Source organism: Medicago truncatula, chromosome 2, assembly GCF_003473485.1.
Source record: "Medicago truncatula cultivar Jemalong A17 chromosome 2, MtrunA17r5.0-ANR, whole genome shotgun sequence".
Taxonomy (NCBI): domain Eukaryota; kingdom Viridiplantae; phylum Streptophyta; class Magnoliopsida; order Fabales; family Fabaceae; genus Medicago; species Medicago truncatula.
Window position 1 is genome coordinate 42,914,008 of NC_053043.1, and position 70,787 is coordinate 42,984,794.

Genomic DNA, 70,787 nt, shown 5'->3' on the forward strand with positions numbered 1-70,787 from the left:
ACTATCATGACAACTGCATTTTCCTCTCTTTCTATTGGTCAAAAAAAATGGAAAGAGAAAAAGGAAGAGAGGAAATAAAAACATAATGTGAATATGAAAGAGAGAGTTGTCAAAAAATTATCATAAAATAGTTGTATAAATATCATTTCTCATACACAAAACTACAAACAAAGTGATTTAGAGTGGATTTTTGACTAACTTTACGCAATATCCTACCACATAATTAAACACAAAATTGACACAATATGTGTCGATCTAAAAGTCAACGGCAGTTGTAAAATTTGGAAGTTATGAGAAAAGAAAATGTTTCATCATATATGAATGTTGCTGAATTTAAATGTTTTTAAACCATAAGTCGAAGCAAAAAATTGACCAATAAGATAAAATATATATAAAGTTGGAAGTCATATCACATAATTTACCATAAATTTGAGAAGTTTGTTACCCATTTTTCTCCAAATCCAACTGACTTCAGCCCAGTAATATAGTAGAGTATGATCTACAATACTCTGAATCTTCGGTTTTCCTTCTCAAACTTTCTTCTTTCGATCTAACATAAGGTTGGTACGGTTGTGTGGACACAATCAAAGTATTACGAGTTATGAGATTATAAATTCAATGTTAAACCGAAACACAAATTCAATGTTAAACCGAAACAACATTTTCTAGAATATTTCTTAAAAAAAAAAAACATTTTCTAAAATATAACAGTTAAAACGTTTCATAATGTGATGAGATTAATTAAACAACGAGTAGCAAGTGTTTTTTTGTTTGTTTTTTAAGGAGAGAAGCATAGCTAGGGAAAGGGTGCCCCTTCAAAAAAACAATGTAATAAATGTCTAACTAGGTTAAGTGAGGTCACGATTCATTTTTTGTAACGTTGTAACAAATAAACAATAAATAAAACAATTAAACTAGATCATGATTTGATTTATCGAAAATTGTGTATTCAATGTTTTGGAATTTTTATAAATAACTACCGAAAAGATGGACACTCACGTACCCGTTTTTCCACTTTTTTTATTGCGCTAACGTTTGAAAATTATGAACTGTGTTTTTTTAAGAAATTTTGTTTTTGATTAAAAGTAAAAATATAAACATTTTTTGCGTTCAAATTATAATAAATCAAACTAACCATGATTATCTATTTCAATGACGCCAATGATATAATAAAAAATATTTTTTTTTAATGACACCAACAACAATCTTTATTGTAGAAATAATTGTATAATTAGGATAATGAAAAACTAAGTATAAGTATATTCATCAAACTTATTACACTTTTTAAAGGATAAAGGAAAAAAAAAAAACTGGACATATATATACACTCATATCTTGTTTGTTACATTTTGATTTTGATATTTAAATAAATTTATTGTAATATATTTGTTATATGTGATATTTGTATTGAGAGTTGTAGGGTAATTTTGAAAAGAGAAAGAGTCACCTCAAAATAGGCAAAACATGTTATTTTCTTTATATATAGTATAGATATATGAACATAAAGAGTTGGCGCTAGATTTTTTTTATTTCTAAAAATAATCTCTAGAAATTCATAATATAAAATTTATATATATTTTTGGGTTAAATATGTTTTTGGTCTATATAAATATGTTAATTTGTCATTCTAGTCTCTCTAAAAAAATTCTTCAACTTTTAGTCCTCCAAAAGTTTTTCATCTTCATTTTTTATCCCTCCTTTAAATTAAACTCATATGTAGAATTCATATTTTTGAATAAAATTTATAATATTACAAGAATCTCTCAAAAAAAATAGATATTTTTTAACAAAACATAAATTAAATATCAATTATATTTCAAAAAATGAATTAAATATCAATTAATATATTTTTTGCGGTTAAAAAGTCATATTCAATTTATGTTTTGTTAAAAAAATCTACTTTTTTAAGTGATTTTTATAATATTTTACGCACGTCTGCACAATTTTATTAAAAAAATATAAAAATTAACTTAAAAATAGAGATCACATGATCGATAATTTCATATAGACAAAAAAAAAATAGAGAAATTAAAAAGAAAAATTTGTATATTTTGGTGGATAAAAAACATACTTAATACTACTAATAAGTTGATAAAAACACCTGACCAAAAAAAAAAAAGTTGATAAAAACACGTCTGTAATGACTGTCGTTCAAAGCTAGAGATTGTCGTTTAACCATATTCTCAGAAACTCAAAGTACTATCATCGAATCAAAATCAATTCCTAAAAGAAAAAGAAAAAAAGAAAAAAAAAACCCTAAAAAATGGGAGAATCAAACTCATCCACCATCATCGAAGACGATTTACTTCTCAAAAATTTCTTCGCTGAAGTCAGCGAAGTTGAAAGAGACAATGAAGTCCTCAGGTATCTTCGTTTTTCGCTTTCTCATTAGGGATTTTAATTTTGGAAATTTTTTATGTTTGGTTTTAATTTTGAAATGTTTATGCGGAAAATAAAGAAATTAGGTTATTGGGTTATTGAATTAAGTTACTACTATGCATTATGCTGATTAAAATTCGCGTTTTTTTTTTTATTTACAGGATTCTGGGTTGTTTTAAGTTGAATCCGTTTGAGCATTTAAACCTATCATTTGATTCATCTATTGATGAAGTGAAAAAGCAGTACAGAAAGGTAATTGCTTGCTCTACAGTTGAGAGTTGTTTGTTGTCTTTGTAGCACCGAAACTTTTGATGGAAGGCGTGTCTGGTGTGCGACAGGTTTCAGTGTGTGATTACATTTAGTTAATTCATTTTTTCAATTTGTAACGGTGTTGACGTGTCGATGAGTGGTATGACTAGATATGATAGAATTACAATTGACAATATATTAGAGAAAGTTGGGTTAGCACCTATCGTAGAAAAGACGGTAGAAGCTAGGCTTTCACTGGTTTGGACATATAGAGAGAAGGCCTGTAGATTTTGTAGTCAGAAGAGTAGATCAAATTCAGAGTAGTCAACTCACTAGAGACAGAGGAAGACCTAGGCAAACTTTACGAGAAACTATTAAGAAGGAATTGCATATTGATAAGTTGGATAGGGATATGATATTTTACAAGATATTATGGTGGCGTTTGATCCATATAGCCGACCCACTTAGTGGGATAAAGCTTGGTTATTGTTGTTGACGTGTCAGTGTTGTGTCCGGTGTTTGTGTCAATGCTTTATAGTTGATTGTTTATGTTAAATGTTATGTTGGCCTCTTATAAAATTCTCTTTGGGTAATCCTTTGTAGATATCATTGATGGTTCATCCTGACAAATGTAAACATCCACAGGCAAAGGAGGCTTTTGGAGGTACATGTTAAGACATGCTTTATGATTATTATTCAAAGTGGAATTGAACATGTTGTTATTGTTTTCCTCATTGTTTATTTCTTGTTTCCTTGGACGATATTTAGTTACATGCTTTATGTTATTCAAAGTGGAATTGAACATGTTATTGTTTTTGTCATTGTTCATTTCTTGCTTCTTTGAATGATATTTAGTTACAATGTTGTTTAGGGAATTAGTTTTTAGACGAACTAGTTCGAATCCTGAAACTTACTACTGTAGTATAATATACATAAATTGATATTTATAATAATATGATAAACTTTACAATCAAAGCAAGGATTGGGGCATGGATGAATTACTTTTATAATATTATTTAGACAGGAAAATTTGGTAGATTGGGAAAGGTTTCTTCTTTCTTCCGCATCAATAGTGGAAGATAACTTTGAAAGGTTCAACTAGTTATGTATAGTTACCTCACATTTCCTCACAGATTGTTTAAAAACAGTTACATCTCATAGTTTTACACTAAATTGTATGTCCATTATTACATTTTGTCTCAATTACTTCTTCATACTGTCATCTTTATTGGACTTCAGCTTGACCAATACAGTGATATGTTGGTTACATATATGATGCCTAAGAAGGAAATTTATAGAATCTACCTTGGTATTTTTTATTCCATTCAAGTGTTATTTTGGTTGATATATACATTACTGTGTGTGACTGCAATCTCAAGAGTGTCGGGACGTAGGATCCCATTTTTAACTTTTAGCATGATTATATTGATTCTGTTGTTGTACAGAATGCTCTCTGACATTATACTGTTATGAAGTAGCATAGCATGCTCTTTTTTAACATATTGAAGAATGGATCAGTTATGAATTATGATAAAATCTGATCATTTCTGCAACATGATGGCTCACATGAAAATTTGTAATTCTTTTTAATGTGTGTTGTGCTATTTACTTGAATGCAGCACTAGCAAAAGCACAACAATTATTACTCGATCCAAATGAAAGAGATTATCTTCTTAGCCAAGTTAATTCAGCAAAAGGTTAGTGCAAGTCTGTCTTTAATGCTTGTCTAGTTGTTACATGTCTTTAAAGTGCAAATTATTTCTACCAAGGGTTGCATTCATATCATGGAGAGAAGATGTCACACAACTACAGTGATTTGCAACACCTGGTTTACTATTTTTATCAATCTAATGGTAAAAAAATCCTCATTATTTTTTCCCAAGTGCTAGAAGATCATTAACGATGTTTGTCTCACATCTGAGATTGAGTTTTGTGACTTGATCTTGAGGTTGAAAGTTTTTGTTGGGCCACGTCTATGCACTTACCCTTACAGTTCTGTATACACCCTGTGGGGTAGTTCATCAATGTGTTTTAAACATGAAAACCTAAAACCTTTTAATTCGGGTCTATTTTTTCTGTTATTGCAACGTTTTCCCCCTATTTTTCTATCCCACCCCTGTTTTTTTTATCTCCATTGCATAGAAGAAATGTCTGTGTAGAAGCAAGGGCGTATATTATATAAAAGAACTAATTTTTTTCATTGATGTGAGTTGCAGAAGAACTTAGAGTAAAGAGAAAGAAACATCTGAAGAAAGATACAGCCTCAAAAATGAAGTCCTTAGTTGACGAGGTATATATAGTTTTGTTAGGGTTCTCTTGGTCAATATATGAAGTCCTTAGAATACTCCCCCTTCTCGTGAGTAAATTTCATTTTTGGTTGTGTGTCTGTCTTGCACCACCCTTGTGGTCTATTACACGCTAGAGGTGGTGACATTACCAGAATTTGATCATGTAAGCTTCGTATATTACTATTCAAGAAACAATATACCCTTGCTTATTAAAAGGAAGTACTTTTTTTCTTTATCAGGGAAAATATGATAAGCAATATGAACAGTCAGAAGAATTCAAGCAGGAGCTCAAACTTAAAGTTCGTGAACTATTAACGGAAAAAGAATGGAGGAGAAGAAAAATGCAAATGAGGGTATGTTCTTATTACTTCTCACCATGCACTCATTCACACATTAAATCATTGTTTTATACTTAGACTGAACTCAGAATCGTACGAGTTTTAAGTGTGTCTGAACCAACTGGATGAGTCTACGACATGATGATCATTTTTACTAGGCATTCCTAAAATGACAGTGATTAGGTGCTTTTTAAAAGGTCTAGCTTTGGTCATTTACAAAGCATTAAAAATTCTGTTATCGTGGTTTGCTTTATTATTTAGAACGTTCGTTTTCGTGCACATGATGTTTTCCCAAATTTTGGCATGGCATCAGAAAGTGCTAGTGATAAGAAAATGAGATCATTAGAAGTCTGTTTATCTATGTAAATTTGGCCTGAGAAATTATGTACGCGAGAAGATTTATTGTCTTGTGACCTTTTAACTTATTAAATATTATGTAGATATCCGAGGAGGAAGGCAGATTAAAAAAGGATGAGGAGGAACAGAAAGAAATATGGAAAAGAAAGCGTGAGCATGAAGAGGAATGGGAAGGAACAAGAGAAAAGAGGGTTAGTTTTCAGTTCCATATTTAAACTTCATTTTATACGTCAAACTGGAAGCTGTGTTTATGGGTCTTTGATTAAAAGTGAATATTAATTTTGGAATTGTGCCTATGAAATCTATAACTAAGCTGTGAAGTGTTCTAGAATATGGCCAAACGCCAAATGATATTTGTGTTCTGTGTACTTTCTGACTATCTGTGATAAAGTTTAGTATCGATGTGACAGTACATGAACGTTACTTGTGATTGTGATGAGATTATTTATTAAGAAAAATATTTGAATTGAAGGTGCGCCATATCAGTCTCACAAGAGTCCTTGCAAACTAAAATGCTCTTTGTACAATTTGCCAAGGTTGATTTCAATTCTATGACTTTCTTAGGAATCATAGGTACTAATCATGGTGGTAATATTTCGGGGTCTTTGGATAATAATCTTTTTTTGTTTTTGTGACAAAAGTTGGATAATAACCTTAATAATCCATCTTTGTAGGTTCGTTGAATTTGTAACAATAAACTATTTTTATAACAAAATCTCAAATGACTTAAACTTGTAGCAATTATAGGTTTTAAAATTTTAGAGGGTGGGTGTTGTTATCTGGTAGTCACCATCTATCACAAGCCTACATGATCAGTTTTCTAAAATTCATTATCAATATCACTACTTTGCATAGTGGTAAAAATTAACATGGACCACTTATGTCAACGACCAATTGCCTGAAAAAAGGTATCTCTTAACTAACACTTCCACTCACATGAAGGCATTTAGCCTAGTTTTTTTTTTTTTTTTTTGAAGGAATTTAGCCTAGTGTATTTGTTGCAAGAAATCTAAACATGATTCTAGGAATAATTTTGGGCAATGTATATTTTGTTTGTTACATGGTTGCAAATTTTATTCCCAACTGTAAAGCATTCCTAGGAAGAAAATAACTTCCCCATTTTCATTGTTTGCATCAAGGAATTCGGAAACTTGCCCATGAAGCGTGAATGAACTTTTGTATTTATTTTTTATTCTTATAACTACCTTAATCCCCGCCAAGAATGATTTTAGATAAATTGAAACAAATGTCCCCAAATGTTGGCATTTGACGAGGCTTACACCACTTTATTTAATACTGAAATTTCATTCCATTATTAGAAGAATTGGAGGAGGCAGTTTCACCATCTAAGGAGCTCTTCGGTTGTTTGTTACATGCATGCGAATAGTTTTTATGTAATCATCAATAGGAAACTACAAGATTTTTATTTGAATGGCTAGTACTGCAAATAAATTTCATAAAATGAGACTAGCTTGTAAACCTTGGTTTGGAATATTATTGGTTTTTGTCTATTCAATCTGCTTTGAATTCATTTAGCATTATCAATTGTTGTTTCGCTCATCCTTCCATCAGCAGTCTAAAAGTAATCAAAATGGTGCTAAATACATTCTCATATGTATCACATTCCCTATAAAAATATGTTCTAAATTATGGTGTGGAGTATCTCTTTTTCCTCGTCAGAAAAATTTCATGCCGTCAAAATATATGGATGAATTGACACAATCATTTCATTATCACTTCATCAGGTATCCAGCTGGAGAGATTTTATGAAGGGTGGAAAGAAGGTAAGATATTAAGCTTGTTGGGTTTATCACCAACTACTACTACTTGACGCATGCATACACCGTCGAACACATAGTGATTTGCTTAACTAACGTTACATTTTTGTTGTGGCTGTAGAACAAAAAGGGAGAAATTCGCCCCCCTAAGCTCAAGACAGAAGATCCTAACAAATCCTACGTTCAGAGGCCTGTAAAAAGAGGCTAGGGTGTTTGGTCACAGGCGATCTATTCAACAGGAGTCAAAGAAAACTTAGCCATGCGCCCTTTGTGTCAGTTTGATATTGTAATGATGTTTATCTCTAGGGTCATGAGAGGCATCTCAATGGAATGTAGACCTCCAAATGAATTCTGATTATTATTTTGCCCTAGCACTGATTGATACATAGGAGGAATTATCAAAGTTGTATTGCCTTTACAAAGGGTTTTTTAGAAATTGTGTAAACTATTTATATACCAGTCATCTGCAGTGAGCCAGATTTTAGGTTAGACACTTTGATGTAAGAAGAAAAAAAAATCATTCTGATTTAGTTACCGTTCAATGTAAAATACCCAGGTAACCTATATCGATGATTTTAAAACACCATTGCAGTTATTTAACTTTTCTATTTTTATTTGTGCCGTAGAGATTTATACATGATTCGAAAGTCAAAACTTCAGTTATGATCCAGCTTCAAAAGTCTTACTCCCTCCATTCCTTTTTAAGTTTCTCTTTTGAAAGAAAAAAAAATTGTTCCTATTTAACTGTCATTTTTAAATGTTATTTATTGCGGAGAAAGAAATATATGAAATGAGATATTAAATAAATAAGATCATTACAGTAAAAGTGCAACTTATTGCATTAAAAATAGTAACAATTATTGACTATCTTAACTTATGTAGTATCAAAATTGTCAGAGAATATTGATTCTCACAACAAAAATTGATTGTACAAAGACAAAAAATTACAAATCAATAATTGATTGTACAATAATGAAATATTACAAATCAACTATAATACATGGACCTATACGACTTCTGATTTATTTATCAGTTACATTTCAATGTAAAATACCTGATGACCTAAATCCATGGTTTTAAAACGTCATTGCAATTATGTAACTTTTCTCTTTTAATTTGTGCCTTAGTGATTTATACATGATTTGAAAGTCAGAACCACTATTTCGATCCAGCTTCAATGTCAAGTTGAAATTTGTATCAAAATTCACACTCGTCAGAGAATATTGATTCACACAAAAATTGATTGTACAAAGGTGAAAAATTACAAATCAACAACTATGATACAGGGACCTATACGACTTCTAATTTATATATATCTCACCATCACGTAAAAACCCAACAATAATAATAGCCTAAGGGCAAGAAGTGAAAAATGTATAAGAATGGGAAAAATGACAATCCATGATACAGAACCACAACCTTGACTTCATAACCTATGCTCAAATTTACAATGGGTGGGTGGACTCGTAGTGCAACTTCTACCTTTGTCAAAGTAAACCTAGCGGTGGCAACCAACCTTGCGTGTCGAATGTGTATCTTCATCAATGCATGCTGATTGAGGGGTGAGAGCCAAAACTAAGAAAGCCAAGCTTTCTGCAGGGATTAAGATCATAGGTCTGGAGACTCCCGTAAATGGCATTCTGCTATATACAAAACACAAACAAGGCGATAGCACGAGCCAGTAAAGTGTGAAGATTAGGGGCATCCTCAATAATCACTATATCCAAGCGAGTGAACCTCGGTCATTTGTAACTGGGGGCCGACCTCTAGTTGGTGTTGGTGGTCTGTTGGCATTCAACTCCTGCACGTAAAATTTTAACTTTTGTAAGCAACATAACAGTGAGGTTACACCAACTATTCACTTAGATGTGTTTGTATATATTTGATATCCTATAACATACTATGTTGTATAGTGATTTTGATAAACATGATTTTGTTGTTTAAATAGTGGTACTATGTTTTTTTTAATGAAAAATATCTGAAGGAGTACCTGCATCCATGTATCTTCAATATGCCGTTCTGGTGATGTTTCTGGTGAAGAAATTGCAGGGGGTAGAGGATGAATCAATTTAGGAACTACAACAAGGTCTCTACCCAAAACCAATATTGCTCCAGCATTATTTGCAGTACCTGTGGGAACAACTGGAAGAGTCAAAATTTGAAAGAAAACGTGATCTAAGGACAATGTGTAATGCAGAAGTCAGCAACATATACCGCAATAATTTGTAGCCGAGAAAAGTGTGATCAAATGTCCCTGGGCAAAACGCTCAAACCCATCCATCACACATTCATGTGCACGGACAATTAGCTGGAGATCATTGTTGTTGCAAAATTCCATGACTCGATCAGGCTGAAGTACAGAACCCCATTTAAATGAGCATGATACCATGTATAAAAAACTATCAAATAGCATAGGTTAAAACATTATTTAAAGTATGCACACCATCCAACAAAGAAACTTTTACAATTCAAATAACACCGATCACAGACAGATTGCAAATTAGAGCAAATCCGGAGTGCCCGCAGTCGTGCATTCATGATAACACTTCCACCAGCATATGGATGGTGGTAAATAAGAATCTACCACCATTAATCAATTTCATGATCTTTTAAATTTAAATACAAAGCCTAGCTTATAATTTACAAATATAGTATTAACACCCTTCAATTTTCAAGCTTCAACGAATGCTTAAAACCAGTTGCCTTGACGGCCATTTAGATTACCTCCTAAGAAATCTTTACTCGAACTGTTATTTTACTCAAGACCAAACCTAGCAAATCCTTCCAAAGTTCTTATATTCTGTTCCTCTAACCCTACTTGTGCACATGCACTAATAGCGCACACAGTATCTCGTTCCATAACCTCAGAATGACAGGTAAAAATCAATGCATCAAACACAGTTTTCCCTATTATCTCGTCTAATCTCAACTTGGTCCATATTATATCTCCATAATGTGTGAGATCTTAACATCAGCATATTAATATGCATTGCCATATTTCTTCAAAAAAAAAAAAAATATGCATTGCCATATTATCATCTAGAAACGCTGGGACTACCAAATTACTACATATTTATAGGAGCACTCACCCCAAAAGTAACTAACCCTGGACCTCTAGCATTTGGCCGCAATCCTTCCACACTGTCATTCTCTGTAGGATCAGACCTGGAGAAAAACATTTCATGCTGTTATTATCCAGGACACGAAGTACAGATATAAACAGCAATGATACACAAGCGCACTAACCACAACAGATCCATAAGCACAATTGACCCTGCTTCCATTGGAATTGGTCGTTGAATATTCTCAATCTGTTCTATATGATTTATTGAACGACCAATACCCCCATGCATGCAAATAATCTTCTTCTCGATTAAAGCAGCTAGAGGAAGCCAATTAAATAGACGGTTAATCCGATGCCACGTCCAAATTCCGTCTCTCTCCCCCTGATCAAGAACTTACACGGTAAGTTGGTTGGTTACTCAACATAAATAAGAAACAATATCAGGTTGCAGAGATTCCTTACCATCCTTTCAATGCACTCTATTCGAAAACCAAAGAGGGCATTAATATCTGCAGCTTCATGGTTTCCACGTATCAAATGTACATTAGTGGGATACTCAACCTGCAATATTCACAAAACAATGCATAAATTTGGGGCCATCAAACCCGCGATGCACAAAGACAACTTAAACAATCGAGAGTACCTTCAGAGCAAGAAGAAGGGTTATAGTTTCCAAGCTGTGCTGTCCCCGATCAACATAGTCTCCAAGGAAGAGATAATCGATATATCTGAAAGTCATTTATACAAAATTTATAAAGGAAAAAAATCAAATGCATCATATATACAAAATTAATAAAGAAGAAAAATCAAATGCATAAATCACCAGTGTTATAATAGTCTTAATATATGGATCAAGCCTAACTTAACCCTTCAAAGACGTGATCATTTACTTAAAAGTAGATTAGACTGAGGTGATTGAGTGAAGAAACAGAGCCATGAAAAATAAATTGAAAACGAAACGACTCATCTATAATATGCACATGTGAGGTAATCAATTAAAACTTTGCTCAGGGATGAGAACTCAACAATATAACAAGGGTATGAAAACTAATAAAGAAAAACAATTGACCTAAATATAGAAAGTTAGTCGTGATTTTGGTTTGGCAACTTATACATCAATAACCATGATTAAATACCCTGAAAAATAACTAAACAAGAAGCTTGCACCATTTTAAAATATCTGTTGATCACAAATAAAACCATCAATGGGATATACAGAACTTACGCAATGTCACCAGCAGTTGATGGTGCACCATACTCGTCAAAAAGGCGCATGAGATCCCCAAACTGGCCATGTAAATCACCAAATATTTTAATTGGTGCACTAAGTTGTAAGACACTTGGTTCACTTGAAAATATCCGCTCAGCACTGTCACAAAGATCAGCAATTTCATTACAGTCTAAGAAAAATTGCCGGCGTACTGGAGGTTTCCATCCACGGGGCTTTAAGAGGTGTGCTATGACCTATAAAGATGGTAAGAGAACGCCATAAGAAACAAATCTAATTATAAGACAAAACAAACATGCTTTATTAAAGTTATCTTAAACAAACATGGGTATGTGTATGTGTATATAAATGTACAGAGTCAACAGGATACAGACAGAAACCCCAAAAATATCAGAAAATGTTAATGCAAGATAGAGTAAGTAGTGACAATAAAATGGTCAATAAACATTACCAATAATAATATGAAGTTTTTGTCTAATATAATCAGTGACTAATTATTACGCTTTCATGTTTGATAACTAGTTGTAAAGATGAATCTGTACCTTTTTTGGCACACTATTGATGGACATCTGCCGATCTAATAATTTTCTAGCAGCAGTTGCATTTTCCGGAGTCCCGTAACTGACGCGCCTGCCTTCATTTTCAAATTGATCAATTGAAAGCTGCCTAACCATGCCGCCTAATGCTCCACCAGTTTCTGCAGCAATAACTACCTGTAGAAAATTGAACATTTATTTCTTGCGCTTAAATATTTTATAGATACTTATACACAACATGACTTTTAGTAATTAGAATGTATCACCCACAGCTCTGTGATGCAGCCGAACTCCACCAGAAGCGATGTTATTTGCTACAGGGTCAGGCTTAATCAAGGAGGATGTGTGTTTCCCACTTGGGGTGGCCTCAGCCCCACGGTCTCTGTCAGGTAATTCCACTTCTCCATTTTCTTGTCGCGCCTTTGCAGCAGCCAGTGCGGCACTAATAGCTTCGGCTTCTGCAGCAGATGCTTCAACCAGATACTCAACTCCTTTCGCAGTTCTACTGTTAAAATTAATTTGAATGAATGATTCCAAAGCAGCAACATAAAATACATCGCACAATGAGAATGAGTCTTTCTTACCGAGGTCCCTGAAGTATGGCATTTTCAGTGCTGATGTCAGTATATATGTCACCATTCATAGGGGGTGCAACTGGATTTCCCAATACAACAGAACCATCAGCAGCCACTTCAGTCATTGTTTGCCTTGGCCTATCATCAAACCCATATCGTCCAGGCAAGCGCCCTGCTTGTACATTAGATGCAGCTGCTGCAGCAGCATGTGAAGCAGCAGATGTTGTTTCAGCAGCAGCAAGATCTTCAGCAACTAGCAGGTCATCCAGCAACACTCCTGAGGCATAAACACAATACATTCATGTCAGTCAAGCTATTGAAGTGATGAAATGATTAAATCACAACACGAAATCCCAAATTGAATATTTACAAAGAATCTACAACAGAAAACTAGTAACATAGAGGAAACCAGAAGATGTGTCAAAAGAAATTCTGGCATGATGCCTTCTTTGATTCTCTATTCCACCACGATCAATACAGTAATGTTATTGAGTGTGTTCATGCCACTGCTTTGCAGTTAATACTTTATCTTTCAGTTAGCAGTTATAAGTGCTTGACCAGTTAGTTAACCATTCAGGTGTTACCCCTCCCCACTATATAAGTGTGTGCTCTTGTATTCTGTAAAACAAGTTTCAATCATTCAATAAGAAGTATTCATTTTCGTTTTACTTTTATCTGCCTTCCATTATTCTTTACACTCCATAGATAGTACAGACTCAGTTACTACCTGTTAATTACATACAAATTGATTCTAGTTGATTTTTCAATATATACAATTAGTAACTTCCTAATTTATAAAAAAAATAATATAAGAAACTAATAACGGCAAAGGAATAATCCGGTCACCCCTGGAAATAAGATGAACCTGCAAATAGTTATAATTATGACTTACCGCCACGTAAACCACCGTAAATAAAAATTAGGTCACCAACAGCTGCAGCTGCATGTCTACAACGTCGAGTCAACTCAACTGCGGCGTCTCCACCAGCTGCATCAGCACTGTATCTACCAGTTCTTGGAGTGGTAACAACAGATTTTGTATCACACCAAACACCAGCAGCAGTGTCCAATACTACAAAAGGGGGAAGAAAAAAAGTCAGATATACAGCACCATTTGGAATATCCCTAAATATTGCATCCACAGAAACAAATCAATAGAAGTGGCCATAGGTAAAAATTAGTTAGGGCACCAAAAGAATGGACTGAAACAAGAATGATTTCTCCAATATTTGAGGATAAAAAACCATTTGAATGTCAAATTATAAACAATATAAAAACATAATGATAATTTTATAGATAAATACAATAGATAGTTTTATATCATATGCACTCCAAATTGTACTCAGAGAACCAGTTAAAGAAACAAATGAAACAACACTGATTGAGTTACCTGCAACACTTGATGAGTCTTCAACCATCCGTCCTCCACCAAGAGCCCCACCAGACACATGCAGCCTTGCATTAACAAATACCTAGAATCATTAAATTAAGCATGATCCTTGAACATATAGCCAACGAAGAAAAAATGAGAAAAATATATAAGAAACTGAATCTAACCGCTGCATGCTGATATCTTGGAGATGGTGAGACACCTGGGGCGATTGCCCATTCCCAACGACCATCTCTATGCTTAGCAAGTCCATATGCACTAGCCAATGGCTGCAAGATAATTCCCGTAATGCTTAGGATAAAACACTTTGCAAATAACCACCCAAAAAATGTCCAACAGAAGTTAAACAGGTTTATTCATTAAAGTAAAGGTTGAGTAAGAGATAGCATTGTTCAGTTGCACTCCTAGTTTCCTGAAATGTTTTGTTTTCGTTTTTTCCAGCTCTTGATACTTTTAGAATTTGGGCTAGGACTAACTCAACCCAACAGCTAGATCAAGTGGTGAGGATTGCCCAAACCTTTATAAAGACTACTTTGGTCATACCTCTAGTCAATGTGGCATCTCAAGTCTCAATACTCTCTTTAACGTCCAAGACTGGACATCTGGAGCATGGAAAAATCCAGGTGGCCCAATTACAACACCCTTCTTCTGCCCAGGTCTAGATATATATATTTGACCAGAAAAAAAGAAAAAAAAAAAAAAGGACTAAAACTCTGAAGGGTTGAAGACTATGAGTGGCCCAACGGATCTAGAATAATTTCTGAAACCATCGTAAAAATTGAAAATACGGCCACCTAACTCAGCCCAAGAGCTAGCACCGGAGGTGAAGATAAGACAAAAATTACAAGCTTCCTCAGAAAATCAAATAAACATAATGAATAGATAACTTACGACACTATTGGCATCCCTTCCTCCACAAAGAAGAAGAAGTCCATCAGAGCGTGCACTTGCAGTTGCATACCTAGTAAAACAAGCGAAAAATTTGACAAATCAACCCCACATGATGATAAATTGTACAAAAAGATAGCCAGCTTCATAAATATAATAAGGTAGGTCTACACTCTACAGAGTTATTTGTTTACACCTTCAAAGGTGAAACAAATTAATCTCTAGCACTGAAAAAAAACACAGCAATAATAAGACAAATTCATCACATATAACAAAATATTAATGCCAATAAAAATTGTCAAATTAAGTTAAGCTTCAATTCAAATCTTACGCAAGTCTGCAGACTCTTTCATGTTTTCACACATATAAACAACAAGAAAATGAAGGTGAGCTTATTCTACAATCATAATTCTCGTGAAAAATAAAGCAATTACAAATATGGTCAATTAAAAAAATGATAGAAAACAGAGCACAGAGAAAAAAAAGAACAATAAAAAAATATGGTCACAAATATGATAGAACACAGAGCACATAGAAAAAAGAACAATAAAAACATATGAAGATTTGAAAAAAGTTTACAAAATATAAACAATATGAAACATGCCAATTCAATCAATTAGAGTTACTACATAAGTCAAACTGGAAGAATTCTGTGTTTAATATAACCACTCATTCATTTAGTTTGTGCAATAACATGGTCACAATCTTTAGAACCCAATTCAAGAGGTCAAGTCAAAGGCTAAAATGTAAACAAACACTATCTCGTGTTCTTGAGAATTAAAACTGATATGTATAAAGTGAAGTCAAAATATCAGTCTAGAAAGGCAGAATTTAAGGAGATCGAAGCATACATGCATGGAGGTGGACCCTCTCCTTCTGGCTCTAACTTGCGCCATTCATATGGCTTGGCAGCAGTGTCCAAGGCCCATACATCAGCCAAAGGTCTCTTTCCTGGAAAGAAAAGATGAAACAAGTGTAGCATCCATTAAATTTCCAGAGACACAAACAAGAAAAAAAATATAAATGGGATAGCATTCGAGAGTTACCAACTTACCATCATTGCCTCCAATTGCCATAAGATACCTCTGACCCACCAAAGCCATTACATGTCCATAGCGTGACCCTGGTCCGGGGCCTTGAACAGACACTCTACATATAATTCAGAACCGTTTAGATTATATAAAGTGCCATTGGAATTTGGAAACATTAAGTCATCAAGGAACAAAAACGCATAGGTTATGTGTCTAACCTATGCCATCGGGGCCATTGCTGAGTGAGATCAAGCACGTGAAGGTCTTCTGCCGACAAACCAGCAGGACCAATGCCACCCTAGGTAACAAGGCAACATTCCACAAAGAATTAAGCTTATCATTTAAAGAAAGAAATAAATCCACCAACATTAAGATAACCTCAGATATCCCCTCAGTGTTACCTGAATAACCACCATGGTTCCCACGGCAGTTGCCACATGGGCAGCCCTTGGTGTTGGAGGTTCTCCAAAGGGAGTTAGCCTGCATTATATTGCCATTATAAGCACTGTGCAGAGCATCGAAGACTATAAAGTATTAATTATGGCTTAACAGAGGTGGGAAAGAATAACCTAAGTCTAAACTCACCTAGACCATTTATTAGTCAAGACATCATAACAGTGGACATCAGCTGTAGCACCAGCTAAACCTGCAGCACAAATGGTATATTAGCGGTCGTGATAAATTTCACTGTAAACACTGAACACTTATCCCTCAATTACTAAAGCTATAAAATATACATTTCATTCTTTTTTACAAGAGAAGCTCCCTTCAAACCAATCAATATTGACTCTTCTTCCAAAGAAAAATGTATAAAATATTGATAATTGTTCAATTGGTATGCAGATGAATTCAATTCTGAAATAACCTAGAAAGTTTACAACAGTAATTTATGACATACCCATAAGTTATTTTCAATTAATTTCAATAATCCCTCCAAAATAGCTTATGAATAAGTTCTTAATCAAATTCCCAAAAATAACTTAATGTATAAGCATAACTTAATGAATAAGCATTTAGTTAAGCTATATACTCGACTGTGTCCTTATTAACTATTACTAAGATTGCTGTACATCAAAATTAATAGACAGCCAAGGGTGCTACTCTGTCTGGATGACTTTGAGTTTAAGAATGAGAATAAAACCATTTGGGGATCCTACTGAACATAAACAACAATTTCTTACCATTTTCAACAAATGCTGCTTATTGTCAACTTTACTTAAAATGGATACTCTTCACAACATAAACTAAAACCATTCTTTATAAAGTAAAAAACAGGGTTGCTAGAGTTCATATACCACTGAACCAAAGATGATACATTGTCAACCGGAAAATTGTACTTGAAAAGGAATGTCGGTCCAACCTCATTGTTACATTCTAGGACCTTCACCTACAAAATTTATCTTGTGCAAGAGTTTACTGTTGACACACGGTATCAACTATCAAGGCTTTATGGCCAAGGGGTCAAGATTCAGTCCTTGCCAGCTGCCACCCCTTCCACCCAATTCTTCATAATTAAAGTAAATTTCAGCTCAAGGAAATTTACGCCTGTGCATTATCTGCTTCAAACCTAAAGAACTCTTCCTCAAAGGGTGTTTAAAGATGTAAAAGCATTTTGAGGCCTTTAACCTAAGTTGTTACATTCTAGGACCTTCACCTAAAGATGTTATCTTGTAGAAGAGTTGGCTGTTACCAATTAACATGGTATCAAGGCTTTATCTGCTTCAAGTCTAAAAACCTCTTCCTCAAAAGTATTTAGAAATGTAAAAGCATTTTAAGGCCTTTAATGAGAGAAACTAGTTTAAGGTGGTTCGACGCATTGGCAAAAGAACAACAAAGGCCCAATGTGACAAGTAAAATCTTACAGAATATAGTTTTATTGAAAGGAGTATAAGAATACCAGGGAAAACCATAGAAGATAACATTTAAAAGGCTTTACTCTAATGAATTACATTACATGGATCAAATTTAAGAGTTATGTGATCCATGTAGCAGATTCAGTTAAGAGAATTCGATTTGATTGTTGAACTATCCAATAAATCAATGATCAGAAATACCATTTCCACTCATTACCGTTCAAATCCTCCCCATCCATCCATCCAAGTTAAACTATTATTGATCTTAGCAATCAACAAAGCAAGATTTTATCCCAATTAAAGATCAAAAGCACCTAGATACTGTGAAAATAAACCCTAAATATCACCAATCCATTGCAATCGATTCATTTTCATGACCTAAAACAATAACCCAATTAGGGTTATTTGCATTCAAACAGCCCTAGTAACTAATAAATCCATAAATATCACCAATCCATAGCAATCAATGCATTTCCATGACCTAAAACAACAACTCAATTATGATTATTTGCATTCAAACAACCCCTGTAGCTAATAAACCTTAAATATCACCAATCTATTGCAATCAATGCATTTCCATAACCTAAAACAACAATGCAACTTAGGGTTCTTTGCATTCAAACACCCCTAGTAACTAATAACTAAACATTAACATAAAAATTCAAAACCCACCCACATGTGCAACTAAATTCAACTCAACCTCAAAATACCAATTATGCAATGAGTATAGTTATCAAACTAACATTCATAAGTATTCCTGGAAGGAGCAATTCTTGACCAGGTTTTACTTACCAAACCTCCCAACCGAACTTCAAATTACCAGAGCCCCTTCCCCGGAACCATAGAAAAAACTAACATTGACCAAATCTCAACAACAACAAAGATAAATTCAAAGTTAAATACATACGAATTCCAGCATTTCCAGCTGAGGACGGAGTCCCGGAAGCCGCGGAATTCCCTTCAAGAGCAGTAGCACCACCAAACAAAATCAACCTCGGACCAATATACCCCGGCGTCCCTTCCTCCCCAACCGCCGCCACCGCCGTCAACGTATGTCCACACCTCGGCCCAGGTCCATCCTCCTTCTTCTCCAAAATCGCATTTACAACCGTATAATTCGGTGCCAACCTCGGTCCAACCACCGCACTGTGCTGCACCTCCTCCACCGGAGATCCACCCCCAACCACCACTGCCGGAGCTTCCGTCACCTCACCTCCCTCCACCACAGCCTCCGCCGTAGCAGCACCAGGTTGATCGTGATCGTGACCGTGATTATGACCAGGTTCCGATAGCATCGATGAATCAACCTCCATTTTTGTTGAACCCTAAGTTTGAATCAATTTCGTTAAAATCGAAGGTGAAATTAGAACGAATTCGCGCTTAACCTCATTTGAATGAATTCGCGTAATGAACGAATTTGAATGTTCAATTGAAAAATCTTAGCTGAAAATTCAGATCGTTGATTCTTTCTTCAATTTCGAAGAAGAAAAAATTGAAATAGATGAAATTTTTTTAACATAGTATATATATATAGAGAGAAGAGAAAAAGAAAAAAAGTTATTAGGTTTTTTTTCTCTTTTTTTCTATTTGGTGTTTAAAGTTGAAACCTGAAAAGGAAAGGAAAAGAAAAAAAGCAGAAGAAAGAAATGAGAACGAAGACAGAGTAAAAAATTAAAATAATAAATAATAAGTTTCGGTCATAAAATATATAAATGCGATAAATAATAATTCTAGTCAAAAAATGAAGTGAATTTCTTTACTAAAAAATGAAATTGCTTTCTTGGACATGTCTTTTTCTGTCTCAGTGAGTTTGAAAGGAGGGTGTTGTGTCTTTCAATCCCTATATTTTATTTTATTTTTGTCTTTTTAGTTATTAAAAATTGTTTTTTAAGTATATTATGTTATTATTTTTTTTCACTTTAGAAATGAAATAAAACAGGTTTCTGTAAGCAGTGTTGGCGACAGAGAAAGATAATAGGGCAAAGATTTGGTGTAATATTTTTTTAGGCTAAAATATGGTTTTTTTTTTTTGTTACAAAATTTTAAGGTGAGGGGATGGTGCCCCAGTCCAAGGCAGGGAAGATCTTCGGGCTCAAAGAGCACTTACAAAGGTAATTACATTTACCTCCCTCCAAAGGCACCAGCGGGACTCGAACTCGGGTTCTCTCGGATTCAAGACCTGTCTTTTAGTATATATATATATATATATAGCGAGTTTGGGTTTTAATCCCTGGTAAAAAAAATTGAAATTCATCCCTGCAAAAAATTTTGTTTTTTAAAATAGTCCCTGAACCCACTTTCTTGCTTATTTGGCACCATTTTGCTTATATAGCACTTGCTTATTTGACATTTAATCTGATTTAAATAAATTGAAAATAAATTAATAAATCAAAAAATGTTTTTATTTATTTTTATATTAGATTTTGTTTGTTTTAATTTTAATTTCAACTATTTGCTCAGCAATTTTTCATAATCAAACCTCTATCTTCATCTTCAACCATTAGAAATCACACAACCCAAACCCATAAATTCATCCAGAAATTTAGAAATTGACATATACCCAAATCCCATGAGCAATAGATCCATGAGCAAAGACGTCGTCACTGACAACAGAAAACCATCACATGCTCTCCAAAACCATCACCACCACCACTCACCGCCGTCACCGACAACGGAAAACTCTTCTCAAATCGCAACACAATCCACATCGCATCAATTTAAGAAGCCAAAGGCAAAGTCTCTCAAATTGAATATGTACGTTTTCTGCTCTTGACTCTACTCTCACTTCCAAAAACTTCGAAGCTAAATGACACCGTATGGAACTCAAACGTTTTTTTCGATCAATTGGGTCAAGGTTTAATCACCCAGCGTTACTTTCTTCCGAAATTCACCCTCGGCCGACTTTACTGAACCAATCAGAATCTAAAACAACACAACACAGATCTCAAATATGGATGTGACCTACCATCAACAATGTTTCTTTTTTGTATAACAAGGAATGAAGAAGGTGTGAAACAAAAAAAAAAAATGCAGAATTTGACAAGAGGAAGAAACGAAGGTGGGTAGTGGTGATGAAGTTGTAGGATCGTTGAGAAGTCAAAGAGAGAGTCATGAATTGAGGTTTTGAAGATTTTTGGCAATGAATTGGGGAAGATTTAAATGATTTTCAGAAGTGAATTGAATGATTTCTAGAATTATGGGGGAAGGGTATGAGAAGAGAAGTTGCATATACGTTTTAATGGGTTTCAAAGCTTTCTTTTCCCCATTTTATTTTAATGATTTTAAAACAGACAAAAACTAATATAAAAATAAATAAAAACTTTTTTATTTATTAATTTATTTAAATCAAATCAAATGCCACATGTACCGTCTATATACAGTCAGCAAGTGCCATCTAAGCAAAATGGTGCTAAATAAGCACGAAAGTGGGTTCAAAGACTATTTTAAAAAACAAAAAATTTTGCAGGGATGGATTTCATTTTTTTTTTACCAGGGACCAAAACCCAAACTCGCTATATTTGCAGAGACCAAAAATATATTTTAACCTATTTTTTACAAAGAAAAAAAAATTGCTGATCGAGATTGCATAAAGCCATAAATCATTTTAATTTAGGGTTGTGTTATTTTTTATTTTTATTTTTGGCGAAGTAGGGTGGTGTTATTTTGATATAAAAAATTGACTATTAAACAAAGTATTAGATGATTAATCTATTTAGAAAAACAAACATTTCACAACTTTAGTGATATTTTATTTATCTCATGTCTAACTTTATATTATTGATGTAGTATTTTTGCATCAAACAAAAGTAAGTATTTATATCGTCTCCTTAGGGATTAGTGCGATATCACGGACCTTTCAACATCAATTACCATTATAAGTTGAGAGTACTTTGGTTGTAACACCCTGTTTTCCCAACTTGAAATTTTTTGCATAAATCAGAGTAAAACAACTAAACAGGATGCTGCACTTCTTTCAAATCTGAATATAGTAAAATTACTAATTATCTCAATCATCAAATTAAATCTTATTGCAGCGGAAATTATTTCAACGTTTAAAAAAACCTTGGCACAAAGGCCTCAATGTAAAATCTCATAAAATTATTCCAATGACATGTTCATAAAACTTCATAAGATAATACGTAAGGAACAGAAAGCAACAACCAAAATTCTCATCCCGTTACGTATCAGAGCGACCCTAAGACGCGACACGTGAGAGAGTCGACTCACTTCATAGCTAATCTTGATTACCTACAAGTTACCCAATTGTGAGGGCAACATTTCCAAACAGAAGGGGTGAGATTTCACATTCAATAATAATAAGCATATAATTCATCAAAAGCATTTAACAACTTAAACGTCATCAATTAATAACATTAACTCTTCTTATAATACTTCATTAATAACTCAACCAACTTCTAATCACCATTAACTTCATATTCATCACATTATATACAACATCATATAGCACATAATAATCAGATCATGAACATCATCTTATAACAACATAAACAACACATCATATACATCATCTTATAACAACATAAACAACACATCATAACATCATAATCAATATCATAAACAACATAACAACATCATAATCAATATCATAAACAACATCATATAATCTTCATAAGCACTTCATTAACAACACGTGGATAGAAGACAACTCAACAACTTAACAACTCATGAATGACAACTCATCAACAACTTAACAACTCATGGATGACAACTCATCAACAACGACTTTGACTATGTGGTACAAATCCAGGGTATCAAGCCCCCAACATATTGAGCATAAATACACTCTCAGGGCATGAAGCCCTCAACTTAAAGAGCAAAAGCTCACATGGCATCAAGCCCTCAACGTATTGAGCATAAATACACTCTCAAGGCATCAAGCCCTCAACTTAAAGAGCAAAAGCTCACAGGGCATCAAGCTCTCAACATAAATGAGTATGCATGGACTCAACAACTAATGCAACGACAACCAACAACTTCAACGACATCGACAACAACTTACAACTTTAACGACATTGACAACAACTTACAACTTTAACAACTTGACCAACATATGCAACTTAATGATTTAATAATCAATACAGCAGAGACAACAACATACGACAACTTCACAACATAGCATCATTAATAATAACAACTTGAATGGTATAACAACACTATTTTCTATATCATACATTTTCCACATAAATATATGTAACTCAAATTATTCAACAACATTCACATAATAAATGTATTTCAAATTATCCAACAAAGATATTCACGTCAAACCAAATTAGATCCATCACAACATAGGTTAAATACTCTTAAACACCCTAGTTGAACTCATAGTACTTCTAGTTTTGAGGTTTGGAATTATTCCTTAAGTTTTGGATTAACTTAGAAACGATTATGCTGAATTTTCATAAGATTTCACTAAGACCTCCTTGGAGTATTTTCATCATATCTCAAGAACCAAAAATCATTTTCATGTAAAACCAAATCCACTGGAAAACTAACTCAATTATCTACAACTTTCATGTTTACACCAAATGCCAATTCAAAACAGAAACGTGTGAAAAAGACGCAAGAACATGAAACAGGACGTGCTGTCAGAGAGCAACTCGGGAAAAACCCACTTTTCACCCCCAAAATCCCAATTTTAACTTCCCTATGCTCAAATTTGATCCAAAAACTTGTCTAACCATTTCTATACATGTTAAGGCACTCAAAACCATATAAAACTTTGCACTAAAAATAACTCATTAAACGGTAAGGTCCTCTCTATACACCGGAGCCCCTTCTTTCATTGAATCCTCATTCAATCAATGTTATTGTGAACTTGTACAGTTCACACTTATGGGCTCTACCCATGAAATGGAAGACTGGTGCCAACAGTTCATCACGCAAGAAAGGACTCACTGAACCGAGATCACTAACTAAATACTAATATATATTTCTATTATTATATTATCTATTTATATAGTAATATCATAGAATATAAAATACTAATGGAATAGTAATAGAACTGTCACCGGGACCTTTTATTATGACTACGGCTCGTTGCATGCCTTGATCTACTACTGTTCGAATAGCATTTGCTGCTGCGGTTTGAGCGGCAAATGGTGTCCCCCTTCGTGTACCCTTGAATCCACACGAACCGGCAGAGGACCAAGAAATCACCCGACCTCGTACATCTGTAACAGTCACAAAATTTAACTGTCTCAATTCTCGGGCTATTGCGGAAAAAATTCGAGTTCCTTTTGGATTTCCTTCTTTATCAATGAGAACCGCCGCATTATCATCATACTTTATTATTATACCATTACTACGTTTTAGTTCTTTACAAGTACGTACAATTACAGCCCTGATCACTTCAGATCTTTCTAAAGATGAATTTGGTACTGCTTTTTTGATTACAGCAACAACAATGTCACCAATATAAGCATACCGTCGATTACTAGCTCCTATGATTCGAATACACATCAATTCGCGGGCTCCGCTATTATCGGCTACATTTAAATAGGTTTGAGGTTGAATCATATCATTTTTTTCTATCTTTCAGTCAAAAAGTTGAAGTAAAAAAAATATTCTGTGTTCAAAAAAAAAAAAAAGAAACCAACAATTACCATTTTTTTCATACTAAAGACCTATTTCGTTCTAATGATTATTCTGAAAGAATGAATTGAGTTCGTATAGGCATTTTGGATGCCGCTATTGAAATAGCCTTTCTAGCTATATTTTCTGGGACCCCTCCCATTTCATAAAGTATTTTGCCGGGTTTAACGACAGCTACCCAATATTCGGGAGATCCTTTTCCCGAACCCATACGCGTTTCGGTAGGTCTTACTGTAACAGATCTGAACATCAATTCTACACAAATTCAACATATTTTCTACTCTATTAACAACCAATTACAACTTCAAAACCTAATTTCTAAATTCCCATAACTACAACCTACAACATGTTAAACTCAATTTCACCCTTACCTTAAATTAGATGATCGGACTCTACAAGATTGCTCCTCTTCTCACAAGATTCTTCTCTTCTCTGACTTCTCTCTTCTCGTTTCACGTAATCCTTATTTTCTAATTCTATCTCTTCCCTTTTATGTAAATCCTTAACCTACTTATTTTCTCTTATTTCCAAATCTGCCCTCCAAGTCTCAATATTCTATTCTAATATATATATATATATATAATATAATATAAAATATTTCCATAACAAATAAAAAATATATCTCTATAACAAATATATTTCTATAACATATATATTTCTACACCAAATAAGAAATATATTTATACACCAGATAACATATGTATTTTTACACCAAATAACAAATATATTTCTACACCAGATAACATATAGATTTCTACACCAAATAACACATATATTTCTACACCAAATAACATAACATTTCCACTTATTCCACTAAACTCTTCTAATTTCCAAAACAGCCCCCACAACTTAATCTTATTTTATTTTCAAATCTTATTCTATTAAATAATAAAATAAGCCACTTAATAAATCAACAACACATCACAAAAATCATATAAATCACATAAGTTATAAAAATAGACTCTAAACTCAATAAAATAAATAAATATTAAAATAGGGCGTTACATTAAGCGTCAACCTTAACCTAATGATCACATATATCGATTCTAGCGTTTTACCGATATTATCACGTATCGCTCAACAAGATTATTCGTGTCCAAATAATCTTGTGAGATCAACTGTATTGTTCAATAGTTGATTTCCCAAACTATTAAACAATCCAATAATCGATCGTATCGTTTAATCGACGATTTCTCAATCTATTCAACGATCTGAAAGCTCTACGTTCCGATACCTTGTGTGATTATCAAAACATCAATCCTATGTCTAGAATCATTGTTTTGATAGATGAATATTCTAAACCTAGATTCAAAAGTACTTTTCAATAACAATTAAATCAAAGATAGGAAATGAATTGCAAGAATAACTTTAATATCATGTAAATTGCTAGAATCATATAATACAAGATCAAAAGATTACATTTTAAGCTCAATCAAGTACCTCTAATCCCAACTAAGGAGATTTAGTTCATCATTGTCATGAGAACTTTACAAAAGTGGAAGGAAAGTTGAGAATCCATGCCAAGAACTTGATTTCTCCAAGAATCTTGATGAATCCACTCTTCAATCACTATTGCTCTATGAAAAAGAAGAATTTCTCCCTATTCTCTCTCTCAAATGTAACAGGATAACCTCTGAAATGAAGGAAAGGGGCTTTTATACTTGCTGCAAAATTTGCACTTCCTTCCCGGCATGAAATATGTCGTTGTGGCGACAGACCGTTCTTTACGAGTGGGTTTCTGCCATGTCATCATCCACTTGCCTTAAACCGCCTTTTCCTGCCAGGCAGAACATTTGTCGCCATGGCGACATTTAGGCAGAAAGAAATTGGTTTTATCTTGACATTTCCGTCATGGCGACATTTAGGCAGTAGCAAATTGGTTTTTTCCTTGTTATTTCCCGCTATGGCGACATAATGTGGCCAGGGCGACAGTTTTCTTGTTTTTGCTCCTTTTTGTGTTTCTTTCATTTGTTCAAGTCTTGATCACTTCTTTTCTGCACAAAGTGGGTAAAGTAAGATATAAAAACACAATGAGGCATTTTCCTCCTATTTCATAGCTTTTCCTCAAATAACTTGTAAAACAAGTAATGAAATGTTCTTAAAATACATCATGAATTTACACTTTCTTGCACTTATCAATTATGAGGGTTATTTTTCTCTGAGAATCGAAAAATTAACACATTTAAAATTCATATTTTAACATATCAAATGTCACCACTATGGATAAAAAAAAAAAAAAAACTCATTAACCCATCTAAAAAGGGACGGGGTTAGGTGAATCAACTAGAAGCGTAGGGTTGAAAACTCAACCTCGTCCTTTTTGTGATGAGTCAGAGGGTTGACAGGTTTACATGCTAGTGTTTTTTTTATAAAAAAAAACATTTACAAAGATAATGTAAAAAAAAACATAAAAATAGTTTAAGGAAATCAAAATACTATGTACTTAATCGGCCAATAAAAAATAGAAAATCATATTTGATAGAACAACACAATACAAGACAGAAAAACAGTGGTCAAACTCTTACGATATTAAATAATTTTTTGTCATATACAATTTTTGGTAGACAATAAGATAGTTTTGTATTTTAGATAAATTATACGTGGGACAAAAGGTGATTTTGTGGTTTGGTGAGGGACACAAATTTCGGTTTTTGTCTTGTCTCTTGCCTCTGATTTATTTTGTTTCAAAAAAAGTTTTACAAATCAAACATTGTGCTACTGGAGTTGTTTAGTGCTTCAATTTTTACCAGACCAAACGCACCCTTTAAAAATTCGTGTTAGGCATTTTTGTAAAAAAAAATTATGTTTGACACGCTAGGATAAAGATAAGGAGGCAAATGGCGACCTTCTATTTTATATATCTATTATTGTTGTTAGAGAATTATTATTATTATCATTTTTTAACAAGTCAAAATGAAATATATTAACGATACCAAACGTAATTCAACCCGCACAAGACGTACTAGGAAAGAATCACACCAAAAAAATTTGTACAAAGTTAATGATGCTTGCAACAAAGGAGCACCATCCATAGAGCTAAAACAATAATGAAAAGATTATGTAACAACACTCATGCAAAGTAAAGGGTGCCGCCCCAATTCATGATAGCTAAAAACAAAATTACACATATTTGCTTTCAACCATTGGAAAGATTGCAACTTTACTTTGTCAATAATAATAGTGAGAGCCGAGGGTGTATTGTTGAACACTCGGTGATTCCTTTCCTTCCAAATAACCCAAACACAAACTAGCCAGATTACTCTGAAGAAAAAATGAGTAGATCGCGACAATCCCACGATTTGACCAAACTGAATAAAATTCTCACCAAGCGTTCCTGTTGATACCAAAGAGATGCCTAACCATTGCCAAACCAAATGCCAGACACCTCTAAAAATGTCACAACTGAAGAAGAGGTGTGCTGCGGTTTCTGCTTGACCACAACCACCTGTACACATGTTGTTCGCAACCTGAAGAACTCGCCGCCGCACTAAGTTATCCTTCGTAGGAAGTCTGTTGCGCAATAGACGCCACGCGAACAATGAAACCTTTGAAGGAACAAACTTGTGTCAAACATCAATGATGGACCCCCTATCGATAGGCTCATCCGGTGTCGTAAATTATACGCACCACATACCGAATAGCCATAAATAGGATTAGGAAGCCACTTCCAATAATCATTACAGTTATCCTACAAAACAATGTTACACAACAAAACATCACACTTCCTCACACTCTCCTCCTCCCACACTAAGAGGCGTCTCCTCGATCTCCAAGCATTTCCTCCTTCCCCCCACTCTCTAGTCACCATATCCACCACCAATGCCTCTCTATCCACCGTTAAGTCAAAAAATCTAGGAAACTTGACCCTTAAAGGCATGTTGCCTACCCAATTATCATACCAAAAAGAAGCACTACGTCCATTACCCACAACCCGTCGCGAGTTATCGTCAAACCAACTTCCCACACCTAAACCAGCCCCTCACACACTCCAGACACCATGCATCAGAGAATTATTATTATTATTATTATTATTAGTGTTGAAACTATGTGTTGTCCATTCTTTTTATTACGTTAATGCGTATAAATTATGAACTTAGTTTTTATGAAATTTGGATTTTAATTAAAATTATATGTATAAATATTTTTCTTTTATATATTAGGTATTTATTTTTTACACTCTTATATTGTAACAAACTATATCTATCTTTGTCTTCGTGAGTATAACTCACTTGGTAGGGACAATGCATAATATATGCAGAGGTCGGAGTTCGGACCCTGGACACTCCACATTTAAAATGTTTGAACTTCAGTCACTAGACTACTTGACTAAAAAAATTAGAGTTAATAGTGTTTTACCCCTCTAATATAGGTAGGTTTGCCCCCCGTAAAATAATTTTTTTTTCGTCCTTGTAAATTTTTGTTTCCAGCATACCCCCCTAATAGGCCATTCAAAAACCAAAGTTTCTGGATTTTTTTCCTTCTGAAAATAGCCTATTAGAGGGGTATTTTGGAAGAAAAAAAATTACAAGGACAAAAACGATAAAAAATATTTTACATTGAGTAAACCAAAAAATGACCTATATTACATGGGGTAAAACACTATTAACTCAAAAAACTATATCTATCTTTTTCAATAACAACAATAATACAACAAATCCTATTTATTTTTTTCAAATATAACAAATCTTTCAATTCCTCAACAAAAAAAATAAACAAATCTTTCAAAATAGACATTATAACAAACATAATATAAATTCATACCAACAATAAATCATTCTTTTTTGAGGGAAACAATAAATCATTCTTACAGTTTGTCAAAGGAAAAAAATCATTCTTACAGAAAAATGTATTTAAAAATATGATTGAAAATGAAAAAAAAAACTTTAAAACCATATAAAAAAAAATAGATATGACATACTCCCTCCGTCCCAAATTGTATGTCGCTTTGGGAAAAAATTGTCCCAAATTATATGTCGCTTTACAATACCAATGAAATATTAATGTTACTTTTCCTATTATATCCTTAACTATTAATTACTCTTTCTTCTTTCAATTATTTCATTTATATTTTCCATACAATTTATTAAGGATAATTTTGTAAATCAACTCATAATTTCTCTTCTCCACCCAATATTAATTACATTTCTTAATACGTGTGAAATGGCCAAAACGTCATACAATTTGAGACGGTAGATTATATAATTCTAAAGGTAATGGAATCTTATCGACAAGTCCACGAGGACCAATTACATGCCAGATCAACATGGTATCTTATTATCTTCAAAATCTTTTATTTTAATCCCTTGGATTTGATCAATCATCACTAGCATCATTATTTGAATGCAACATGCAAAGAATAAATATTCTAATTGAAAATTATGTCATATGTGTACAGGGAGAAATGTTTTCTGACCTAGTTTTTAAACTACAATATGTGCACATTAAATTCATGTAAAGTTTAAACTATTTAAAATTATAAATATAATACAAAAAATATTTAATGTTGTGTTGAAGTACGAGTAATCAATCTCAAATTGATTATGGATGAGTTGATGTCGAATATATAAAAATAAGATATACCACTCATATATTCAATATTTTAAGATGAAAAATGCTTTTTGGTGCGAGAGAAAAATTCGTCGGAATTGAGCGAATGACTTGGCAAGTTCAAAATATTCGGCTCTATCACCTTGATCCCACAAAACATTAACTTTTTACTACTATTTTTTATTTTTGTGCAAACCCACAAACATTAACTAATATAAGTAACCAACCACTGCTCCCTCTCTCATTATAGTATAAGCCCCCTTATATTATTCACATTTCTTAAGATTTTTATTTTTATTTTTTAGCAATTTTTAAAAAGAAATTATTAATGTAGTTAATGTGTTTGTTTTGTGTGTTAATATTATCAAATTTTTCTTTGTTTGTATGTGTTTTAAATTTGTTTTTTCATGTTTCAAGATAAGTTAGTAGCACTTAATTAATTAAGGGTATATTTAGTAAAAAAAAATAATAAATGTATCTTGTAATTTGAAAATGGGTTTATATTTAGGGATAATTTTTTAGTTAAATGTGTGTCTATATATAGAGACGGAGGGAGTAATTTGTATATATGCCTAAAATTATTTTACACATCATTTGATGCATGTATAAAATTATTTTAAACATGCACAAAAAAATATGATTAATGTGTAAAATAAATATACACCGACACAATATACAATTTGATAAATATTTTTTATTTTAATAAAGTGATCGTTAATTTATTGATTAATAAAGCAAATAATAGATACACTTCAACTTGCGTATGTTCCGTAGAAGTATATACTCTCTTTGGTCATATTTATAAACAACTTTTACTTTTTTAAATTCATTAAATAACCGATGTATCTAAAAAAGCAAAAATTGCTTATAAATGTAACCAGATAAAATATATGGGTGCATTTCTATGTGCCTAAGGTTAAGGTGGGAATACTATTTTGACCATTCTGATTTTATTTTATTTTTTTAAAAAAAATACTTTGTAATTAAGCATGGTTTTTTCTTTCAAAAATATTAGTTTTTTTTTAAGGAAGTATGAAAATAAAATTGGTATTTTTTTCTAAGAAAGTAAGATTTTGCACGTAAATTACTAGTTCGCGTGTTTTGTGCGAAATAACGTTCGCACCATATAGCACAGTTCTTTTAAGATTTTGTGTGAGATGTGATGACCAAATCTCTTGTAGTCTTAAATCATTGGTCTATTGTTGCACTTTATGCTCCCCAAACACCCACAAGTGTTATTTGAGCCTAGTTCCACACTTCGATTTAGTAGAAGGAGCGACATTAGATCCCAGTGTTTGGTTCCTTGTATTAAAAAACTTTTTGGTGATAGAGTCAACACCCAACATATGTGTTACGTCGGTTTAACGACGATGCAAGTAAATGAGATGAGAGACACATATTTAAGGGATTGTTGTTCCAAGTGTGAATGGTTAGTCACATAATTGACTATAAGTTTGTTCAATCTTGAATATGTGAGGTGAGTTTGAAGTCTCAGATTGTTTGAAAAAGTTAGATCGAGCAACATATGAGTAAGCGAACCTTGAATTCAATGTCTTAATATCTTAGGTTAGGATGTGATTTCCAACTCATTTGTGGTTTCTCTTGACCCAATGTTGACAATCCACCATACTCCCCTCATGACTTAACATGTTGTGATCTGGGTCTCGACTATGACCCAAATTGTTGGAAGAAAAAAAACACATTAAAAAAACAAAGGAACATAATCACAACAAGCGAATATAACGTGGAAAATACCACAAAACAAGTTAAAAATTCACCATCGTTGTCTAATGAAACCAAGATAACAACAATGTACAAGTTATTACACTACATAGATTTCCCTCAAACGATCCACAACTCTTGTAAACTCACATTCTCCGTAGCAAATATATATAACCCACAACACTATAAAACAAGAGGATAAGATAAATGTATTAGTGAGGTATAAACTTAAATGTTTCTGATTGAAGCATCTTAAACAATGTCTCAATTTTTTGGCATTCTAAAGAAAGAGGAAGACCAAATTTATACACACCAACTATAGTTATTCGTTATAAGATGGGCTAGTGAGAAACATTTTAAATTTATATCTAATCTAACTCATATCTTTCTTTCTCGTTCGCAACTCCCCTATTTTTGTGTAATGTAAAATTTGATAGATTCCTAACTCTTATCGACTTTTTTCAATCAAGTGAACAATTTTAAGGTGTCTGTATCATTTTTGCATGGCAAACACAGAATGAGATTTGGGCCAACATCAAAACACGAATAAGGCCCAATAAGTACTAACTGTGACATCACGTGCAATACGACGAGTGTACTGTTGTATGGAGTACAATGGAACGAAAGGGATAACAGAACTCGAAAGCTAAGAACAGAATAATCACACGCACGCACGCACAAAAACACCACTTTAAGATTGTTTTGTTTTCCCCTAACTTTACGAAACACAACACAACATAAACACACACTATATATATAATCTAATCTATCAAAGGTTCCAAACCTCTTACGAAATTGTTTTTATTTAATGGTTGTTGCGTTTTTAATCCAATGGGAGCTCAAAAGAGCATCCATGCTGGCAAAGGTTACAATTTCATTCAACATTTCATAACAATCTTTCATTTTTCTCTGTTTTACTATTGATGATGATTGTGTTTTTGTTTTTCAGCAAAGATTGATGTTAATGTTGATTTTACTCACAAGCTTTGTACTTATTTGATGCTCAATACCTTCAGGTTTCACCTCAATTCAATATTTTATTAATACATATATAATAACGGATTATTAATTTGAATTTTTCTTTAACAGGAGTGATGACAATCCTCTTTCACTAGTAATTGGGAGGTAAGATTTTCAGTTTGATCAATACTGGTTTGATCAGTAGTGCATTGGATTGTTGGGGCTATAAAGCACGGATACAGACACCAAACACGACACCGACACTGATAATAATTTGTCGAAATTAAATAATTGATAATAGCCGCATGTGTTTTTGTCGGACACTGGACACATCTTCAATATGAAGTATTGGTGCGGCATATGTTGAAGATATTGGTTTTCCCATAATTTTGTAAATGAATGACTGATAAACTTTTTTTTTATTAGTCTTTGTATCAAACATCCAAATTTATTTGGTGGAAGTGAGAAGCTTGATGTTTCATGGGACAAGGGTTTGTATGATTCGAATATTTTAATCGCTTATAGAAGGCCACGGGAAGAATGTTTTGCTCATCAGTCTTTCGTGGTGCAGGTTGGTTTTGCTAGTTTTTTGTTTATGTTTTTGTTTATCATTTTATTTTATGGCATGAGATTCTGCTAGGCAATGGCGTGAAATAAACTTTTGTTTCAATGGATTTTTCTGTGGCAATTAGAGGATTTCAAGCAATGTTATTTTAAGACGTTTAATATGTGAAACACACAAATTTGAGTGAAATTTTGTAGCGAAAGCAAGGTATTAAGTTCTACTCGTGATCATTGTTTTCCCCTTTGCAGCATTCTCTTTCACCAGAGATCGGAATCCATGGTATCCCCGTAAACAATTTCTCCCGCTCGGGAAGTGGAGGCGTAAATTTATCTAGATTATCAGTTGGGATGGATCTGAAGGAACCTGCGAGTTCAAAGTGGAGCAGCACAACCAGCATAAAATTTGAGGTTTGGACGTGTGATTTTTTGTATCGAGGATAATATCGAAGACTAGTTTGCATGAGTTTCTTTGCTTTGCTTTACATTACATTACTATTTCTTTTGGTTATACACGAAGTAGAAATTAACTCGTTAAACCATCATGCAGCATGTTCGTCCATTAAACGATGATGGTCGCAATATAAGCATGGATCGTGACGGGTTTGCTTTGACTTGCAGGTAACCAAGGATTTTAGTATTCCGATTTTCAAAATGTCGAACTGATTTTGATAATGTGATATGTACATTGCTTATTGCAGTGGCAGTCCACATGACAGTATGGTAGTCTTAAAGCAAGAGTCTCGACACACAAAGGCAAACGATCATAGCTTTTTTCATGTAATGAATTACATTCTTATTTCCAGTTTGATTCCTAGTTCCTATTTATATGGCTATTAACCAATTAGTCGTGTATCTGAATTATGCATCTATTCCATTGACTGAGCGCACGACCTTTTCAGTTTAATCTTCAAATAGAACAAGGTATTCCTGTTCTTTCTAAGTGGATAATTTTCAACCGATTTAAATTTGTTGCTACGAAAGGAATCAAACTTGGACCAACACTTCTCTTGACAAGGTGGGTAATTTCTGATATTTCAAATACATAATATTTTTCTATTTGACATATTGCAATTAGAGAAGCAACAATCTGGAGCTATAAATTAAAATAGAATACATTAATGCTCGGGTTCACCAGTAGGACATATTTACACAAACTTTATACTTCGCGACTCCTAATTTTAACCTGAAATAGAGTTACCATATTTTCTATGTGATTATATCATTTTCTTATCACAGTCATTGCCTTTTCGTCTGACAGACTTACAGGTGGTTCAATCGTTGGGGACATGGCTCCTTACCAAGCATTTTCCATTGGGGGGCTTGGGAGTGTCCGAGGCTATGGTGAAGGAGCAGTTGGTTCTGGGAGATCATGCCTGGTGGCTAATAGCGAACTGACTCTCCCTTTGGTATGCAATAATTTTTACAAATAACTATCATATAATGAAAATTGCGTCCGAGATCATGTCTGACCTTGGTGAATGTTCAGCACATGTTATCATGATAAATTATGAATTTTAAGGTTATCGTTTCTGTTCAAATTTTCATGATTCGCCCCGTGCATGACTGATTTGAAAGCGATCAATGTTTTCTTGTGAGCCTCCAAAAATGAAAGCAGATGACCACAATTAAACATATAATTTTATTACATTCATCGGAATCAAAATGTGCTGTGCTAAATTAACTGATGTCTTTTTCAATATAGACTAAGATGTTGGAAGGTGCAATTTTTATGGATTGCGGAACAGATTTGCGGACTGGTTATCTTGTACCTGGTGAGTAATATCATTTTGCTCAAGTTACTTGCAACTTTTCTTTATACTATTTATTCATTTGGAATGTTCTTTGTTTATTGCTAACATTTACATCCAACGATTTTTAGCACGGTTAAATATGTTTATTTTTGGTTCTGTTGAGGTAACTGAAGCTACCTAAACCTATTGGCACCTTTAAATAGCTAAATTGAGCACCAGAGATGAAATCCCAGTGAATATCTCTATGTAGCTTATTGTTTTTAGTCCTGAACCTTGATTGATATAATCCCTAAAGAAATGAGAAATCTATATATTTCTGTCAAAAACATCAACCTTTAAGAAAACTGATAAATATTCAAAGAACCAAGTGAGAATGGTTGATTTGAGTAGGGAGGGAGGGACCGTTTTGTGTCGGGAGTAATGTGTTAGCAAAAACACTGCAAGCTTAAATTAAGTCATCCATAATTTGACCTGTGAACCTAAAGTCATCACAACAACTTTTGCTTAAGTTTAAATTCTTTCTATGTAAAAACATTCATTTGAGGCCTTACACATATGGCTATACTCTGTGTTTTCGTGTCTAATACTAACTTATGCAAGCGCATGCATAAAATCTCCACTATATGGGTTTGATGGAATAAGGGAGCTTCAGTGTCAATGCAAACTTGCAGTTGATAGAAAAATCCTTTATTTATTTAATAATAAAATAAGAGCTATAATAATCACAAGAAACCACAAACTAGTAGACCATGAAAAGGGTTCCTCATTATTTAGAGTTTTATGATGAATACAGGTACCCAGTAGGTTTTGGAATAAACTTTATAAATGGAGTGGAGGCATATGCTTGATTGCAACAAATTAACCAACATCTGCTAGTTTATATCAGTCATACTTTAGGCACTGTTTAGATAAATAACTTAAGTGTTTGTAGCATAAACGCTTACCAGATAAGTGCTTATGTATAAGCTATTTCTCTATTAGAAGATAAAATAAAGTCAAACTGTACTGTTTTTATATATGAGGTATAAACTGTTTTCATAAGCTATCTTGGAGAGCTTATGGAAATAATCTGAAAATAGTTTATAGACATGTCATAAGTTATATCCAATTTTTCGTAAGCTCTCCAAAACAAGCAAGTGCTTATTGACTCTCAAATAAGCCAATCCAAAATCAGAGTCTCGAAACAAATGCTTGGCAGCTATGTTGTTAATCCCAGATAGTGTCTCGTTGACAGCTACATTGTTCCCAGATAGCGGTACAGCAGGTAGCGGAATATCCGCTATTGCAATGACTAAAAATTGGTGTACAAAGTAAACATAAATACTGAAATAGACAAAAATACACAAAATTAAAGAGACCATCATACTTAATAATTAAAGAACTTAAAGTACAAAGCAATAACACTTAAAAAATATGACAGAACTGAACTAAATGTAGGAAGGTGAGCATAACGATTGTTTGTGAGCAAGAACAGAACATTACCCTTAAAAGGGACTCTTAAAAAGTATGTTTTTTAAAATAAAAAAAATAAAAAAAAGATTTGAGGAATTTCGCCCTGAAACTGTAATAGCGGATGCAGTAGCGGTTTGTGGCCGCAATTAGCAGCCATGCTAAGTGCTATTGCTGACTGTGGCTCGTGGTCCAAAAGTGCTGCGCCAAACCCTACCACTGCTACGCTGTTCCGCTATATCGTGCTATTGACAACATAGCTTGACAGTTTCTTTTCTTTTCTTTTGAGCAAGGGTGTTTAATTGTCACAACTTCTGTTTTTTGTCATGATTTTTACTCTTAAATTGATCTACATGATCATGCTTGTTTGTTCTATACACTTTTTTGTGTGTTTATTCCAGAACCATTTCAAATGTATTCTCATACTGTTAATCTCTTGAAAATTCAGGTAATCCAGCTTTAAGGCATGGTAAACCAGGATCAGGTGTTGGATTGGGATATGGACTTAGATTTAAATCACAATTTGGTCATTTTCAAGTTGATTATGCTATTAATGCATTTAAGCAAAGGACACTCTATTTTGGCCTCAGCAACCTTGCTTCATGAAATCCTTAAACACAGAAGGTTGCAGAACTCTTGCTTTTCTTTGTAGTTTATCATCCCACGATAAAGATTTATAGATTATGGAATGATAAAGCTACAGATGCTGCAAAGTTTATCATCAATCCATATAGCAATATGAAGTGCATTCTATTTAATTTCTAACTCCGTGCTATATTTTGCGTGTGGAGTGAGAAAGTTATTGTATTCTTTTTATTACAATTCATAGCAGTTGCAAAATTTCTTGGCATTTTTTAAAGGCTTTTTGTTTAGGGTAAATGAGTGCAAGTAGATTGGTTTATTGTAAATTTCTTTATAATCAAGCTAGAAGGAAAATAAACTATGATCAAGTGAAAATGACAAGTAAAAAAATTAGCAGACACAAATCACAATGTTGGAAACTTTGTTGAAGTAATATGTTATATGTTATGCAGCAGGTTTTCTGCTACATAGCACAAATTAAGTGTTGGGATATGCTTGCCGCGATGCCAAGGGTGTCGAAGGGTAGTCCGAATTTGTTTCATTTATCCTATTAAAATGGATTTCATTAATTTATCATTTGTGTCTCTCTTGAACGACCATTAAATGAAACTTGCTAAATGAAGCAAATTCGGACTCGTCCAAGGGACTTGTTGAAACAAGTTAGGTTTGTTCTTGACCTTGGATTTGGATAGGGTCGAAATTGAAATTGTGGTCCTAGACCTGATTAAATATGACAGTGTTGATTCAATTAAGATAGAGTCTAAGTGGGACATGACCTAATTGATTTAAAGTATAAATAAAATAAAAATGCAAAATTATCATAGCAAACAAAAAACTATTTGATGTAAGACTTTTCTTTGACTGATTAGTATTTCTACCTGTTCATTTTGTTTTTAGCACAAGGTGGCCTTGCCTGCATTCACAGCAATTAGACAACAGGTCCAATTTTAAAACTGCAACTTGGAATGAATGCCGAAATTTGGTAGGTATCAACAACTTAGCAGATTCCCTTAAAAAAAAAAAAACAACTTATCAAACATAATCTATTATGCTATTATTATATTAATTAATCCAAAAAAATAATCATAAGAGGGTCCGCCGATTAAACTAACTAATCCACTATAATTTTATAATTTTTAAGGAATTTTGTTTTTATACTAATATGCTATTGAAAACTAGCATCTGTTTAGATTAACTTCTCAAAAAGAAATCCTCTTTAATTGTTATGTTGATAGTTTTTTAATCAAACTTTCAGATATGGTTTGTTTGATGTGGGATTCAACATGATTTTTTCCTTCAGTGTTTAATGCATGTTGAATTGTAAAATGGATGAAAGAGAGGATGAATGCATTCAATACAATTGAAACCTATTCCGGTTGCCACGCGGCGCGCTGCAATTGCTTGAAAACGGGCGCGTGACTGTTCAGAAGGTGGAGAGAGAAAACGAGTTTTGGATAGATAGGGACACATGGGACATTTTAATTGGTTGTTCGGATTCTTATCATTTTAATAATTGGACCTCAATTATTTTGTTGTAAATTAATTTAAAAAAAAAACAAAATTCATGATTTTTTTTCTCTATAAATAGAGACTTGGTTCATTTGATTTGGACACAGAAAAAAAAACCAAGTTTTTCACTATCTTCATCTTATTATTATCTTTCTATTAGCAAACTAAGTGAGTTTTAATCTTATTTTTAGTGAAATGGATCCCAATAGTAATCATTTCAACACCCAAAATTTTTCTAATTACCCATTTAATTACGAAAATCCCAACAATTATCCAAATCCAATTCAATTTTTCAACCAACGTCCTCAAAACGTACCTAATTTTGGTTTTACACCAAATTTCAACCAGTCATCCTTTGTTCCAAACTTTCATGCATATTATGGATCTAGATCCGAGTTGCGTGATCCAGATGTTCATCACGAATTGCAAGCAAATCTATTGAAACACATATGAACAAAGTTTGGAATGTATCGTGATTGAAGATGATTTGTATCGTACTAAATAAATTACTTGTGTGCTGTATGCTTAGTTTTTTGTATTGCATTTTAAGTTATTTGTGTGTCGCGTGCTTAGTTTGTTGTACTTGCATTTTAAATTAAGAAAATAAAAATAAAGTATTTTACAAAATTTTGTTTTTCCAAAAATACTAAAAAATAAATAGTTAATTGTATTATTTTAATTTAGTTATAATCGATAATTTTATGTAATTATAAAAACAAAAATTAAATAAGAATAAAAAATAAAAAATGGTGGGGTAGAGTGTTGAATTAAAAATCATTGGAGAGGGTAAAAGTTGAATGAGTGTTGAATAAGAGAGAAAAAATAATGGGGAGTGTTGGGAATTGAAAAATGGGTGTTAAATGGTATAAACCATTGGAGATGGTCTAAAGAAAGAAACCTCGATCAAAAATAGGTTGGTGAAGGCTACGTTAAAATAGACTAATGTAGACTATCACTTTTGAATGCTTATTAAAAGAGACTATTTCTTAATGTAAATTATAGTTATATTTTATTGGATATTGTTTGTTAGTCTACTACCTATATTATAGGATAGTTAATTTGGGTTCTCCCTGGGTTTCCTTTGTATATATTCACATTGGGGTATCTTCCCTGATATAGATTGTAATATACATTCTTTCAATCCAATGAATACCCATGAGGAATATTGAGCTTAATCTCTCTTTGTTTCTTAATTCCTTAATTCAATACTTATTATAGCTTATCTTGATTTTACATACACGTAATTGAAGAAAATTACAAAGCCACGTCCACCTAATTGTTGGTCTCACCTTTTATGCTGAAAAAACACATAATGGTGGTGCCTTGCAAACCCTAATCAACGTGGTTGATAGTTGGTACTGAACAAGCTAAAATGTTAGTTACATTGCTTAAACGTGGACCAGAATTTGCACACACCCATTAAAGTATGATATTTAGAACAAATACATTTTCACAATTGATTCGTTAAGAAACGAATCAAACCCTAATTGATAGGTTACTTAAAATGATATATGAAAAGCGATTTTAAATCGGATCTGAACAGGTTAGAAACTATTTTACAAAGATAAATCGGTTTAGGACAAAAAATGTTTTGGTTTATAAACTTAAACTAAAAAGTGAATCCGTTCACATTGTTTGGTTAACTCGTCACTCAGCACAACTTTACCTGTGACGTCTCATACGGAACTCATGTTTGGTAACACATAGTGATTGCTCTTGCGCCCCATCATTTGCTCACAATTTCTAAAAATTAACAATGAGGAGTTAACTCCCAATGCACTTTTAAACAAAAAAGAATATCGATCGAAAATTACAACACGATAGGTTGAGCAAATAAGAAGACCAATTGAGCAATCACATGTACTCTACTCATTAGTTGGAAGTCCACTCTTGAACAAATGTATTTCAGTAGATAACAGTAAATCGAGAACAAACATTAAAGAATAAACTAAGTTGGTGCTGGCCTGTGTGGTCCCCCTTCTGTTGTTAGCAAGTGAAGCAAAGTGGTACGATTTTCTTTGTCCTTAACACAACACAATAAACACATAACAGTGTTACATTGGTAGATCCTACTGCGGGCCCCACTCTCTTGTTAGAACTTAGAAAACAACTTGGATCACCGACAACTTCAATTTTTGTCGACACTTACACCGTAACCAAAGCTTATCCATGACAATTCTCGATCGTTGCTTAAAAAACACTTTTATCATCACCTTTTCAAATTTATTATTTTCTCCCTAATTTTAATACTATCTCTTTCCAATTTTCACCATATTTAAACAGCAAAGCATGAATTAATCATAGTACTCCTTGTCATTATTATAACCAAAAAAACAAATATCTAATATATGTTATAGACTAAATACATCAGCTACTGAACAAACTTTAAAAGTGATCTTGTGTTTATAATAGTGATCGGAGAAAGTATCATTAAATATACTTAGTAGTATTAGCTATTGCCATAAGATTATGGGCACATAATTAATCAAGTATGAACATAATGCAACTGCTAAAATATCTTGCTAATCCAAGGAAAGGAATCTGATACTACTCCACACACATAATGAAATTAAAGCCACTATAAGATAGTACCTTTCACTTTCAGTTTCCACGAAAGAAAGTGATCACATGAGTATACAGAAAGACCCAAAAAGAAGAAAAGTGAAAGGGGAAAGGGTAGGGGGCCAATAGAATTAGGAACCAGAAAAGGGAAAATAGAACAGTTGCAAAAAGGATCAATTGCAGAATTCACAAGCAATTGGCCAAATTTGAACGGAATATTTTTACATCATCAATGTTACCTCATGTTCAGGCAACACTTCATGTTTTTTGACCAAAAGAAGTACACTTTTGGAACTTCTTACTAGTATGTTTACACGCTTCATATGTACAAAAATCAGATAAGACAAAATTACCTAAACAATCTTCTATGGCAATTTACTTAACCAACTTGCACCAACTGAATATAGAAGAGCACCTGCCTCTCTTTTTTTACTCATCATCTACCTATCTCTCTGTTTTCTTGAATTTGATTCATCATTAATGAAATATGGAGTCGGTCCATCAGAGAGTTTCCGGTATATAGGTTGTGAGCCGTACATTGCTTCTTCAAACTATATACCACCATCAAGCTATAGCCACAACATCATCAAGCAATATCATCTCAGCCATAAATATCTTCACATTCACTGAAATTTTTCATCTGCAAGAAAAGAATAAAATTTGATCAGAAAATGTTATCTCAACTGCAGAATCTGATTAAGAAACTAATGGAAACAACATCTAGAACACGAGCAGAAAAAAATCTAGAAAAATTATTCTAATAGGCAGATAGGAAATTCCATTATCCATAAGCATAATAGATACTCCAGATCATGCTAACCCAATATCCACCATCCACTCTATAGTTTTTTCTATTTGGTATCCAAAAAATTTAGGTGACTAGTTCCCAGAACCTCAACATTCACCAAGATCTATTCATGTCACACCTTAAAAAGCGCTGCTAGAGGTAGTTGCAGATTACCCGCTAATCAGGTTTTCACATTGATATTAGGATTTGGACTCACGTCCTCAGAATCTAGTACTCTAGTTTTTTAAAATAAAAGATAAACCACCTAACATTCTAGTATTCTGACATTCAGCACACAGTACATCCTAAACCATTTCTTCGCCACAAAGCATGAATACCACAAACACAAACAGCAATTATACTCTCCATAATCAGCAACGGAACCCAATTCCTAATTTCTAAGTAAGCACAAATGCACTTTACACACCACCACCCACACATTAAGAAGCAACTCGAAGTCCCTTCAAAATTCTAATCCTCAAATGTCAAAATCTCAAATTGGCTTCGATTCCCAACTAAAAAAAAGTAAGTAAATGCACAAAACCATAAAGAAGATAAACCACCTAAGATTCTAGCACCAGAGATAGTTGCAAATTAACTGTTAATGAGGTCTTGACATCAACATCAAAATTTAAACTCACATCCTCGTGAAATATGAGCCGTAACCTTACCAATTGGACCAACTGTAACTACTCTAATTTTCACAAAAAAGATAAACCACTTAAAAGATTCTAGCACCATGCTTTTGACATTCAGAACACGATACATCCTAAACCATTTTATCACCACAAATACAAACAGCAATTATACCCTCTGTAATCAGCAACAGAACCCCATTCCTAATTTCTAAGTAAAACACAAATGCACTTCACACGCACACACCACCGGAGTCGGATTCCTGCAGTCACTCAATCAATGCATTGCAAGATCGGAGGGTGCAGATTTAACACTAACAAATCTATTAAAAATTACTGATAAAAAACAGCTGGATTCACCTGCACTCACTAGTTGACCACAGTGAATCCATTTCCCACACCACACATGAAGAAGCAACTCCAAGTCCCTTCAAAATTCTAATTTCCTTTGATTCCAACAAACAAAAAGTAATTTGAACTAACCCCTAAAAACATCAAGGAGTATTTCAAGCACAGATACAACACAAGCATCAAACCCAGATTCTAATTTCTAACATAAAACCTGATACATAATAATTCCCATCAAATAAAGTTCCAAACTTTTCTCATAACTAATTGAACCCATCAATAACAAAAATGAAAATAGTAATATCAATATCAACAGTTTCACAATAACAACATACCATATCAAGATCTTGAAATTTCTCCCCAAATTTTCAATCTTTGAAAATAACAGATTTGGCAATACCCATCAATGGTTCCAAGCAATCAGGAACAAATTTCCTGGCAAACAAAAAACTCTCCGAATTAGTCGACTTTCTCAACCGGAGAATAAGCTCCGGTGACACTTCCTCCGGCTGATACGTATGAGGATGCCCGTTAACAGTCCCAGTCCAATTCACATTGGTAAGTGTATAGCCAGTAACACCGTCAGAATCCTCCATAGACAACAACGTAGGAAAATAATGTTCTTCAGGATAACACTCATCATCACGGTAACAAGGAACCTTAAACTTCCTCCACAATGTCCTATCCTTAACAACAACCAAAGCATGTTTTCTTGTCAAAGTAAAAAACTGCGACCCAACACGAAATTTCTCAAACGGAACTTCCGGCATCATCGCGTAACGACCACGCGCTGTGTAACGCTTCCATAACCTAGGTCCATTGTTGATAATTTCAATAAAGCTTTTATATTTCAACCGAACACCAAATTGGGTTGATTCCGAATCGGTTAAATCAAACGTCGGTGAAAGAAAAAGTGATTTATAGATATAATCAAATGAATGAAGAGGGATGCAATATTGGGAAAGAACGATGAAATAAGCATTGGAAGCATCGTCGAGGATCGCCGAAGCAAGTAAACGGCGCGTGGCGGAGATTAAAGTGGGTGAAGCACGGTAGGTTTTCTTCGAAGATATAAATTTGAAGATGGGGTTGTAATTGTTGCTTGAACGGAGGAGCGTGAGGTTCACGCGCGGGTCGGAATGAACATAAACATTGAATAATTTAGATGGGGTTGTTTGGAAGAAGAGATTCCAGAGAGGGGTGAAATGGAGATCGGTGTTTGTGAGGAAAAGGAAAGCGATTTTGAAGGTAGGGTTTTTGGAAGAGAGATGAAAGAATTTGGAGGGGTGTGAAGAGGAAGAAGGGGGTGTAGAATGTGAAATAGCGGTGTTGAAGAGGTTGATGTCATCGAGTTCATCGGTTGGGGAGATTGGAATGGGAGAAGGATGAGGTGGGAGAATAGCAGGAGCGAGAAAGAAGAGAATTGGAAGAGAAAGAAGGAGAGAGAAAGTTAGAAGATATGGGTTTGAGAACATTGAGTTTGATATTAGGGTTATTATTCTCCAGTGTGGAAGTTGTAACACTCTTGGAGAAGAATGAGGGTCTGGAATTGTGAATGTGAATCTTGAATCTTAGATAAAATTTTCTTGTTCTTGGGTTTGGGTTTTGGGGGTGAGAATAGAAATGGGAATGATTGAGAGAATAGAAGAAATTTGGGGGTTTTGTTTAATGTTTTGATGATGATGTTATGTTAGGTTTGACGTTGAAGATGGTAAAACTACTAGCTGTTACAAAGAAGTAAGGTTTGTTTGGTTGTTGATAACTTTTTCTGTTTTTGTTTTAGACTAAACGCGTGCTTAAAAAAGAAAACAAGACTGAAAAAAACTGAATTTTAATATTTGAATCAAAATGTAACGGTATATACCCAAAAATAAACGGAGAATTATATTTAAATCAAGAAATTGAGTAAAATGGGACACCCAAAATTAATCATTTTTAAATTAAATAAAGCTAACTCAACTTGGTATATACACATAGTTATTATATGTGGGTTCAAACTTCACTTCTCACTTATTTACCGTAAGAACTGGATTTTTAACCTCTAACTACTCATTTATATTGTTTGGAGTTTTTTTTTTGGTTACATATTGTTTAGAGTTTGAACCCCATACAATATCAGTGAAAAATTAATTCAATTAAAAAAATAATTAAATATGTTAGAATCAATTTTACATTTTTAAAATTAATTTTGATCCATATAAAAGTAAAATCAAACATTCACCAATTTTTATTAAAAGTTGGTTAAACCTGTTTTATACCAAGAGAAATGTTAGAAACACTTTCTTTTTGATTTCTAACACTCACTCTTATCTTTTTTATCTGTAACACTCACTCTTAAATTACTTAAATTAATAAGGATCCTATCACTATGAATTAAATCTATGTCCAATCTCATCTTATTAGTCATAAAATCCATCAAGCAGCATAATCGAGACAAAAACGTGAAAACCAAACATTATCCCATCAAATTGGATGTGTTAGAGTACATTTATTACATTTTTCTTATAGAAAAAAAGTATGTGAGTTGAACTATAGAGGCTCATCATCGGCAGGATAAACCCTAAGATAAATTCATTGGCTATATCGCTATCACTAATGATTAATTAAAAGTTTAATTGCAACCTTGATCTTCTCTTTTGATATTTTTTATGCTTTGATCTCATAATTTTGAAATCCGCATATTTGATCCCTTAATTACCCTTTTTTCAATTTTTTATAAATTGGACCCAATATTTTCAACGACGCCAATGTGACACAATATAAATGATGTCTCACTTAACTTCATGCACATATGGATTTTTTCGGTTTCACATTCCTATACATTTCTTTACCATTTTCTCCTTAGTATATGAAGCTGTTTAAATTATAGAGGATTCGCAAAACAATTGCAAGGAGAATCACAATGAAGAATCATAGGTTCGGGTTCACAAATGTTGGAAGAAGATAGAAGAAAGGTTTGATCTTTGATTGACAAATGTTGATGGAGATGAAATGTGATTAGGGTTCTTCTATTTTTTTGTCAAGTATTTTAGTGGCTAGAAATTCACCTCTTAAGATGAATTAGCGGGAAATTCTGGATTCAAACTCCAGTCTCGACATATCGCAATTTTCCTGCCAACTGAACTATGCTTCCATATTCTATATGTGAAAAAGATTCAATTTCAATTTTTCATCATAGGGTTAATTAAATTTTTAGTCCCTATAAATATTCGCAGTTTTGTTTTTTGTCCTTACAAAATAAAATTACATTTTTTAGTTCCTGTGACATTTTCCTTAAGCATTTTAGGGACCAAAAATGTTGATGAAATTTTTTTATAGGGACTAAAAATGCTGACGGAAAATTTTATAGGAACTAAAAACACTAACGGAAAATTTTGTAGGGACTAAAAACTGTGATTTATTTTTATAGGTACTAAAAACAAAACTGCAGATATTTATAGGGACCAAAAACTTAATTAACCCTTCATTCTATAGTCAAATATATACATACGTTAGCGCGATAGAAAAACAAGAGAGACGAGCACTCCCATGTCCGTCTAGACGCTAGTTAAAAATAAAAGGAGTACAAACTTTTTGGTATGACCTTTTTCTTTTCAAATTGACCCTTATATAAACTATTTTATTTAAAATTTATTCCTTATTTATTTAATTAAATTATCGAATTTTTAAATATTGAAATTTGCATGGAAAAAGCTACTAAGTTTTGTTGGAACATTTTCTCTTTCAATTTTACTCTCACTTAAACTTTTTTTTCTCACCATTTTATTCTTCTTCTTTATCAATAAAATACCTTAATTTTACAACATCTCTTATTTTTATGGATAAAAGTGGAAAAACACGCACATTAATACCATCTCAAATCATTATGTAGTTTTGCGAAAATTCTAATATAGACCATTACAACAAATGGTCTGTGTCTAAGGATTTCATGAAGCAAGGTTGCTGAGGCCAAAATAGAGAGTCCTTTGCTTAAATTCATTAATTGCATAATCAACTTGAAAATGACCAACACCTGATCCTGGTTTACCATGCCTTAAAGCTGGATTACCTGAATTTTCAAGAGATTAACAGTATGAGAGTACATTTGAAATGGTTCTGGAATAAACACTAACAAAATAATGTGTATAGAACAAATAAGCATGATCATGTAGATCAATTTAAGAGTTAAAATCATAACAGAAAACAGAAGCTGTGACAATCAAACACTCCTTCTCCAAAGAAAATAAAAGAAACTTGCAAGCACTTGTGAGACTCTGATTTTCGAGAATGTTTGGGAGAGCTTATGAAAAATTGCATATAGCTTACGACATATCTATAAACTATTTCCAACTTATTTTCATAAGCTCTCCAAGATAGCTTATGAAAACAATTTATAACTTATATAAAAATTGTTTGACTTTATTTTATCTTTTACTAGAGAAACAACTTCTAATAAAAACTTAAATAATATAGCTTATTAAGCAGAAATTGTTGCGATGACTTTAGGTTGACAGACAGGTCAAATTTTTTATGCTTGCAGAGTTTTTGTTCACATTATTCCCAACACTTAAGAGTCCATCCCTACTCCATCAGCCATTTTCACCTGGTTCTTTGAATAACTATTATCTTAAAGGTAACAAAGGGTGATTGCATTATTGAAAATATAATAATTCAAGATACAGAAAAGTAAGAGTACATTTATAGGTAAACTATTATGGCCCTAGCTTTAGGCCAAAACTGAAATGTAAAACACATAACAAAAATATACTCGAGATCTTAACAAACAATGTAGATTTCACCTAAACCAAATATATTTTTTAACGTCACAGTCGATGCAAAATCTGTAACAACAAAGAAGAAAGGGAATTGTTGTTACAGATACACCTAGTGCAAATTCACCTTTCTAGCAGAACACTAGTAAAGGAATTATATGGCCAAATAAGTGCAAAAAATGAAAGCAGATGGCTATAGACAGTCTTCAACTAACAATTGAACTATGATCTACTGAAATGTATGTCGATGACGAAAAGCTAAGTTGTACACGGTGAAAAAAGCGATATTTATCGGCCAATGTTATGATTAAGTGGCTGAGGCTATAAGTAAATTTGCATTTACATCACCCACCGGCAAAACTAAATTAAGTTTGTTTTGACTGACAAAGACACAAAGTTAATAACAATCAAATCATAATTACGACAAGGAGTTAAAAACAGGAAAAAAAATTAGACGATTGTTCAAATACAGAAAACGCATTCAACAAAGTATATTAGCAGATAAATAAAATATTACATTGTTTTTGGGTAAAATAAGTGTTGGATAGTCGTCCAAGACTCTGTCAAAGAGCTCTTTTTCCCAACAGCTATCCTATTGTTTTCCTCATGAGAATTTAGCTTTTTCAGAATTTGTATTCCCTTTGGAGATTCATCAAAATATTTCGACAAAGCTCCATCCCTCAAATTTAGAATTTCTTTAAAATCTGTCATAGTCTTCTCCCTTCCTTCCTTTGCAAGTTGAAGTTCCTTCTCCAAATGTTCTATTTTAATGTCAAAATCCTGCTTGTCTTTCAAGAGTTCCTCGCAGCGTTTTTCAGCAGCTTTCTTCTCATCAATGAGTGATCTGAGCATTTGAAAAATTGTGTCGTGCTCTTGTTGGTGATAAAAGGGATGTCAATACGAAGGCTATTTACAATAATCTGTACTGCAGTGAAAATACCTAGGTTGACACCACTCAAGTACATTTTGAAGTCCTGAAGATCTTTAACCACTTGGAGAAGTTCGTTGTAGATGGCAACGTCAGAATAAATTATCTCAAAGTTGTGACTAAACAAGACCTTTAGTTTTTCCAAATGCTCTACTACCTTGGAATTACAAGAGTCTTGACTCTTGAGAAAAGGTAATTGAAGCAAGCTCTTCAGTCTCGACAATATCATAATTTGTAATTTGATCTCCTTTGGGAGAAAAATCCAAATGTTTCTCTATGGTTCTCTCTTGAGATGTATATATCAACATTGAGACGTTCATCAGCAGTAATCTCCAAAATAGGTTGGATATACGTGGCATCCTTTGGTTCAGAAATTTCATCTGCATTCGGCTGTGAAGAATTTGGCTAACACTTGATATATAATTCAATATATATGTATGTGATACATCATTCAATAAAAAATATAGGATGTGATACGTGTGTGATACATCATTCATTAAAAACATAGCTCTTAGTACACTTATTTACTACAGACATGGGCCTAAAGAGGAGTAAGATCATCTTGTAAAACATTTTCAGAAAGAAACTTACTTGAAATAAGAAGGTATTGCTTATTGTTGGCTTCTACTTCTGGATGTATCTGTCTAGGTTACTCTGGTGGTAATGCAGTCTCTAGAATAAAGAAGGAATAGCTGGGTGATACTAGTATACTAATTGGTGGAACGAATATGAATGGTTTACGTGAGAGAGAGGAAGCACAGCACAGTCAATACACATTGGAATCATGAGAAAATATTAAAACCAATGTTGGTGGCAGCAATTGGTAACCGTGAAAAACTGAAGGGGTGCAAGAAGAGAGGGAAGATAATAAAGGAAAAGAGAAGGATATGCTTACTGCATTAGTAAGTATCATAACCTTTGATTTTGTTTTGATCTTAGGGTTTTAAATTAAGGGCAATGGTTAGCAATTAATCATAACGTGACTTACACTCTCCCTTTCACTATAGTTATTGTGATTAATCTTTAAAATCAAAACAAAATAAAAGGCTATGATGTATAGTAACTTTAATAGCTTATTTATCGAGTAAACATGTAATGATCTAAGATATGCCCGTTAGAATGATATAAGTTCAAGTTATATTAGGTGATCAGTCAGGCTCTCAAGAAGGATCTAGAGATGTCATTTGACTAAGTTGTTAGAATGTCAATGCTATAAATAATGGAATGGTAATCATTATCAAATGAAGAATTTAGTTATATTAAAATAGTGTAGTTGTAGGTTTTAGTCTCTTTTAATATAATTTCTCTTTCATTTATGAACAACCAAAAAGTTGTTCATAACAAAACATATCGTTCTTAAAGGAAAATAGGTGATGAATAGGTAAAAGAGAGAGGAGTAGTAAAGTTAGCAATCTATGTATTTAATGCATTGAAATTTATAATATTTGAGTTTTTGAATCAATCATTTCTAAATTTAGGTTCCTTAAAGAGTATCTCAAGGCACTCTAGCAAAACCCTAAATTTAATGATGAAGTTTGTGCTTTATTAAAACTCGATTTCATATGTAAGCATGTTCATTGATTTTTGAATCACAATAGACCTAATCGATGGGTGTGTGCACTCTCATATTTTACAAAATAAATGAGTGATCAGCTTACATTTTTACACTTTTATTTTTGCATGAATCTCGTCATGTTTGAATGTGTATGGAGCGAGGTCATGGAAAGGATCATGACCATCAATAAAGGGCTTAAATTCCTTAGTATTTGGACCAATCTACTATTGGTATTGTAGATGCAAACCAGGCAAAAAGACAAAAAAACATTGTCGTGAACAATATAAAAAAGTGGGGAAAATCCTATTGTCCCCAATCCGGCCTCTTGTTTTAGAAATACTTTGAATATTTGTGACCAACAAGATCTTGGATATAAGGGAGATCCATGCACTTGGGCAAATAACCACCACGAACAACATCATATTAAGTCCAGATTGGATTGATTCCTGGCTACTAGTCTCTTTAAGTGGTAAAAAAGATGCGATGAATCTTATCTTATCTTATTATAATTAAAGAATGGAAAGTGAGTAAATATTTTGGAGTTAAAAAGAGCTAGGGCCTTATGGCTTCAACATGGTGATAAAAAACATGGCTTCGTGATCTTATTAAGATAAGAACATTCTAGAAGCTACACGATGGATCAAAGGCAAGAACATAAGGATACTGTGATCGAGTATGAATCTCACTATGTTGCGAAGGCAAATGTTTTTTCTATTGTCACTGTTGTAGAGTGACTCAGACTTGTGTAGATATTTTGAGTAGTCTTTCTAGGATTTATGTTTGTTGGGTTTGGAGAAATGAGATCAATGTTAGAATGACACATGATTTAGGACGGACGGAGTATCTATTTGTGAATTCCAATAAAGATGAAATCGGTTTTTCCCTCAAATTATAGAATTATGGTCTTTTGACAATGAGTCATTTGAGTTTCAATATAATTTGTTTTTAATAAAATATATAAATATATTGTTGGCATAAATCATTATTGTCAACATAACACAATTTTGAACTTTAAAAAAAAAAATACAATTTTAACATAATATTTTTTTTTTTATCAATAGTTAATTGTTTCAAATGGTAATTGACATGAATTCCTTAAGTAAATGGTAGAGGGTTGGATAGTCTAATTAATTTGAGGAGAAAAGAGTTGGAGGTCCTAAATTCAAATATGTATCGGGAAGAAAAAACTAACACAACAACTAATTATTAATATTGGTCATTAAAAAAAGTGCTAAAGAGTTTGATCTCTAATGTTTGCGTATGAAAAAATCTGATTGAAATAGGATAATCTATTTTTCGTGCTCGAAATATTTTTTGTAGAGATTCACGGTTAAAAGGATATAAAATTTATCATCTCTCTCTTCCTTCCTCTCTCTCTCTCTTCTCTCCTTCTCAAACCCTAGCCGTCACCATTCTCTTCTTCTTCTTTCTAGAGGGGTGATTTAGGGTCAATTTTGACTCAAAAATCACCCCTCTGAATTGTTTTTCCTTCTATTCTAATTCAATAAGCGATTTCACATATTTTCTACTTTCTTTCGTTTGTTTTTGCGATTTCGTCGTCTCTGAACGACTCTGTTTGTTTTGATTTCCCGTCTTTGTGCGATGTGTTTTTGATTTCTCGTCTTAGTGCGGTGTTTATTTGATTCAGGTTGAAAGATTAACTTTGAGCAAGTGCAAATCCGTTCAATGACAATGACTTTGGCGTCGTCAACGTTGCAGATCAGGAGACATGAGTATTCTGGAGACATGAATATAGTCGTATTAGTCATATTTGTAGGCATATGTACTTTGCCGTTTTATGCTATTAACATGGATGTTGTGAGTTTGTACACAGATTCATCATTTTTGTTTTTAGCGAATTTAAATTTATATTATATCGATATACTCTATCAATTTGAATGAATGAATATCGTTTATTTTTGTCAAAAAAAAAATATAAACTTCCTACATTTTTTTAAGGAATATAAACTTCCTACATTTCTCGATAGAGATTCAATGTTATAGTTGGATATAACATTGTATTAAAAACAAAAGAGTTTTAATTTTAACTATAAAATAAGATACCAACTCTTTTATTGAAAAACATAAAGTTTGATTTATATACACGTGTAAAAAAAATAATGCAAACATCATTTCAATGAAGTATAATAGCTAAAGTTGAGGTCATGAGTTTAAAACCAGACAAAATATATATATATATTTTTTTTTTTTTAAAGAATAGAAAATCATTTTTTTTGAGAGAAAATAAATTTTGTAAATCGATGAATAAATATATCTGAACTCATCGATTTAAAAAATGTAAATTTTACACGGATAGTGTATAAATTAAAAAAATAAATAAAAAAATAAACGCAAGCCCAATCCGTCAGCCCATTTCATTAGAAGGTTTGCGATTCGGAAAAACAAACCCTAAAACAACATCTCAGCCGCTGTCGCACTGAACTCAACTCTCTCCTCACCGGAAAACGGAGGAACTCATCGTCCGTCGCAAGAAAATTCACTGTCCAGGTAGGTTCTCCTTTCCGATATTGATTTCATAATTCAATTGTAACAATTTCAACTTATAATCTTTTATTTTCCTTCTTTGTAGCAATTAACAATTCATAACCATGAGACCAATTCTGATGAAAGGCCACGAGAGGCCATTAACATTCCTCAAGTACAACCGTGACGGCGATCTTCTTTTCTCTTGTGCTAAAGATCACAATCCCACCGTTTGGTTTGCCGATAACGGCGAACGTCTCGGCACTTACCGTGGTCATAACGGTGCTGTTTGGTGTTGTGATGTTTCGCGTGATTCCGGTCGGCTTATTACCGGCAGTGCTGATCAGACTGCTAAGTTGTGGAATGTGCAGACTGGTCAGCAGTTGTTTACTTTTAATTTTGATTCTCCTGCTAGGTCTGTCGATTTCTCTGTTGGTGATAAGCTTGCTGTTATTACTACCGATCCGTTTATGGAACTTTCTTCGGCTATTCATGTTAAACGCATTGCTAAAGATCCCTCTGACCGTAAGCACCAATGTGTCTGTGCTTTATTGATGTTATTATGTCTGTCCAAATTTGACAACTACTGATGCTAATGCCAATGTTTGTTTGTTCTATTCAGAGACTGCGGAATCTTTGCTTGTAATTAAGGGTCCTCAGGGAAGAATCAATAGAGCCATTTGGGGACCACTAAACAAAACCATTATCAGTGCCGGAGAAGATGCTGTCATTCGTATTTGGGATTCTGAGGTGAGGTCTTGCTTCTTATTACCTATTTTTATTTATTTTGTAAACACTCACACACGGTCCATGTGATAGAGATTCGACGAAATTTTACAGTTAGGGATAGAGTTGGTGACCTAGGTGGTTTGGACGTGTAGAGAGGAGATCTGTAGTTATGCAGTAAGGAGAGTAAATTAGATGGAGGATAGACAATTCACTAGAGGCATAGGAAGAGCTAGAAAAACTATAAGAGAAACTAATAAGAAGGATTTAGAGATTTCTGAGATGCATATGAATATGGTATATGATAGAACATTATTGTGTGCTTTAGTGGGATAAGGCTTGCTTCTCGTTGTTGTTGTTGCAAACACTAAGGCTTTGTTTGCGAGTTTGAAGGGGAAGGGAAGGAAATGCTTGAAAAAAAAAAGGAAGGAGTGAGTGGAAGAAATAGAGGACATTGGAGGAGGGGCTTTGGTGGGATTATTTTTCTTCAAAATAGAAAACCCTCCTCATTTGGGGGAACTAAAAAATTGTATTGGAGGAGGGTTTATATGAATTCTTCAATTTTAATATACGTTGTTATAATATTCTTAAAATTAAAAATATATTAATTACATTAATTTATCACTCTCTAAAAAAATACTTTCAAAAATTGTGAAAAATTTCTCAATTTTCCCCTATATTTTTCTCCCCCCAAAGCCTTTCCTTCCTCCTCCCCTCCAAACTCCCAAATAAAGCTCAAGTAGTCTCTAATACTATCTCCAGTTCTCCACCAACTACAACTACTTCATTCTGTTTGACTTGCTTGCAGACCGGAAAACTACTAAAGGAGTCAGACAAGGAATTGGGCCACAAAAAGACAATAACATCACTCGCCAAATCTGCTGACGGTTCCCATTTCTGCACTGGATCCCTTGATAAGTCTGCTAAGGTATCATCATCATTTTATTTACTTTTTTTTTTATCTTCTGTAACATACCATGATATTATTGCAGTCCACTTAACCTGTTTCCTTTCTTTTTTGCAATACTAATGGATGTTTTTTGGCTATTAACTAGATTTGGGATAGCAGAACATTGTCTCTGGTCAAGACATATGTGACAGAACGCCCTGTCAATGCAGTTACTATGTCACCTCTTCTTGATCATGTATGTATTTCTGTACTGTCAATTGTTTAATTTAAGTCGTGTCCCGATATTCATATAAATAACTTTGCTAATCTATTCAAGTAATAATTAATGGGGGAGTTTGTTTGAAGGACTTAAAAATTAGTCCTAGGAATAACATACCCGGGAATATAATGTTGGGAGTTTGATTCTTGGGTATTTTAAAAAAAAAACTGTTTGGCGCATTCTGTAACATTCCTAGGAAATTTGGAAGTTTTTTTTTTTTTTTTTTTTTTAAAATATATAAAATTCAATAGGAATCCACTTTCCCACCCTTTAACATGGGAATATTGGAAGTTATGGGAAGTTATTCTATTCCCAAGAACCTTCATACCCAGGAATAATTGTTTATCAATCTTGTAAAAAACATGGGTATACTCATTATCCACCCATGTATTCCCAGGAATGTAATTTTTAACCTTCAAACAAACACTCCCAATGTCTTTCTCCTGCATAAAGGTGTCCTATTTGTTTAGGAAGCTGGTTAAAAATTTGCATAATACCCCAACACCTTTCTTTCTTGGTGTGAATTTATTCTCCATAAACTACAAAATTCTCTTCTGCATATCCCAATTGCTTAATAGTCCTGGAAACAGCCTCTTGTGTGAAAACAGGGTAAGGCTGCGTACAATACACCAAATGGTGGGACCCCTTCCCGGACCTGCGTATGCGGGAGCTTTAGTGCACCGGGTTGCCCTTTTTTTAAATATCCCAATTGTTTAATAGTACATTGCAATAAATTCTGATATCTACTTCAGTTTTCATTTTACTGTTATTTGGTACGTGTATTACTCCAGTCATTGTTTGGTTTTCTCTATTCCTTACCCTGTGTTATTTTGTAGGTGGTACTTGGAGGTGGTCAGGATGCATCAGCTGTCACAACAACTGATCATCGTGCTGGAAAGTTTGAAGCCAAGTTCTTTGATAAGGTAGATAGTTTTCCTTCCAATACCATTTCAAGTTCTTGAAGGTGTCTATTTTTCATATTTCTTATTTTGTTTCATTTGTTTAGATTCTTCAAGAAGAAATTGGGGGTGTGAAAGGGCATTTTGGACCGATTAATGCACTTGCCTTCAACCCTGATGGAAAAAGGTACATCCTTTATTTTTAATCTTCACCTCTTTCTGTGTTGCAGCATATCATATTTTTACTGTTGGAGATCTGCAATTCACTGATGAATTGGAAAAATGGGCTACCGTGATTATGTTAATGCCTTACTAGCAGAATTTATATCCACCATTGATTCACATTTTTTCAAGAAACAAAACCCGATTCGCATAATTGTTTGAAATTTCAATATTTTTCCTTATGCTATTTACTTGCATGATTGTCTAATAGGCATATTGCGTAATAAATATCAACAGATTTTAGATTGTTTGGCCAACCATGCTCAATTTTTCTTCTTTATATTGCATTGATAAGAAAATCCTTCATTGATGCTGTTTCTTTTCAAAATACGATTTTGCTGTAGTGTTGGGGACCTCTTGTTCACAACAAAGTAAAATCCATGGAAACCTTGAAATATTTCCTAAGGATATAGGACGGATTGATCAATAATTGGAATATAGCCTTGTTCTAATTTACAAGTTAATCATAAACAGGCGAAATTGTTCATTTTTACTTGTCTGATGCCATGCGGTGCCCCCATTTAACCTTCCAATTTGATGGATCTTTTAAATTTATGCTAAGCAGTGTGCTTATTCAAATGATTTATGCCAGACATTTTTAAGGATTTAAGCTAGACATCGGTTTCCTGTATTATGTAATTATCATGGATAAGGAGTGTGATTATTCCAACATTTTGGTAATGTTTCCTGTATTATGTAATTATCATGGATAAGGAGTGTGAATATTCCAACATTTTGGTAATCGAAGATGATCAATGTAGTAGTAATCGACACATTTGTTGAGATTAAATTATTGTTTCAGATTATACGTTGTTGAACTAAGACTATATCTCACATTCTTCTTATTTTGTAGTTTTTCAAGTGGAGGAGAAGATGGATATGTACGTTTGCATCACTTTGACCCAGATTATTTCAATATCAAAATTTAGTGCCTAGAAGTTAGCTTTCAATTTCTTTCACATAATATATTTGCTGACGCTGTTGTGTACTAAAGCTGTTCCTAGTAATCCTTTTGTAACAACATTATGAATGAATTTTGGTTGGTGTTGGACTCCCGTATTCAAGATTTTCATAGCACATCATTTGAATTTGGGACATATTTAGGAGCTTGGCATATCTTTTTGTTGTTAAAGCACATCACCTTTTAAATTAGGTGTCACCAAAATATATAACTCGTTAAGATTGTGTGGAAGATTATAGGAATGTGGAGAAAAAATGATGGGATATATTAGGTGTAAAATTCTGACATGGTATGTGAAAATCTTAGAATAGGTACTGTGACAAGTTTTGTTACGTTAATTTTTTCCCCTTGAGGTTCTAGTACTAGACTAGTATCACTCTTTTAAGAGTTATATATTTGTTTTCTTTTATTAAAAATTAAAAATAATATCTAACGCTTTCTTTATCACTTTAACACTGGGCGTAAACACAAGAGAACTTTATCTTGATAGTTTCAACTCATTAGGTGGTTAGATTACATACTTTAAATTAAAATTGGCATGGTAACCTACAAGACCTTGTATTTGGCATTTGAAGCCATACATTCATAAATAATTTTTAGGTATTGTTGTCTTCTTTCTTTTGTCTTTGGAAAAGTTGTTTTCGTTACACTAGTGAGAAGCCGTGCAAAAATATTAGGGTATGTTTGTTTCTGGGTTACAAAATTTATTCCCAGGATTAACTGTCCTATAATGATGGGAATTTTTTTCCAAGGAATGTTTAATAAAAGTGTTTGGATAACAATTTAAGTTCCTGGGAATAATCTTTTAAAATTTCTATCAATTGTAATTATTTTAAATATTATAAAAATTATGTTTCATCGTGTGTATAAATGGATGTTCATTTTCCTAATTAATTAAGATAATATGTACCAAAAAATAATAATAAGTACATGTAAAAGAAGAAAAAGAAAATGTTACGGCAGTTAAGGTATGGGGTTAGTGGATTAGTGGGGTTAACACATTATTTTGCACAAAATAATCGACGGGAATGAAGTTTTCCATGGGTATAATTCTTTCGTAGAAATATATCTTTTTTCCTTTATAACAAACATGGGTATAATTATTGATGGCCTCATTATGTTTCCAACCTCCTATTCCCAGGAATAAGTTTTACAACCCTCAAACAAACACACCCTTAAGTCTTGCGATGTGCCCTTTAATTAACACCAGCATAACAATATCTAAAATTGGAAAGAAGCTAACATAGAAAGTTAACTAATGAGACTGAAATCAATCACAGGGTATAAAGTCACATATGTGGTTGGTTAACAACATTAGAAAGTTCCTTAAAAAAAACATTCGAAAGTTGTCACAATTCAATAACTACACGTAACAATTTTTTTTTGGTTGAACAATACACGTAACAACAATTTTAAACATCATTACCTAAACTTTTTAGATGTTCAAATATGAACGAAATCAATAATAACAATCTAAATTATGCTCAAATATATGTATTTTTGGGTACAAAAGACAGATATACATATGTTGTCAAACAATCATTTTTTTATTTAAAAATGTGTTTTGAATGAGAAAGAGATTCCCTCCTGTGACTTTAATCTCATACTTTTAATATTAAAAGACATGTTTTTCTTAAAACACACTATGATTTTTCTTTCATTCAAGTTGTGAAAAAGATGTTACAATTCTTCTTCTTTTATAGTCAAGAAGGAACGCAAAAGATAAAGATAGAATTATTCATTCACATGCCACTAGTAAAAACACTATTGACGTGCATTATAATTACGTAGGGGTGACAATATGATCCATGAGATCCATATCCATCCACTACAAAATCCACCCAATCCATCCATCAAACAAAAAAAATTGTTAATGAATTGGTTTGAATCCATCCATTTAAAACTAGAGCATTACTTTTCCCACCCTATGTCTTTCCTCGCGCGCCCTACGTAAATGAGTAACGGATTTTGTAATCCGGAAACTTCAAAAAATAGGACGCGTTACATGATGTTTCCGGATTACATAATCCGGAAACCCTCTGAACACCATTTTTCAAGGTAAAACAGTCCGGATTATATAATCCAAACTGTATTAGCATAAATTCTAAACAAGTTTGTAACATGGATAGTCATTTTAGGGATAATATTAATCTTCCTAACTCTCATCCTTCTGTTTTGGGTCATTGTTACCCGTTCTTAGGCAAAAATCGGGTTTTCAGACTACTTAATCGAATTGCTCCGAATCTTCCCCATAAAATAAAAAAAATTCAAGGACTATGACTCCCGTAGAATTCAATGCATATACGTTCTGATAGGTAGCTCCGAGCCTCCAACCATACTCCCTTTCTCAGCTTTGACTCAAATTCCTTTGATATTACATGCTGCTATCTACATTGATTGTACCTCACCTTCTGAATAATCTCATATACTTCCTTCATTACACTACCATGGTTATCTTTGCCTTTTGGAAAAAAAAAACCATTGTTGCCTTTCTATCTGATCAGCAGGACCACAAAACATACAAAGTGACAAAAAACTTGATGATGCTCCGGAGATGACCTTCGGATGTCCTCAGATTCATCAATTCAACCACCCTCAACTCTTTGGAATTTGAAAACGTGCAAACAAATATTTTTGTTTTTAAAAAAGCATAATAATAATACTCAATACAATAATTTTAAAAATAATTGGAAAAGCCGAAACTATTATTGATAATGTGATATTAACAACGATATACTACACCCATTTAGATTAATTTAGTGGTGTTGACTTGAGAGACTTTAGAATGTGTTCATTTTAAGGTCTCAAATTTGAAGTTTAACTTCTTCAAAAATTAATGACCATATTCCAATTCTTTCATGCGGGATTTAAACTATTGTCCCTCAAAATAATAAAGTTAAGTCCTTACCACTAAACCGACGCCTCTTAGACATACTTAATAAATTAATAACTTACAAGAAAAAATTATTTAGTTTTTTTATAAAATACAAGAAAAGTTATAATTTACAACTTGGGGATATCTGAGATGCATGAAAAGTTGAGAATATGTTTTCCAAAGTTTCCTCTTCGATTATAACTATGCCACAAAATTTTAACTGTGTTATAATTTGGTGCATGACAGAGTTATATGCAAAAACACTTTTATAATCTTAAAACCTTAATTGTACCACTGATCCATCAACGAGGGCAATAAGACTTTCCTTTGATGTCTAAATTTTGTCTTCAACTTAAACCACAATATCTTGGGATCCTTTGCATTCAAGTATGTTGTTTGTAATCCATCATCAAGGTGGTGTTTGATTATCCCATTTATTATCAACTTTCTCTTTGCCAATTCCTCTTAGTCAACTCCCAAATTGTCTACTTCAAGGATTTTGTTGAGTCCCAGACATGCAATATACTTAATTAAGTTGTTTTTCCAAGTTATGTAGTTGCCCCAGTCATGTTTAAAATTTTGAATGGTGCTTAACATTCAACATAATTATATCTAGAATACATAAGAGAATAATCAACATTTAATGTATAAATTATGATGAAAATAAAAAAAAAACATTTTATATAATAACAACAATTACAAAAACCATGACAATGTTTTAAATTTTAATCTAAGTTTCTATCAAAACAAATGGTAATAATCCAGGCTAAGTCTAGTAATGGTAAAATACTAAATATAACTAATCCTACATAACATTTTCCTAATTCTTCAATATTGATAATACTGATAAGGAATAAAACAATGACAAGTAGAGTGACGTATACAAGAAAACATTTAGCCATTTTGAATATGTGAGTAAATATTTTGAGAATGATGTGAAAATTATGAATGAATGTGAAGTATTTATAGAGTGAATTTTGTAAAGTATATGTTATTGTTACTGTTGAGAGATAAGGAAATAATGTTAAATTTTTTATTCATTACCATTAATTTTATTGTTCGTTACCGTTGATTTTACTGTTCATTACCGTTGGATAATGATGAAAATATTTTTAGTGTGTTAAATATCATCTAGCTGTTATGAGACACATGTGGTAGATAAAATTAAAAGATAACATAATGAAGTAGAATGATATGTTTTTTTTTTGGTACAAGTAGAATGATATGTTTAGATTTATCAAAATGGTGTTTTTACATGAATCATAGGTGCTATTTATACTACCAAATTTATCACTATTACATGTATGAAATTATTTGCTCTATTATTGTAAGTTGACATTTAGATAGATAATTGACCCTTACTATTATAAGTTGACGTTATAGATAGATATTTCACAATTATAGACCTATTATTATAATTCTAGGACTAGGATAATTTAGGTTTTATGATTTTTTATAACAATATTGTTATTTTCTTATGATAATTCTAGGACTAAGATAATTTCGGTTTTATGTTTTCTTATAACAATATTGTTATTTCAAAAAAAAAAAAAAGATTTCTTATAACAATATTGTTGTTTTCTTTAGTTGTTGCGGGGATTTATATTGTTGTTATACATTAGATAATTCACACATGGTTAAGAGTGGAATTTTCAATGGAATACCGGAGAAGTCAAGGATAGACGAAATAGGTGGGAAAGAATTAAAAAAAAAAAAAAAAAAGTAAAGATTTCCTCAAAAAATAAAACCAATAAAGATATTGTCAAAAAATATAAAAACAATAAAAATAAAAAACATGCGAAGAAAGATCTAGAATAAAAACCAAGATCCACATGTGATGCAAATCCAACGGTCCACACTTTCTCACTAAATCACTTGGCGCAAAAATAATTCTAGATCCTTCTAGTATAACCTAAAAAAAAACCCAAGATTAAATCCTAGCCGATCATTAAAAAAAAAACCACTATATAAACGCGCGACAATTACTTTCCCACAGCATCACGTAGTTCACAACTTCACAATTCCGTTGAGATCTAACAAAAAAGAATTCACAAAGCTTGAAAATTAGGGTTAGGTTTTCGACTTCGATTGTGAAATTTGTGAGATTTGAAGATGTTTGGAAGAGCCCCTAAGAAAAGTGATAACACTAAATACTATGAAATTCTTGGTGTTTCGAAGAATGCTTCTCCTGATGATTTGAAGAAAGCGTATAAAAAAGCTGCGATTAAGAATCATCCTGATAAGGGTGGTGATCCTGAAAAGGTTGGTTTTTTATCTTTGTATTCGATTATTGGATTGTCTGATTTGGTTTGTTATTTGATCAATTGATGTTGATGATTGGATTTGATAATTGTTGTGGTTTGAATTTGATTAGTTGATTTTAGAATTAGTTTGATTGAATTAGGGTTGTGGGCTGCTGGTAGAATGATGTTTGTTGGGGTTTATTTGTTATAGATTATAAAAAAGTGATTTTTATGTTCATAAATTTAGAGATAAGTGATTGATTTGTTATAGATTATAAAAAAGTGATTTTTATGTTCATAAATTTAGAGATGAGTGATTGATTTTGTTTAAAAAGTGGAATTTTTAGATATAATTGATTGTTGTTAGTTGTATTGATATTGAGTTTACAATTGGGATTGATATTGATGATTGAATTATATAATCATTGTTGGGATTGGATTGTGATTAGTTAGTTTTAGGATATTGATTATACAATTGGAATTTGATATTGATGATTGAATTATATAATCAGTTTTAGATTTAGGTTGTGATTAGTTAGTTTTAGGTTAGTGTGACGCATGTGTTATGGTATCTTGATTTTGGTTTTTGGTGTGATTAGTTACTAGATGAAATTAGGAATTAATTTGTGTTTTTTTTTTTCTTCATATAGTTCAAAGAGCTTGCACAAGCTTATGAGGTTTTGAGTGATCCTGAGAAGCGTGAGGTATATGATCAGTATGGTGAAGATGCTCTTAAGGAAGGAATGGGTGGCGGTGGCGGTGGCCATGACCCATTTGATATATTCTCATCCTTCTTTGGTGGAGGTGGATTTCCTGGTATGGTTTCTTGTTTGTTATTTTAATTTTAATTTAGAAGATTAGGGATTATTCAATCGATAACTGTTGGTATGATTATTTCTTAATCATATTGTATTTGTGAACAGGTGGTGGTAGTAGCAGAGGAAGGAGGCAGAGACGTGGTGAGGATGTCGTCCACCCCTTGAAGGTATCTTTGGAGGATCTTTACCTTGGGACATCTAAGAAGCTTTCTCTTTCACGAAATGTCTTGTGCTCCAAGTGCAATGGGTATGTGTTATGGAAGGTCTATCTGCATGTTTGTTGGTATTTTTCTAATGGCTCGAAGTTCTTACTTTGTTGATTGATTTGATTACAGGAAAGGTTCAAAATCTGGTGCTTCAATGACCTGTGCTGGTTGTCAAGGTTCTGGTATGAAGATTTCTATGAGGCATTTGGGTGCTAATATGATTCAGCAAATGCAACATCCTTGCAATGAATGCAAGGGTACTGGAGAGACCATCAGTGACAAAGATCGATGCCCACAGTGCAAGGGAGAGAAGGTCGTTCAACAGAAGAAAGTACTTGAAGTTCATGTTGAGAAGGGAATGCAAAATGGCCAGAAGATCACATTCCCTGGTGAAGCTGATGAAGCGGTATGTTTTGGTTCATAGCGTTCCTCAGTTTGAGCTCGATTGTTGAAGATCTTGATACCGATTTTAACTTTTTGTTTGTCTTGCAGCCGGATACAGTTACTGGGGATATCGTCTTTGTACTTCAACAGAAGGAACACCCCAAGTTCAAGAGAAAGGGTGAAGATCTTTTTGTAGAGCACACATTGTCCCTCACCGAGGCTTTGTGTGGTTTCCAATTCGCGCTGACTCATTTGGATTCTCGCCAACTATTGATTAAATCAAACCCTGGAGAAGTTGTCAAGCCTGGTATGTGGATTATTTGCATCTTGATTACTGCATTGTCAAAATATTTTTGAGTAGTTGGAATTTTGTTTTGCTTTGGTATATTGAAATTTTCAATCTTTTTGGTTATTGCAGATTCATACAAGGCAATCAATGATGAAGGAATGCCAATGTACCAGAGGCCTTTCATGAAGGGCAAGCTTTACATTCACTTCACTGTGGAGTTCCCCGAGTCTCTGACTCTTGATCAGGTTAAGGCTTTGGAGACAATTCTCCCAGCAAGGCCTGTATCACAGTTGACAGACATGGAGCTGGATGAGTGTGAGGAGACAACACTTCATGATGTCAACATTGAAGAAGAGACGAGAAGAAGGCAGCAAGCTCAGCAAGAGGCATATGATGAGGATGATGAAATGCCTGGTGGTGCTCAAAGAGTACAATGTGCTCAGCAGTAATGAGTTTGGAGATATCCTTCATGGATGTGTTTTAGCTTTGGTGGGCTAAACATAGTGGTGTCTTATCAAATGATTTTTGAAAAACAGTGTAGCATTTATTTCCGTATAAAGATATCCTATATGGTTAATTTTATAATTTGTTCCCTTGTGTTTACAAAATTGCAGCTACTCTGAATTTACTCTTCCTCTCTTATTAAGCAATTTTTTCCTTCCTTGCGTGTTTCTTTTTTTTTTTCTTCCTATTATTTAGATAGCTGAAATGGAATACAAGCATTTTTCACCGATTTCTTCCCCTAGGTTAGTGTATTTCATTATTCATTAAATTTTAAGATACAATCAGGAGATAGTGAATGATTATTTTGGAATAATTTTTTTGACATGTGAAGCATCTGCAACTTGCTTACAATCTAGTTTTAAAACTGGCATGAGTAAAAGCTCGTGCTTAATTTGTGGTAATTTGTTTATTCTGATTCCACCCATCAAAAATTAGTTATCATTCAAATCAGCCATAACGTTTTAAACTTCATTTTTAACTTTCTTAGAGAAAAACGTGAATTTCATGTTCTGTCAACAATATGTTTTGTTTTGTTAAGTTGGTTTAACCAAGGAGGTCAAGATGCCTTGGAAAAATATTTCAGTAAAATCTCTATTACTGTTTGGTTTCACTGTAGCAGCTTGATTCTGATCATCCCTCTTGTTTCCGATATTTAATGGAAACTTGAATTGAATTTTCGGAATTCTTTTTCTTTCAATCGTCTCTGACCTTCGGTCTCCACTGGCTGCGTGCAAGTATTTTGACCAAAGCGAAATGTGAGCAAGGGGTTAATTCAAATGTATAATTTATGTTTAATCTCTTGAGTTTTTGAATAATTTTTTGTAGAAGTGTTACTAAACACAAAATTTAAAACATTCACATTTAATTCATTTTATGTTAAAAAAAATTAAATTTTAGTTATTGAACCTTTCATAGCGTTCTAAACTTGTCAAAAAAAAATCATTCAAAATTTTTAGAGTTTAAGGATAATTAAATAAATTTTGTTGTAACAGAGACTAAAATTAGAAGTAATTTTTTTTGTAGAAGCTAAAAAACCTATTAAAATTAAGGACTAAATTTAGAAGTTTTCAATTTTATAGGGATAAAAAACATATTAATCCTTTTTTTTTTTCTTCGTAAATTCATTCTTTTGTTTTTACCGTGGAAATTTATTCTTGTTCCAATATTTATTAGCATTTTAAGTGTGGTGTTGAGTTTTACTCCCTCCGGTTCTATTTATAAGAAAAATTTGACTTTTTAGATACATTGAGTAATTAATGTATCTTAATATAGACCAAATTCATTATTTATGTAATGAATCAAAAAAGTCAAATGTTTCTTGTAAATAGGACTAGATGGAGTATTATTTTTCTAGGAGTGTATTAATATGCATACACACCAAACAAATATTTAAAGTGTGTCATAAATCATAGGGAGAGTATTGAATCTAATAGCTCAAATCTTGCAGCAGACATTGTTGCAGGGGTACGACAATGTCTCTGTCGAGGATCTAGATCCTTTAACAACCCTCACCAATAGCCTTTGACCATTCAAAAAGGAAAATATTGACACATAAACAACATATCATACTTCAAGGTACATCAAGTATAGTGATTGTGACAAAGAATTTATGGAAATAAGACAAGACATACTAATAACGGAAACGACTTTCTTGCTTGTTCAATTTTTATAACAGCATCAGTTTTATAGCAACATGGTAATTTAAAAATGTATATGTTCTCCTGAATTTCACAGCGCATACAATTTTGTACTTCTGCAATGTTCTATTGACCTTTTTTAGCAAAGTTATGTTGCAGGTGATCTAACCATCTTCCTGGATACATTTTGCATTCGGTGGTGAAATACTATATGATATGTAATTGATTTTTAGATCATTCATTCTCCCGTCTAAAACCTTAAACAATGCCTTTAAAGCAGTGTAGATCATTTGGCTGATCTACCAAGACAATTACAATGTTTATATACATTGTTGCAATGTTTTGATAGGAGACATAAAGAGGATATGGTAGATAACAACTGAAATATTATATGTGGTTTCATTTTTATTATAGCACTGGTTATTCATCTCAACAAATGTGGTTAGATGAACTGGATAATAATTTCATCAAAGCATGTCAAGGTAACGTTGTAGAAGTCCAAAATTGTATGCGTCATGAATACAGGGAGAATGAGTATATTTCACTTTACATAATTATGTTGCAGAAGAACCAAGGTAATCAAAATAAGACAGAAGACCTAGTGGATCCCTACCTAGTTCTATTGAGGTGTCAGCTCCTGTTCCAAATCCTAAGGGAAAGGAGTCTTGCAAATCCATTTCATTAAGGAGTGGTGAGAGATACGAACGTCTGATGATGACCACCCTGAGGAATTAGAATCTCAAGCCCCAACTCAATCAGATCAAAATCCCAAACAAACCGTGGAAGGACCAGAAATTGAAGTAAGCAAATAACAGTCAGATGCCACAAGTATGTAGGATGGACGCCTGCTTGCCATATTGTCTATCCTACTTCTTTATTCACTTTTATCACAATATAGACAACAATGCTTGGTTGCCTTTTAGAGCGGAATAATACATCACAAGATTGAAACTTACACAACAATAGGTACTTACAATCATGAACAATATAGAATCAAAATCTATTGCAGAAAAATGGGGGATTAAATACATTTTGTAAACCACTTTCGCATCAGTTTCAATAATGATTTTGTTGAGCTCCTCCTCCTGTGCAATCTGCATGCACCATCTGACCCACTGTGTCTGCCATTGTTGGACTTGGATCTAGTCTCATCATTTCCTTCAAGTAATTCCTTGCCACCAATCCCTGAACAATATATCCCTCCTTAAAGAGCCTGCATCCTGCATCAGGACTCAGGAAGGCTCCATGTCAGGTGAGGGAGGCACATTCATGGAATGGGCATTCATCTCTGCATTAGCGTGGTTGTATCCCGGAACTCATATGATGCCTTCCAAAGAGTTATACAGAAAAGTTGTGGCATAACAAGGATCAATATCCTCTCCATATGGAGACGATCCCAGCCCGTATAATGGTCTTCACAGTTCAATCATTTTTCATCGTTTCAAGTCGGTTTGCAATGACACATGGGTCCCAAGTTGAGAAGAAAAGCACACCAATTGCGCCATCTAAAACTACACAAAAATTAGTTCTGATTTTCCCGCAGCCAAATGACAAAGGGGGCATAACTTTTCCAGCTCCATCCCTTCTTTACACAAATTGAACCGGTTGGCAGAACATTTTTAGCTACGCAAAGTAGCATTTTCAAGCACAATTATTTCTTCTATTTAGTCCTAAAAGAATAAGAAAATGGTATCTAATCTTTAATATTTTATAAATAGTAGTACCTCAATATCATAAAGATTTAAAACGAAAGGTAGTCCTTAAAGCACAATCCTTTCTCTCTTAGGTTCACACCTATTGATATACAGTATTTTCAACAGCTCCTATAAATAACTTTTCACCATAATCAGAAATTAAAACCTTTACACTTTAATTTTTATTTCTTAAAGCTGAAACAAACAAATAAATAAAACCTTAAAAGTGATTTTGAGAAGTGAATTTTTGTAAAATGATCCGAAACAAAGACAACACTTCATCAGTGTCATCAGCAATTATTGTGAAAATACCCTATCAGACGAGGTTAATGAAATTGAGTATCTCCAAGAGGCAAGAATCATATTGATATTCACACTCACACAGAACTAACATTCTCCTATATTCTCCCAAGCAATGCCAGGTGTTCAAAAAACACAAGTAACATACCTAATCTTGGGGAATATCAGTCTCCTTTTGGAGATACCTAAATAACTGAAGAATTGTATATGAAGGCTTGTCCCATGATTTGATACATAATTTTGCCACAGCTAGAAGACTTTTAAGCTCCGTATACTCATAACTGTTTCCAAGATCAGGGTCTAACATCTTATCTATGGAACTAAAAAATCTGGATTCTTGTATCCATTCAATTAAATCAGAACCTTCCATCTCCGAAGATTGACCTGTTACAAGTTCCAGTATGAGCACTCCAAGTTGGAATATAATCTTGCAACTTTCCGGCCCCATGCAATCTGAAATGAACAATGCTGATGAGCATATAAATATGTAAATTACAAAAGTGAAAGTTTTTTAAATTTGATTTTTGTTGCAAGAGTATTAGAGTAGTTTACAAAGAGAAGTGACCTTGTGAATATGGCGACGAACTTCCACCGGTAAGGCCAAAATCAGATAGCTGTAACAAGGTAAAAACAGACTGAAATCTCATTTGATAATATTCTAAATTAGATTATTTTTATATTTGCATTTGGAAATGATCAATCAGATATGATACATTATAGTGAGATAAAGGGAAGTATTTCCTTACTTTAGGGGTAAAGTTCTCATCTAACATAATATTGCTAGAGCTGATAGAGACATGACTTATTGGTGGTTCACTGAAGAGAAACAAGTATTCCTGCATTGAGAATCAACATATGTAAGAAGGAGCCAAAATCAGTTAAACATGGTTGGCAAATTTTGTGGCTTCTACTAATAGCTTGTAGCTTCTACTAATTACAATGTTCTTCTCATACTCTGTCCATTCATATAATTTACAGAATTTACTATTTTTTCTGTCATTTTCTTTCATCTCATTTTCTATTAGCATCACTCGAACATTTATGAGAATTGATAATTTTCCCCCTTTAAGTACAATAGGGAAAATAGAAAACAAACAGATTGTTAGCCTTCCTGCCTAAAGTCAAATTTTTGGTAGGTTAAAGATCAATTTCTAAATGACACTAAACACAAATTGAACAGGCATAAGATAACTCATACAATCGGCCATGAAAACCAAGTAGCCTAGTATATTACTATATTTCCATCATTCTTTTCGCAAAATTGACCAAGCAATTTTCTTAACACAGAGTAGGTATTGAAAATCTTCAATTTAGCAGGGATTATATTTATCCCACATCCTAAATTTTAGGTTTTTCAAATTAATTGTAACATAAAGTAAAATATGAGTGCATTATCAAGTTAGACATGCTTTAATTTACAGAGCTTACCAGTGCAGCCACAACACCATTAGCTATCTGCAACCTCGTCCTCCAATTTAAGGGAGTCTTTAAAGGGTCTGTTAGCATCCAAACATTATAACAAAATAAAAATATTGCAAAATTCATCAAGATACTCCTCTAAACTTCTTTTTTTTTCGTTTCAAAATTTACCATTGAGATGTTCCTTTAAGCTTCCATTATCTATGTTGTCAAATATAAGCAGTCTGCAGAAATAACCAAATGCAAAAGTTACAAAATTGCAATATCTATCTACCCCTGTACCAAATAAACTCTAACGGTTATAAATAATAACTGTTCATGTCCAAAAGCATACAATCTCATCCTATAAAAATGAATAAGAGCCAGTTTGGATAAACTTTTGAACATTTACAAAAAATTAATTATCAAAAGAATCTTGCAATAACAATGATGTATCTTTTTCATAAAAACAAACTGTGATGTTTTTAAATATTAATATCTTACATAAGTTAAAATTTACTTCAACATCTCAATTATTTTAAAATAAATTCACCTTCAATTTACCCATTAGTGAAGATTTTTATTTTATAAGTGCAGAACCATTAACATAAAATAGGAATTCAATTTATATACATCATCAGTGTAAAGATATTTTACACTATCAATCAATCATAATCGTCAGGTCATTAAAAAATGTGTATAATCGCAACTAAAAATGTGGAACCATCACTATCACCATCACCATTTATAAATTCTAATCATGCAAATTTTCATACTCAACCAGAAAAATCAATAAAAACGAAAAGAAAAATGAAAAAAATGTGAAACCTCTTGCTCTTGCGATCATGTCCCAAAGAAAAGCCTTTCAGAGAAAGAAGATGTCGATGATGCAATCGTCCCAACAACTGAACTTGTCTATGAAAATTCTCATCATTTCCTTTATCAAAATCTTTCAATTCTTTCACCAAACAAACACCACTATCACCAAAATTCGCAGCATATGCAGAAACTTCAGAATTGCTATAAACTATTCTTTGAAAACTATCAGTTGCTTTTCTTACTTCCTTGTACGAAATTCTCCTCACAAAAAACACCGATCCTGCACAACAATTCAACAAATTACATATGACTCAGACACCGGATACGACACTGACACGTGAATACTACTAGTAAAAGTATGAATTAATTGAATGTAATCACGTGATACAGTTTCTATTAGATTGAAAATGAGTTACCGGAGCGAGATCGGTGAAGCCAATGGAGAATGTGGCGGCGGAACTTGCGGATCAAGGGATCCATTGTAATGGTGATGATGATGAAAGAAGCGTTGTCGGTTAGAAGAAATAACGGAGTTTGTTAGGAAGATAACACCGTCAAATTCCATTACTTCACTGAAAGAAAAACGAATCTGTTGGGATCAGATTTAACGTGCGTCGACGTCATTTTTTACGGGAATTGTTAAAAAAGTTGTGAAAGGAAAGAAAATTGTTTATTTAGAAAAAGGAATGCGTAACTGAAAACTGTTTCTGTTTTAAAATTTAGTTTATAGCGACTAAAAAGTTCGGTTATCTTAAATTAATTTACGGAAAGGGTTATGTAGGTTTAGATGCTTCCATTGCAGGAGATTCAGTTCAATTTCCGAGAGCTTTCAAGGTTTATTTATTGCTTTATGCTCTTTTAATAACACGGTGAAAAATGTTGGTGGGATAAAAATTGTGTCCTTTACTATATATACTCTCGGTAATTAGTAAGTTTGCCATCA

The 70,787-nt window shown here is 33.1% G+C and overlaps 8 protein-coding genes across 10 annotated transcripts; 4 read left to right on the forward strand and 4 right to left on the reverse strand.

Moving 5' to 3' along the window:
• Positions 1-2,147: 2,147 nt before the first annotated feature.
• LOC11416029 (J domain-containing protein spf31) lies at positions 2,148-8,003 on the forward strand. Its single transcript, XM_003596856.4, has 9 exons — positions 2,148-2,364; positions 2,541-2,631; positions 3,232-3,292; positions 4,248-4,325; positions 4,845-4,918; positions 5,156-5,269; positions 5,695-5,802; positions 7,357-7,395; positions 7,511-8,003. The coding sequence occupies exons 1-9, from the start codon at positions 2,264-2,266 to the stop codon at positions 7,595-7,597; spliced, it is 753 nt and encodes a 250-aa protein (XP_003596904.1). The 5' UTR covers positions 2,148-2,263; the 3' UTR covers positions 7,598-8,003.
• Positions 8,004-8,550: 547 nt separating this feature from the next.
• LOC11422109 (serine/threonine-protein phosphatase BSL3) lies at positions 8,551-19,531 on the reverse strand. Of its 3 annotated transcripts, none has more exons than XM_024776637.2 (21): positions 18,862-19,531; positions 16,687-16,747; positions 16,503-16,581; positions 16,320-16,399; positions 16,125-16,219; positions 15,922-16,021; positions 15,074-15,143; positions 14,350-14,451; positions 14,183-14,264; positions 13,685-13,864; positions 12,802-13,069; positions 12,488-12,719; positions 12,224-12,394; positions 11,679-11,917; positions 11,097-11,181; positions 10,916-11,014; positions 10,636-10,835; positions 10,479-10,554; positions 9,604-9,739; positions 9,380-9,519; positions 8,551-9,190 (listed from the first exon to the last, which is right to left on the reverse strand). In XM_024776637.2, the coding sequence occupies exons 1-21, from the start codon at positions 19,265-19,267 to the stop codon at positions 9,107-9,109; spliced, it is 2,985 nt and encodes a 994-aa protein (XP_024632405.1). In that variant the 5' UTR covers positions 19,268-19,531; the 3' UTR covers positions 8,551-9,106. The 3 variants fall into 3 exon arrangements, with proteins under 3 accessions (XP_024632405.1, XP_003596905.1, XP_039686673.1); XM_003596857.4 differs by having other exon boundaries at positions 12,488-12,722; positions 18,862-19,527; XM_039830739.1 differs by lacking the exon at positions 18,862-19,531 and adding an exon at positions 17,397-17,858 and having other exon boundaries at positions 12,488-12,722.
• A 4,188-nt stretch (positions 19,532-23,719) lies between these two features.
• On the reverse strand, positions 23,720-24,557 carry LOC11422110 (50S ribosomal protein L14, chloroplastic). Its single transcript, XM_024777459.2, has one exon. The coding sequence runs from the start codon at positions 24,489-24,491 to the stop codon at positions 23,940-23,942; it is 552 nt and encodes a 183-aa protein (XP_024633227.1). The 5' UTR covers positions 24,492-24,557; the 3' UTR covers positions 23,720-23,939.
• Positions 24,558-32,470: 7,913 nt separating this feature from the next.
• Positions 32,471-37,545, forward strand: LOC11427707 (outer envelope protein 39, chloroplastic). The gene is made up of 11 exons (XM_003596862.4): positions 32,471-32,700; positions 32,785-32,851; positions 32,925-32,960; positions 33,222-33,366; positions 33,609-33,767; positions 33,907-33,977; positions 34,058-34,136; positions 34,259-34,374; positions 34,618-34,765; positions 35,062-35,131; positions 37,008-37,545. Exons 1-11 carry the CDS (start codon positions 32,667-32,669, stop codon positions 37,163-37,165), a joined length of 1,083 nt encoding a protein of 360 aa, XP_003596910.1. The 5' UTR covers positions 32,471-32,666; the 3' UTR covers positions 37,166-37,545.
• Positions 37,546-41,355: 3,810 nt separating this feature from the next.
• LOC11417528 (glycosyltransferase BC10) lies at positions 41,356-44,729 on the reverse strand. The gene is made up of 2 exons (XM_003596863.4): positions 43,318-44,729; positions 41,356-41,852 (listed from the first exon to the last, which is right to left on the reverse strand). Exon 1 carries the CDS (start codon positions 44,455-44,457, stop codon positions 43,351-43,353), a length of 1,107 nt encoding a protein of 368 aa, XP_003596911.1. The 5' UTR covers positions 44,458-44,729; the 3' UTR covers positions 41,356-41,852; positions 43,318-43,350.
• Positions 44,730-52,562: 7,833 nt separating this feature from the next.
• On the forward strand, positions 52,563-56,813 carry LOC11422623 (eukaryotic translation initiation factor 3 subunit I). The gene is made up of 8 exons (XM_003596866.4): positions 52,563-52,724; positions 52,807-53,225; positions 53,323-53,450; positions 54,235-54,354; positions 54,482-54,571; positions 55,432-55,518; positions 55,602-55,681; positions 56,570-56,813. Exons 2-8 carry the CDS (start codon positions 52,826-52,828, stop codon positions 56,643-56,645), a joined length of 981 nt encoding a protein of 326 aa, XP_003596914.2. The 5' UTR covers positions 52,563-52,724; positions 52,807-52,825; the 3' UTR covers positions 56,646-56,813.
• A 4,718-nt stretch (positions 56,814-61,531) lies between these two features.
• Positions 61,532-64,162, forward strand: LOC11414402 (dnaJ protein homolog 2). The gene is made up of 6 exons (XM_003596868.4): positions 61,532-61,814; positions 62,446-62,611; positions 62,719-62,860; positions 62,949-63,225; positions 63,312-63,510; positions 63,622-64,162. The coding sequence occupies exons 1-6, from the start codon at positions 61,665-61,667 to the stop codon at positions 63,939-63,941; spliced, it is 1,254 nt and encodes a 417-aa protein (XP_003596916.1). The 5' UTR covers positions 61,532-61,664; the 3' UTR covers positions 63,942-64,162.
• A 1,993-nt stretch (positions 64,163-66,155) lies between these two features.
• LOC11414717 (probable receptor-like protein kinase At1g49730) lies at positions 66,156-70,659 on the reverse strand. Its single transcript, XM_003596871.4, has 7 exons — positions 70,261-70,659; positions 69,854-70,124; positions 69,218-69,270; positions 69,056-69,123; positions 68,374-68,463; positions 68,193-68,241; positions 66,156-68,080 (listed from the first exon to the last, which is right to left on the reverse strand). The coding sequence occupies exons 1-7, from the start codon at positions 70,322-70,324 to the stop codon at positions 67,776-67,778; spliced, it is 900 nt and encodes a 299-aa protein (XP_003596919.2). The 5' UTR covers positions 70,325-70,659; the 3' UTR covers positions 66,156-67,775.
• Positions 70,660-70,787: the final 128 nt, after the last annotated feature.

What these genes read in the sequence shown, in the direction of transcription:
- LOC11422110 (XM_024777459.2), bottom strand. Translation starts at nt 24,491, where the DNA reads ATGATTCAACCTCAAACCTATTTAAATGTAGCCGATAATAGCGGAGCC.
- LOC11422623 (XM_003596866.4), top strand. Translation starts at nt 52,826, where the DNA reads ATGAGACCAATTCTGATGAAAGGCCACGAGAGGCCATTAACATTCCTC. An exon ending in CCCTTGATAAGTCTGCTAAG is followed by an intron (nt 54,355 to 54,481) that starts GTATCATCATCA and finishes GCTATTAACTAG; the next exon opens with ATTTGGGATAGCAGAACATT. An exon ending in TGTCACCTCTTCTTGATCAT is followed by an intron (nt 54,572 to 55,431) that starts GTATGTATTTCT and finishes GTTATTTTGTAG; the next exon opens with GTGGTACTTGGAGGTGGTCA.
- LOC11417528 (XM_003596863.4), bottom strand. Translation starts at nt 44,457, where the DNA reads ATGTTCTCAAACCCATATCTTCTAACTTTCTCTCTCCTTCTTTCTCTT.
- LOC11416029 (XM_003596856.4), top strand. Translation starts at nt 2,264, where the DNA reads ATGGGAGAATCAAACTCATCCACCATCATCGAAGACGATTTACTTCTC. An exon ending in AGAGACAATGAAGTCCTCAG is followed by an intron (nt 2,365 to 2,540) that starts GTATCTTCGTTT and finishes TTTTATTTACAG; the next exon opens with GATTCTGGGTTGTTTTAAGT. An exon ending in AAGGAACAAGAGAAAAGAGG is followed by an intron (nt 5,803 to 7,356) that starts GTTAGTTTTCAG and finishes TCACTTCATCAG; the next exon opens with GTATCCAGCTGGAGAGATTT.
- LOC11422109 (XM_003596857.4), bottom strand. Translation starts at nt 19,267, where the DNA reads ATGGAGGTTGATTCATCGATGCTATCGGAACCTGGTCATAATCACGGT. An exon ending in AGACTCATCAAGTGTTGCAG is followed by an intron (nt 13,865 to 14,182) that starts GTAACTCAATCA and finishes CCCCTTTTGTAG; the next exon opens with TATTGGACACTGCTGCTGGT. An exon ending in GTGCTTATGGATCTGTTGTG is followed by an intron (nt 10,555 to 10,635) that starts GTTAGTGCGCTT and finishes GTTTTTCTCCAG; the next exon opens with GTCTGATCCTACAGAGAATG.
- LOC11427707 (XM_003596862.4), top strand. Translation starts at nt 32,667, where the DNA reads ATGGGAGCTCAAAAGAGCATCCATGCTGGCAAAG. An exon ending in CAACCAGCATAAAATTTGAG is followed by an intron (nt 33,768 to 33,906) that starts GTTTGGACGTGT and finishes ACCATCATGCAG; the next exon opens with CATGTTCGTCCATTAAACGA. An exon ending in GGGTTTGCTTTGACTTGCAG is followed by an intron (nt 33,978 to 34,057) that starts GTAACCAAGGAT and finishes TGCTTATTGCAG; the next exon opens with TGGCAGTCCACATGACAGTA.
- LOC11414402 (XM_003596868.4), top strand. Translation starts at nt 61,665, where the DNA reads ATGTTTGGAAGAGCCCCTAAGAAAAGTGATAACACTAAATACTATGAA. An exon ending in TTGTGCTCCAAGTGCAATGG is followed by an intron (nt 62,861 to 62,948) that starts GTATGTGTTATG and finishes ATTTGATTACAG; the next exon opens with GAAAGGTTCAAAATCTGGTG. An exon ending in TGGAGAAGTTGTCAAGCCTG is followed by an intron (nt 63,511 to 63,621) that starts GTATGTGGATTA and finishes TGGTTATTGCAG; the next exon opens with ATTCATACAAGGCAATCAAT.
- LOC11414717 (XM_003596871.4), bottom strand. Translation starts at nt 70,324, where the DNA reads ATGGATCCCTTGATCCGCAAGTTCCGCCGCCACATTCTCCATTGGCTT. An exon ending in CATGATCGCAAGAGCAAGAG is followed by an intron (nt 69,271 to 69,853) that starts GTTTCACATTTT and finishes TTATTTCTGCAG; the next exon opens with ACTGCTTATATTTGACAACA. An exon ending in CTTAAAGGAACATCTCAATG is followed by an intron (nt 69,124 to 69,217) that starts GTAAATTTTGAA and finishes GGATGCTAACAG; the next exon opens with ACCCTTTAAAGACTCCCTTA.